The following is a 69847-nucleotide window of genomic DNA, read 5'->3' on the forward strand; positions in this document are numbered from 1 at the left end:
AAGGGTGTGAAGGACCCTTTGGAACTTCCAGTGGTTAGATGTGATTGGCCTCGAGAAGCCTCAGCGGAAATGGGCCTCATCTCGCCTGGAGGGCAAAACCTCCTGGATTTTCTCGAGTTGCGGCAGGTGCTCTCGACTTACGACGGGGACCTCAGGGACCCGCTCTGGTGGCCTCAGGAAAGGCCAGTCCCCATGCGAGTTCCTCGGGTCCTCTCGGGATTCCTCTCCCGTCGATGCTGGGGCCTAAGCCCTTGTGTGGAATCGGGGCCGGAACGTGAGGATTCCTCTCCAGTGCTGACATGGATCTTGGGGTACTTCTGGAGTCTCCCCAGGGGAGTCAGTCCTCGTCTCGAATGCGGGCATGCACTTGCGCTTTCCTCCAGAGCGGTAGCAGCAGTTTCACGCAGTCCACCGCGTGGATCAAAGGATCTATGGTTTTCCCTGGAGTCTTTCCCACGAGGCTTTCCCACGAGGCTTTCCCACGAGGCTTTGCCACAGGGCTGTCCCACGTGCACACGTGGTGGGAGTCGATCCTCGGCTTGAACGTCAAGGCAGTGCAGGGAAAACAGGTTCCTCTGGAATGGACTGACACATCTGGGGGACTCTTGGAATGGTGGCACGACCCTGGAGTTCCTCTCGCCTTTCCTGTGGAGAACGCCTCCTCTTGAGATGCGACGGGAACGCCGGGAATTCTTTCCCTAAGAAACAGGGAAAGGATCCCTCATCTCGAGCTAGGAGGCGGAAACGGGGCTACCCTGGATGTGTGCGGGACCCTCGTGCTTCCTCTCGAGTGGAGACGGGTATGTCGGGGAACTTCTAGAGTTGCAGCAAGGGTGTGAAGGACCCTTTGGAAGTTCCAGTGGTTAGACGTGATTAGCCTCGAGAAGCCTCAGCGGAAATGGGCCTCATCTCACCTGGAGGGCAAAACCTCCTGGATTTTCTCGAGTTGCGGCAGGTGCTCTCGACTTACGACGGGGACCTCAGGGAACCGCTCTGGTGGCCTCAGGAAAGGCCAGTCCCCATGCGAGTTCCTCGGGGGCCTCTGGGGATTCCTCTCCCGTCGATGCCGGGGCCTAAGACCTTGTGTGGAGTCGGGGCCGGAACCTGAGGATTCCTCTCCAGTGCTGACATGGATCTTGGGTTACTTCTGGAGTCTCCCCAGGGGAGTCAGTCCTCGTCTCGAATGCGGGCATGCACTTGCGCTTTCCTCCAGAGCGGTAGCAGCAGTGTCACGCAGTCCGCCGCGTGGATCAAAGGATCTATGATTTTCCCTCGAGTCTTTCCCACGAGGCTTTCCCACGAGGCTTTCCCACAGGGCTGTCCCACGTGCACAGGTGGTGGGAGTCGATCCTCGGCTTGAACGTCAAGGCAGTGCAGGGAAAACAGGTTCCTCTGGAATGGACTGACACATCTGGGCGTCTCTTGGAATGGTGGCACGACCCTGGAGTTCCTCTCTCCTCTCATGTGGAGAGCGCCTCCTCTTGAGATGCGACGGGAACGCCGGGAATTCTTTCCCTACGAAACAGGGAAAGGATCCCTCATCTCGAGCTAGGAGGCGGAAACGGGGCTCCCCTGGATGTGTGCGGGACCCCACGTGCTTCCTCTCGAGTGGAGACGGGTATGTCGGGGAACTTCTTGAGTTGCAGCCAGGGTGTGAAGGACCCTTTGGAACTTCCAGTGGTTAGATGTGATTGGCCTCGAGAAGCCTCAGCGGAAATGGGCCTCATCTCGCCTGGAGGGCAAAACCTCCTGGATTTTCTCGAGTTGCGGCAGGTGCTCTCGACTTACGACGGGGACCTCAGGGACCCGCTCTGGTGGCCTCAGGAAAGGCCAGTCCCCATGCGAGTTCCTCGGGTCCTCTCGGGATTCCTCTCCCGTCGATGCTGGGGCCTAAGCCCTTGTGTGGAATCGGGGCCGGAACGTGAGGATTCCTCTCCAGTGCTGACATGGATCTTGGGGTACTTCTGGAGTCTCCCCAGGGGAGTCAGTCCTCGTCTCGAATGCGGGCATGCACTTGCGCTTTCCTCCAGAGCGGTAGCAGCAGTTTCACGCAGTCCACCGCGTGGATCAAAGGATCTATGGTTTTCCCTGGAGTCTTTCCCACGAGGCTTTCCCACGAGGCTTTCCCACGAGGCTTTGCCACAGGGCTGTCCCACGTGCACACGTGGTGGGAGTCGATCCTCGGCTTGAACGTCAAGGCAGTGCAGGGAAAACAGGTTCCTCTGGAATGGACTGACACATCTGGGGGACTCTTGGAATGGTGGCACGACCCTGGAGTTCCTCTCGCCTTTCCTGTGGAGAACGCCTCCTCTTGAGATGCGACGGGAACGCCGGGAATTCTTTCCCTAAGAAACAGGGAAAGGATCCCTCATCTCGAGCTAGGAGGCGGAAACGGGGCTACCCTGGATGTGTGCGGGACCCTCGTGCTTCCTCTCGAGTGGAGACGGGTATGTCGGGGAACTTCTAGAGTTGCAGCAAGGGTGTGAAGGACCCTTTGGAAGTTCCAGTGGTTAGACGTGATTAGCCTCGAGAAGCCTCAGCGGAAATGGGCCTCATCTCACCTGGAGGGCAAAACCTCCTGGATTTTCTCGAGTTGCGGCAGGTGCTCTCGACTTACGACGGGGACCTCAGGGAACCGCTCTGGTGGCCTCAGGAAAGGCCAGTCCCCATGCGAGTTCCTCGGGGGCCTCTGGGGATTCCTCTCCCGTCGATGCCGGGGCCTAAGACCTTGTGTGGAGTCGGGGCCGGAACCTGAGGATTCCTCTCCAGTGCTGACATGGATCTTGGGTTACTTCTGGAGTCTCCCCAGGGGAGTCAGTCCTCGTCTCGAATGCGGGCATGCACTTGCGCTTTCCTCCAGAGCGGTAGCAGCAGTGTCACGCAGTCCGCCGCGTGGATCAAAGGATCTATGATTTTCCCTCGAGTCTTTCCCACGAGGCTTTCCCACGAGGCTTTCCCACAGGGCTGTCCCACGTGCACAGGTGGTGGGAGTCGATCCTCGGCTTGAACGTCAAGGCAGTGCAGGGAAAACAGGTTCCTCTGGAATGGACTGACACATCTGGGCGTCTCTTGGAATGGTGGCACGACCCTGGAGTTCCTCTCTCCTCTCATGTGGAGAGCGCCTCCTCTTGAGATGCGACGGGAACGCCGGGAATTCTTTCCCTACGAAACAGGGAAAGGATCCCTCATCTCGAGCTAGGAGGCGGAAACGGGGCTCCCCTGGATGTGTGCGGGACCCCACGTGCTTCCTCTCGAGTGGAGACGGGTATGTCGGGGAACTTCTTGAGTTGCAGCCAGGGTGTGAAGGACCCTTTGGAAGTTCCAGTGGTTAGATATGATTGGCCTCGAGAAGCCTCAGCGGAAATGGGCCTCATCTCGCCTGGAGGGCAAAACCTCCTGGATTTTCTCTAGTTGCGGCATGTGCTCTCGATTTACGACGGGGACCTCGGGGACCCGCTCTGGTGGCCTCAGGAAAGGCCAGTCCCCATGCGAGTTCCTCGGGGGCCGCTCGGGATTCCTCTCCCATCGATGCCGGGGCCTAAGACCTTGTGTGGAGTCGGGGCCCGAACCTGAGGATTCCTCTCCAGTGCTGACATGGATCTTGGGGTACTTCTGGAGTCTCCCCAGTGGAGTCAGTCCTCGTCTCGGATGCGGGCATGCACTTGCGCTTTCCTCCAGAGCGGTAGCAGCAGTGTCACGCAGTCCGCCGCGTGGATCAAAGGATCTATGGTTTTCCCTCGAGTCTTTCCCACGAGGCTTTCCCACGAGGCTTTCCCACAGGGCTGTCCCACGTGCACACGTGGTGGGAGTGGATCCTCGGCTTGAACTTCAAGGCAGTGCAGGGAAAAAAGTTTCCTCTAGAATGGACTGACACATCTGGGGCACTCTTGGAATGGTGGCAAGACCCTGGAGTTCCTTTCGCCTTTCCTGTGGAGAGCGCCGCCTCTTGAGATTCGACGGGAACGCCGGCAATTCTTTCCATACGAAACAGGGAAAGGATCCCTCATCTCGAGCTAGGAGGCGGAAACGGGGCTCCCCTGGATGTGTGCCGGACACCACGTGCTTCCTCTCGAGTGGAGACGGGTATGTCGGGGAACTTCGTGAGTTGCAGCAAGGGTGTGAAGGACCCTTTGGAAGTTCCAGTGGTTAGATGTGATTGGCCTCGAGAAGCCTCAGCGGAAATGGGCCTCATCTCGCCTGGAGGGCAAAACCTCCTGGATTTTCTCGAGTTGCGGCAGGTGCTCTCGACTTACGACGGGGACCTCAGGGACCCGCTCTGGTGGCCTCAGGAAAGGCCAGTCCCCATGCGAGTTCCTCGGGTCCTCTCGGGATTCCTCTCCCGTCGATGCTGGGGCCTAAGCCCTTGTGTGGAGTCGGGGCCGGAACTTGAGGATTCCTCTCCAGTGCTGACATGGATCTTGGGGTACTTCTGGAGTCTCCCCAGGGGAGTCAGTCCTCGTCTCGAATGCGGGCATGTACTTGCGCTTTCCTCCAGAGCGGTAGCAGCAGTGTCACGCAGTCCACCGCGTGGATCAAAGGATCTATGGTTTTCCCTGGAGTCTTTCCCACGAGGCTTTCCCACGAGGCTTTCCCACGAGGCTTTCCCACAGGGCTGTCCCACGTGCACACGTGGTGGGAGTCGATCCTCGGCTTGAACGTCAAGGCAGTGCAGGGAAAACAGGTTCCTCTGGAATGGACTGACACATCTGGGGGACTCTTGGAATGGTGGCAGGACCCTGGAGTTCCTCTCGCCTTTCCTGTGGAGAACGCCTCCTCTTGAGATGCGACGGGAACGCCGGGAATTCTTTCCCTAAGAAACAGGGAAAGGATCCCTCATCTCGAGCTAGGAGGCGGAAACGGGGCTACCCTGGATGTGTGCGGGACCCTCGTGCTTCCTCTCGAGTGGAGACGGGTATGTCGGGGAACTTCTAGAGTTGCAGCAAGGGTGTGAAGGACCCTTTGGAAGTTCCAGTGGTTAGACGTGATTAGCCTCGAGAAGCCTCAGCGGAAATGGGCCTCATCTCACCTGGAGGGCAAAACCTCCTGGATTTTCTCGAGTTGCGGCAGGTGCTCTCGGCTTACGACGGGGACCTCAGGGAACCGCTCTGGTGGCCTCAGGAAAGGCCAGTCCCCATGCGAGTTCCTCGGGGGCCTCTGGGGATTCCTCTCCCGTCGATGCCGGGGCCTAAGACCTTGTGTGGAGTCGGGGCCGGAACCTGAGGATTCCTCTCCAGTGCTGACATGGATCTTGGGGTACTTCTGGAGTCTCCCCAGGGGAGTCAGTCCTCGTCTCGAATGCGGGCATGCACTTGCGCTTTCCTCCAGAGCGGTAGCAGCAGTGTCACGCTGTCCTCCGCGTGGATCAAAGGATCTATGATTTTCCCTCGAGTCTTTCCCACGAGGCTTTCCCACGAGGCTTTCCCACAGGGCTGTCCCACGTGCAGAGGTGGTGGGAGTCGATCCTCGGCTTGAACGTCAAGGCAGTGCAGGGAAAACAGGTTCCTCTGGAATGGAATGACACATCTGGGCGTCTCTTGGAATGGTGGCACGACCCTGGAGTTCCTCTCTCCTCTCCTGTGGAGAGCGCCTCCTCTTGAGATGCGACGGGAACGCCGGGAATTCTTTCCCTACGAAACAGGGAAAGGATCCCTCATCTCGAGCTAGGAGGCGGAAACGGGGCTCCCCTGGATGTGTGCGGGACCCCACGTGCTTCCTCTCGAGTGGAGACGGGTATGTCGGGGAACTTCTTGAGTTGCAGCAAGGGTGTGAAGGACCCTTTGGAAGTTCCAGTGGTTAGATGTGATTGGCCTCGAGAAGCCTCAGCGGAAATGGGCCTCATCTCGCCTTGGGGGCAAAACCGCCTGGATTTTCTCGAGTTGCGGCAGGTGATCTCGACTTACGACGGGGACCTCAGGGACCCGCTCTGGTGGCCTCAGGAAAGGCCAGTCCCCATGCGAGTTCCTCTGAGGATTCCTCTCCCGTCGATGCCGGGGCCTAAGACCTTGTGTGGAGTCGGGGCCGGAACCTGAGGATTCCTCTCCAGTGCTGACATGGATCTTGGGGTACTTCTGGAGTCTGCCTAGGGGAGTCAGTCCTCGTCTCGAATGCGGGCATGCACTTGCGCTTTCCTCCAGAGCGGTAGCAGCAGTGTCACGCAGTCCGCCGCGTGGATCAAAGGATCTATGGTTTTCCCTCGAGTCTTTCCCACGAGGCTTTCCCACGAGGCTTTCCCACAGGGCTGTCCCACGTGCACACGTGGTGGGAGTCGATCCTCGGCTTGAACGTCAAGGCAGTGCAGGGAAAACAGGTTCCTCTGGAATGGACTGACACATCTGGGGGACTCTTGGAATGGTGGCACGACCCTGGACTTCCTCTCGCCTTTCCTGTGGAGAGCGCCTCCTCTTGAAATGCGACGGGAACGCCGGGAATTCTTTCCCTACGAAACAGGGAAAGGATCCCTCATCTCGAGCTAGGAGGTGGAAACGGGGCTCCCCTGGATGTGTGCGGGACACCACGTGCTTCCTCTCGAGTGGAGACGGGTATGTCGGGGAACTTCTTGAGTTGCAGCAAGGGTGTGAAGGACCCTTTGGAAGTTCCAGTGGTTAGATGTGATTGGCCTCGAGAAGCCTCAGCGGAAATGGGCCTCATCTCGCCTGGAGGGCAAAACCTCCTGGATTTTCTCGAGTTGCGGCAGGTGCTCTCGACTTACGACGGGGACCTCAGGGACCCGCTCTGGTGGCCTCAGGAAAGGCCAGTCCCCATGCGAGTTCCTCGGGTCCTCTCGGGATTCCTCTCCCGTCGATGCTGGGGCCTAAGCCCTTGTGTGGAGTCGGGGCCGGAACGTGAGGATTCCTCTCCAGTGCTGACATGGATCTTGGGGTACTTCTGGAGTCTCCCCAGGGGAGTCAGTCCTCGTCTCGAATGCGGGCATGCACTTGCGCTTTCCTCCAGAGCGGTAGCAGCAGTGTCACGCAGTCCACCGCGTGGATCAAAGGATCTATGGTTTTCCCTGGAGTCTTTCCCACGAGGCTTTCCCACGAGGCTTTCCCACGAGGCTTTCCCACAGGGCTGTCCCACGTGCACACGTGGTGGGAGTCGATCCTCGGCTTGAACGTCAAGGCAGTGCAGGGAAAACAGGTTCCTCTGGAATGGACTGACACATCTGGGGGACTCTTGGAATGTTGGCACGACCCTGGAGTTCCTCTCGCCTTTCCTGTGGAGAGCGCCTCCTCTTGAGAAGCGACGGGAACGCCGGGAATTCTTTCCCTACGAAACAGGGAAAGGATCCCTCATCTCGAGCTAGGAGGCGGAAAAGGGGCTTCCCTGTATGTGTGCGGGACCCTCGTGCTTCCTCTCGAGTGGAGACGGGTATGTCGGGGAACTTCTTGAGTTGAAGCAAGGGTGTGAAGGACCCTTTGGAAGTTCCAGTGGTTAGATGTGATTAGCCTCGAGAAGCCTCAGCGGAAATGGGCCTCATCTCGCCTGGAGGGCAAAACCTCCTGGATTTTCTCGAGTTGCGGCAGGTGCTCTCGACTTACGACGGGGACCTCAGGGACCCGCTCTGGTGGCCTCAGGAAAGGCCAGTCCCCATGCGAGTTCCACGGGGGCCTCTCAGGATTCCTCTCCCGTCGATGCCGGGGCCTAAGACCTTGTGTGGAGTCGGGGCCGGAACCTGAGGATTCCTCTCCAGTGCTGACATGGATCTTGGGGTACTTCTGGAGTCTCCCCAGGGGAGTCAGTCCTCGTCTCGAATGCGGGCATGCACTTGCGCTTTCCTCCAGAGCGGTAGCAGCAGTGTCACGCAGTCCGCCGCGTGGATCAAAGGATCTATGGTTTTTCTTCGAGTCTTTCCCACGAGGCTTTCCCACGAGGCTTTCCCACAGGGCTGTCCCACGTGCACAGGTGGTGGGAGTCGATCCTCGGCTTGAACGTCAAGGCAGTGCAGGGAAAACAGGTTCCTCTGGAATGGACTGACACATTTGGGCATCTCTTGGAATGGTGGCACGACCCTGGAGTTCCTCTCTCCTCTCCTGTGGAGAGCGCCTCCTCTTGAGATGCGACGGGAACGCCGGGAATTCTTTCCCTACGAAACAGGGAAAGGATCCCTCATCTCGAGCTAGGAGGCGGAAACGGGGCTCCCCTGGATGTGTGCGGGACCCCACGTGCTTCCTCTCGAGTGGAGACGGGTATGTCGGGGAACTTCTTGAGTTGCAGCCAGGGTGTGAAGGACCCTTTGGAAGTTCCAGTGGTTAGATATGATTGGCCTCGAGAAGCCTCAGCGGAAATGGGCCTCATCTCGCCTGGAGGGCAAAACCTCCTGGATTTTCTCGAGTTGCGGCATGTGCTCTCGATTTACGACGGGGACCTCGGGGACCCGCTCTGGTGGCCTCAGGAAAGGCCAGTCCCCATGCGAGTTCCTCGGGGGCCGCTCGGGATTCCTCTCCCATCGATGCCGGGGCCTAAGACCTTGTGTGGAGTCGGGGCCCGAACCTGAGGATTCCTCTCCAGTGCTGACATGGATCTTGGGGTACTTCTGGAGTCTCCCCTGGGGAGTCAGTCCTCGTCTCGAATGCGGGCATGCACTTGCGCTTTCCTCCAGAGCGGTAGCAGCAGTGTCACGCAGTCCGCCGCGTGGATCAAAGGATCTATGTTTTTCCCTCGAGTCTTTCCCACGAGGCTTTCCCATGAGGCTTTCCCACAGGGCTGTCCCACGTGCACACGTGGTGGGAGTCGATCCTCGGCTTGAACGTCAAGGCAGTGCATGGAAAACAGGTTCCTCTGGAATGGAGTGACACATCTGGGGGACTCTTGGAATGTTGGCACGACCCTGGAGTTCCTCTCGCCTTTCCTGTGGAGAGCGCCTCCTCTTGAGAAGTGACGGGAACGCCGGGAATTCTTTCCCTACGAAACAGGGAAAGGATCCCCCATCTCGAGCTAGGAGGCGGAAAAGGGGCTTCCCTGGATGTGTGCGGGACCCTCGTGCTTCCTCTCGAGTGAAGACGGGTATGTCGGGGACCTTCTTGAGTTGCAGCAAGGGTGTGAAGGACCCTTTGGAAGTTCCAGTGGTTAGACGCGATTGGCCTCGAGAAGCCTCAGCGGAAATGGGCCTCATCTCGCCTGGAGGGCAAAAACTCCTGGATTTTCTCGAGTTGCGGCAGGTGCTCTCGACTTACGACGGGGACCTCAGGGACCCGCTCTGGTGGCCTAAGTAAAGGCCAGTCCCCATGCGAGTTCCTAGGGGGCCCTTAGGGATTCCTCTTCCGTCGATGCCGGGGCCTAAGACCTTGTGTGGATTCGGGTTCCGAAAGTGAGGATTCCTCTCCAGTGCTGACATGGATCTTGGGGTACTTCTAGAGTCTCCCCAGGGGAGTCAGTCCTCGTCTCGAATGCGGGCATGCACTTGCGCTTTCCTCCAGAGCTGTAGCAGCAGTGTCAAGCAGTCCGCCGCGTGGATCAAAGGATCTATGGTTTTCCCTCGAGTCTTTCCCACGAGGCTTTCCAACGAGGCTTTCCCACGAGGCTTTCCCACAGGGCTGTCCCACGTGCACACGTGGTGGGAGTCGATCTCGGCTTGAACGTCAAGGCAGTGCAGGGAAAACAGGTTCCTCTGGAATGGACTGACACCTCTGGGGGACTCTTTGAATGGTGGGACGACCCTGGAGTTCCTCTCGCCTTTCCTGTGGAGAGCGCCTTCTCTTGAGATGCGACGGGAACGCCGGGAATTCTTTCCCTACGAAACAGGGAAAGGATCCCTCATCTCGAGCTAGGAGGCGGAAACGGGGCTCCCCTGGATGTGTGCGGGACCCCACGTGCTTCCTCTCGAGTGGAGACGGGTATGTCGGGGAACTTCTTGAGTTGCAGCAAGGGTGTGAAGGACCCTTTGGAAGTTCCAGTGGTTAGACGGGATTAGCCTCGAGAAGCCTCAGCGGAAATGGGCCTCATCTCGCCTGGAGGGCAAAACCTCCTGGATTATCTCGAGTTGCGGCAGGTGCTCTCGACTTACGACGGGGACCTCAGGGACCCGCTCTGGTGGCCTCAGGAAAGGCCAGTCCCCATGCGAGTTCCTCGGGGGCCTCTCGGGATTCCCCTCCCGTCGATGCTGGGGCCTAAGACTTTGTGTGGAGTCGGGGCCGGAACCTGAGGATTCCTCTCCAGTGCTGACATGGATCTTGGGGTACTTCTGGAGTCTCCCCAGGGGAGTCAGTCCTCGTCTCGAATGCGGGCATGCCCTTGCGCTTTCCTCCAGAGCGGTAGCAGCAGTGTCACGCAGTCCGCCGCCTGGATCAAAGGATCTATGGTTTTCCCTGGAGTCTTTCCCACGAGGCTTTCCCACGAGGCTTTCCCACAGGGCTGTCCCACGTGCACACGTGGTGGGAGTCGATCATCGACTTGAACGTCAAGGCAGTGCAGGGAAAACAGGTTCCTCTGGAATGGACTGACACATCTGGGGGACTCTTGGAATGGTGGCACGACCCTGGAGTTCCTCTCGCCTTTCCTGTGGAGAGCGCCTCCTCTTGAGATGCGACGGGAACGCCGGGAATTCTTTCCCTACGAAACAGGGAAAGGATCCCTCATCTCGAGCAAGGAGGCGGAAACGGGGCTCCCCTGGATGTGTGCGGGACCCCTCGTGCTTCCTCTCGAGTGGAGACGGGTATGTCGCGGAACTTCTTGAGTTGCAGCAAGGGTGTGAAGGACCCTTTGGAAGTTCCAGTGGTTAGATGTGATTGGCCTCGAGAAGCCTCAGCGGAAATGGGCCTCATCTCGCCTGTAGGGCAAAACCTCCTGGATTTTCTCGAGTTGCGGCAGGTGCTCTCGACTTACGACGGGGACCTCAGGGACCCGCTCTGGTGGCCTCAGGAAAGGCCAGTCCCCATGCGAGTTCCTCGGGGGCCTCTCGGGATTCCTCTCCCGTCGATGCTGGGGCCTAAGACTTTGTGTGGAGTCGGGGCCGGAACCTGAGGATTCCTCTCCAGTGCTGACATGGATCTTGGGGTACTTCTGGAGTCTCCCCAGGGGAGTCAGTCCTCGTCTCGAATGCGGGCATGCCCTTGCGCTTTCCTCCAGAGCGGTAGCAGCAGTGTCACGCAGTCCGCCGCCTGGATCAAAGGATCTATGGTTTTCCCTGGAGTCTTTCCCACGAGGCTTTCCCACGAGGCTTTCCCACAGGGCTGTCCCACGTGCACACGTGGTGGGAGTCGATCATCGACTTGAACGTCAAGGCAGTGCAGGGAAAACAGGTTCCTCTGGAATGGACTGACACATCTGGGGGACTCTTGGAATGGTGGCACGACCCTGGAGTTCCTCTCGCCTTTCCTGTGGAGAGCGCCTCCTCTTGAGATGCGACGGGAACGCCGGGAAATCTTTCCCTACGAAACAGGGAAAGGATCCCTCATCTCGAGCAAGGAGGCGGAAACGGGGCTCCCCTGGATGTGTGCGGGACCCCACGTGCTTCCTCTCGAGTGGAGACGGGTATGTCGCGGAACTTCTTGAGTTGCAGCAAGGGTGTGAAGGACCCTTTGGAAGTTCCAGTGGTTAGATGTGATTGGCCTCGAGAAGCCTCAGCGGAAATGGGCCTCATCTCGCCTGTAGGGCAAAACCTCCTGGATTTTCTCGAGTTGCGGCAGGTGCTCTCGACTTACGACGGGGACCTCAGGGACCCGCTCTGGTGGCCTCAGGAAAGGCCAGTCCCCATGCGAGTTCCTCGGGGGCCTCTCGGGATTCCTCTCCCGTCGATGCCGGGGCCTAAGACCTTGTGTGGAGTCGGGGCCCGAATCTGAGGATTCCTCTCCAGTGCTGACATGGATCTTGGGGTACTTCTGGAGTCTCCCCAGGGGAGTCAGTCCTCGTCTCGAATGCCCGCATGCACTTGCGCTTTCCTCCAGAGCGGTAGCAGCAGTGTCACGCAGTCCGCCGCGTGGATCAAAGGATCTATGGTTTTCCCTCGAGTCTTTTCCAAGAGGCTTTCCCACGAGGCTTTCCCACAGGGCTGTCCCACGTGCACACGTGGTGGGAGTCGATCCTCGGCTTGAACGTCAAGGCAGTGCAGGGAAAACAGGTTCCTCTGGAATGGACTGACACATCTGGGGGACTCTTGGAATGGTGGCACGACCCTGGAGTTCCTCTCGCCTTTCCTGTGGAGAGCGCCTCCTCTTGAGATGCGACGGGAACGCCGGGAATTCTTTCCCTACGAAACAGGGAAAGGATCCCTCATCTCGAGCTTGGAGGCGGAAACGGGGCTCCCCTGGATGTGTGCGGGACCCCACGTGCTTCCTCTCAAGTGGAGACGGGTATGTCGGGGAACTTCTTGAGTTGCAGCAAGGGTGTGAAGGTCCCTTTGGAAGTTCCAGTGGTTAGATGTGATTGGCCTCGAGAAGCCTCAGCGGAAATGGGCCTCATCTCGCCTGGAGGGCAAAACCTCCTGGATTTTCTCGAGTTGCGGCAGGTGCTCTCGACTTACGACGGGGACCTCAGGGACCCGCTCTGGTGGCCTCAGGAAAGGCCAGTCCCCATGCGAGTTCCTCGGGGGCCTCTCGGGATGCCTCTCCCGTCGATGCCGGGGCCTAAGACCTTGTGTGGAATCGGGGCCGGATCCTGAGGATTCCTCTCCAGTGCTGACATGGATCTTGGGGTACTTCTGGAGTCTCCCCAGGGGAGTCAGTCCTCGTCTCGAATGCGGGCATGGACGTGCGCTTTCCTCCAGAGCGGTAGCAGCAGTGTCACGCAGTCCGCCGCGTGGATCAAAGGATCTATGGTTTTCCCTCGAGTCTTTCCCACGAGGCTTTCCCACGAGGCTTTCCCACAGGGCTGTCCCACGTGCACACGTGGTGGGAGTCGATCCTCGGCTTGAACGTCAAGGCAGTGAAGGGAAAACAGGTTCCTCCTGAATGGACTGACACATCTGGGGGACTCTTGGAATGGTGGCACGACCCTGGAGTTCCTCTCGCCTTTCCTGTGGAGAGCGCCTCCTCTTGAGATGCGACGGGAACGCCGGGAATTCTTTCCCTAAGAAACAGGGAAAGGATCCCTCATCTCGAGCTAGGAGGCGGAAACGGGGCTCCCCTGGATGTGTGCGGGACCCCACGTGCTTCCTCTCGAGTGGAGACGGGTATGTCGGGGAACTTCTTGAGTTGCAGCAAGGGTGTGAAGGACCCTTTGGAAGTTCCAGTGGTTAGACGTGATTGGCCTCGAGAAGCCTCAGCGGAAATGGGCCTCATCTCGCTGAAGGGCAAAACCTCCTGGATTTTCTCGAGTTGCGGCAGGTGCTCTCGACTTACGACGGGGACCTCAGGGACCCGCTCTGGTGGCCTCAGGAAAGGCCAGTCCCCATGCGAGTTCCTTGGGGGCCTCTCGGGATTCCTCTCCCGTCGATGCCGGGGCCTAAGACCTTGTGTGGAGTCGGGGCCCGAATCTGAGGATTCCTCTCCAGTGCTGACATGGATCTTGGGGTACTTCTGGAGTCTCCCCAGGGGAGTCAGTCCTCGTCTCGAATGCGCGCATGCACTTGCGCTTTCCTCCAGAGCGGTAGCAGCAGTGTCACGCAGTCCGCCGCGTGGATCAAAGGATCTATGGTTTTCCCTCGAGTCTTTTCCAAGAGGCTTTCCCACGAGGCTTTCCCACAGGGCTGTCCCACGTGCACACGTGGTGGGAGTCGATCCTCGGCTTGAACGTCAAGGCAGTGCAGGGAAAACAGGTTCCTCTGGAATGGACTGACACATCTGGGGGACTCTTGGAATGGTGTCACGACCCTGGAGTTCCTCTCCCCTTTCCTGTGGAGAGCGCCTCCTCTTGAGATGCGACGGGAACGCCGGGAATTCTTTCCCTACGAAACAGGGAAAGGATCCCTCATCTCGAGCTAGGAGGCGGAAACGGGGCTCCCCTGGATGTGTGCGGGACCCCACGTGCTTCCTCTCGAGTGGAGACGGGTATGTCGGGGAACTTCTTGAGTTGCAGCAAGGGTGTGAAGGACCCTTTGGAAGTTCCAGTGGTTAGATGTGATTGGTCTCGAGAAGCCTCAGCGGAAATGGGCCTCATCGCGCCTGGAGGGCAAAACCTCCTGGATTTTCTCGAGTTGCGGCAGGTGCTCTCGACTTACGATGGGGACCTCAGGGACCCGCTCTGGTGGCCTCAGGAAAGGCCAGTCCCCATGCGAGTTCCTCCGGGGCCTCTGGGGATTCCTCTCCCGTCGATGTCGGGGCCTAAGACCTTGTGTGGAGTCGGGGCCGGAACCTGAGGATTCCTCTCCAGTGCTGACAGGAATCTTGGGGTACTTCTGGAGTCTCCCCAGGGGAGTCAGTCCTCGTCTCGAATGCGGGCATGCACTTGCGCTTTCCTCCAGAACGGTAACAGCAGTGTCACGCAGTCCGCCGCGTGGATCAAAGGATCTATGGTTTTCCCTCGAGTCTTTCCCACGAGGCTTTCCCACGAGGCTTTCCCACAGGCCTGTCCCACGTGCACACGTGGTGGGAGTGGATCCTCGGCTTGAACGTCAAGGCAGTGCAGGGAAAACAGGTTCCTCTGGAATGGACTGACACATCTGGGGGCCTCTTGGAATGGTGGCACGACCCTGGAGTTCCTCTCGCCTTTCCTGTGGAGAGCGCCTCCTCTTGAGATGCGACGGGAACGCCGGGTATTCTTTCCCTACGAAACAGGGAAAGGATCCATCATCTCGAGCTAGGAGGCGGAAACGGGGCTCCCCTGGATGTGTGCGGGACCCACGTTCTTCCTTTCGAGTGGAGACGGGTATGTCGGGGAACTTCTTGAGTTGCAGCAAGGGTGTGAAGGACCCTTTGGAAGTTCCAGTGGTTAGACGTGATTAGCCTCGAGAAGCCTCAGCGGAAATGGGCCTCATCTCGCCTGGAGGGCAAAACCTCCTGGATTTTCTCGAGTTGCGGCAGGTGCTCTCGACTTACGACGGGGACCTCAGGGACCCGCTCTGGTGGCCTCAGGAAAGGCCAGTCCCCATGCGAGTTCCTCGGGGGCCTCTGGGGATTCCTCTCCCGTCGATGCCGGGGCCTAAGACCTTGTGTGGAGTCGGGGCCGGAACCTGAGGATTCCTCTCCAGTGCTGACATGGATCTTGGGGTACTTCTGGAGTCTCCCCAGGGGAGTCAGTCTTCGTCTCGAATGCGGGCATGCACTTGCGCTTTCCTCCAGAGCGGTAGCAGCAGTGTCACGCAGTCCGCCGCGTGGATCAAAGGATCTATGGTTTTCCCTCGAGTCTTTCCCACGAGGCTTTCCCACGATGCTTTCCCACAGGGCTGTCCCACGTGCACACGTGGTGGGAGTCGATCCTTGGCTTGAACGTCAAGGCAGTGCAGGGAAAACAGGTTCCTCTGGAATGGACTGACACATCAGGGGGACTCTTGGAATGGTGGCACGACCCTGGAGTTCCTCTCGCCTTTCCTGTGGAGAGCGCCTCCTCTTGAGATGCGACGGGAACGCCGGGAATTCTTTCGTTACGAAACAGGGAAAGGATCCCTCATCTCGAGCAAGGAGTCGGAAACGGAGCTCCCCTGGATGTGGGCGGGACACCACGTGCTTCCTCTCGAGTGGAGACGGGTATGTCGGGGAACTTCTTGAGTTGCAGCACGGGTGTGAAGGACCCTTTGGAAGTTCCAGTGGTTAGATGTGATTGGCCTCGAGAAGCCTCAGCGGAAATGGGCCTCATCTCGCCTGGAGGGCAAAACCTCCTGGATTTTCTCGAGTTGCGGCAGGTGCTCTCGACTTACGACGGGGACCTCAGGGACCCGCTCTGGTGGCCTCAGGAAAGGCCAGTCCCCATGCGAGTTCCTCGGGGGCCTCTCGGGATTCCTCTCTCGTCGATGCCGGGGCCTAAGACCTTGTGTGGAGTCGGGGCCGGAATCTGAGGATTCCTCTCCAGTGCTGACATGGATCTTGGGGTATTTCTGGAGTCTCCCCAGGGGAGTCAGTCCTCGTCTCGAATGCGCGCATGCACTTGCGCTTTCCTCCAGAGCGGTAGCAGCAGTGTCACGCAGTCCGCCGCGTGGATCAAAGGATCTATGGTTTTCCCTCGAGTCTTTCCCACGAGGCTTTCCCACGAGGCTTTCCCACAGGGCTGTCCCACGTGCACACGTGGTGGGAGTCGATCCTCGGCTTGAACGTCAAGGCAGTGCAGGGAAAACAGTTTCCTCTGGAATGGACTGACACATCTGGGGGACTCTTGGAATGGTGGCACGACCATGGAGTTCCTCTCGTCTTTCCTGTGGAGAGCGCCTCCTCTTGAGATGCGACGGGAACGCCGGGAATTCTTTCCCTACGAAAAGGGAAAGGATCCCTCATCTCGAGCTTGAAGGCGGAAACGGGGCTCCCCTGGATGTGTGCGGGACCCCACGTGCTTCCTCTCGAGTGGAGACGGGTATGTCGGGGAACTTCTTGAGTTGCAGCAAGGGTGTGAAGGACCCTTTGGAAGTTCCAGTGGTTAGATGTGATTGGCCTCGAGAAGCCTCAGCGGAAATGGGCCTCATCTCGCCTGGAGGGCAAAACCTCCTGGATTTTCTCGAGTTGCGGCAGGTGCTCTCGACTTACGACGGGGACCTCAGGGACCCGCTCTGGTGGCCTCAGGAAAGGCCAGTCCCCATGCGAGTTCCTCGGGGGCCTCTCGGGATGCCTCTCCCGTCGATGCCGGGGCCTAAGACCTTGTGTGGAGTCGGGGCCGGAACCTGAGGATTCCTCTCCAGTGCTGACATGGATCTTGGGGTACTTCTGGAGTCTCCCCAGGGGAGTCAGTCCTCGTCTCGAATGCCCGCATGCACTTGCGCTTTCCTCCAGAGCGGTAGCAGCAGTGTCACGCAGTCCGCCGCGTGGATCAAAGGATCTATGGTTTTCCCTCGAGTCTTTCCCACGAGGCTTTCCCACGATGCTTTCCCACAGGGCTGTCCCACGTGCACACGTGGTGGGAGTCGATCCTTGGCTTGAACGTCAAGGCAGTGCAGGGAAAACAGGTTCCTCTGGAATGGACTGACACATCAGGGGGACTCTTGGAATGGTGGCACGACCCTGGAGTTCCTCTCGCCTTTCCTGTGGAGAGCGCCTCCTCTTGAGATGCGACGGGAACGCCGGGAATTCTTTCGTTACGAAACAGGGAAAGGATCCCTCATCTCGAGCTAGGAGTCGGAAACGGAGCTCCCCTGGATGTGGGCGGGACACCACGTGCTTCCTCTCGAGTGGAGACGGGTATGTCGGGGAACTTCTTGAGTTGCAGCAAGGGTGTGAAGGACCCTTTGGAAGTTCCAGTGGTTAGATGTGATTGGCCTCGAGAAGCCTCAGCGGAAATGGGCCTCATCTCGCCTGGAGGGCAAAACCTCCTGGATTTTCTCGAGTTGCGGCAGGTGCTCTCGACTTACGACGGGGACCTCAGGGACCCGCTCTGGTGGCCTCAGGAAAGGCCAGTCCCCATGCGAGTTCCTCGGGGGCCTCTCGGGATTCCTCTCTCGTCGATGCCGGGGCCTAAGACCTTGTGTGGAGTCGGGGCCGGAATCTGAGGATTCCTCTCCAGTGCTGACATGGATCTTGGGGTATTTCTGGAGTCTCCCCAGGGGAGTCAGTCCTCGTCTTGAATGCGCGCATGCACTTGCGCTTTCCTCCAGAGCGGTAGCAGCAGTGTCACGCAGTCCTCCGCGTGGATCAAAGGATCTATGGTTTTCCCTCGAGTCTTTCCCACGAGGCTTTCCCACGAGGCTTTCCCACAGGGCTGTCCCACGTGCACACGTGGTGGGAGTCGATCCTCGGCTTGAACGTCAAGGCAGTGCAGGGAAAACAGTTTCCTCTGGAATGGACTGACACATCTGCGGGACTCTTGGAATGGTGGCACGACCCTGGATTTCCTCTCGTCTTTCCTGTGGAGAGCGCCTCCTCTTGAGATGCGACGGGAACGCCGGGAATTCTTTCCCTACGAAAAGGGAAAGGATCCCTCATCTCGAGCTTGAAGGCGGAAACGGGGCTCCCCTGGATGTGTGCGGGACCCCACGTGCTTCCTCTCAAGTGGAGACGGGTATGTCGGGGAACTTCTTGAGTTGCAGCAAGGGTGTGAAGGACCCTTTGGAAGTTCCAGTGGTTAGATGTGATTGGCCTCGAGAAGCCTCAGCGGAAATGGGCCTCATCTCGCCTGGAGGGCAAAACCTCCTGGATTTTCTCGAGTTGCGGCAGGTGCTCTCGACTTACGACGGGGACCTCAGGGACCCGCTCTGGTGGCCTCAGGAAAGGCCAGTCCCCATGCGAGTTCCTCGGGGGCCTCTCGGGATGCCTCTCCCGTCGATGCCGGGGCCTAAGACCTTGTGTGGAGTCGGGGCCGGAACCTGAGGATTCCTCTCCAGTGCTGACATGGATCTTGGGGTACTTCTGGAGTCTCCCCAGGGGAGTCAGTCCTCGTCTCGAATGGGGGCATGCACTTGCGCTTTCCTCCAGAGCGGTAGCAGCAGTGTCACGCAGTCCGCCGCGTGGATCAAAGGATCTATGGTTTTCCCTCGAGTCTTTCCCACGAGGCTTTCCCACGAGGCTTTCCCACAGGGCTGTCCCACGTGCACACGTGGTGGGACTCGATCCTCGGCTTGAACGTCAAGGCAGTGAAGGGAAAACAGGTTCCTCCTGAATGGACTGACACATCTGGGGGACTCTTGGAATGGTGGCACGACCCTGGAGTTCCTCTCGCCTTTCCTGTGGAGAGCGCCTCCTCTTGAGATGCGACGGGAACGCCGGGAATTCTTTCCCTACGAAACAGGGAAAGGATCCCTCATCTCGAGCTAGGAGGCGGAAACGGGGCTCCCCTGGATGTGTGCGGGACCCCACGTGCTTCCTCTCGAGTGGAGACGGGTATGTCGGGGAACTTCTTGAGTTGCAGCAATGGTGTGAAGGACCCTTTGGAACTTCCAGTGGTTAGACGTGATTAGCCTCGAGAAGCCTCAGCGGAAATGAGCCTCATCTCGCTGAAGGGCAAAACCTCCTGGATTTTCTCGAGTTGCGGCAGGTGTTCTCGACTTACGACGGCGACCTCAGGGACCCGCTCTGGTGGCCTCAGGAAAGGCCAGTCCCCATGCGAGTTCCTCGGGGGCCTCTCGGGATTCCTCTCCCGTCGATGCCGGGGCCTAAGACCTTGTGTGGAGTCGGGGCCGGAACCTGAGGATTCCTCTCCAGTGCTGACATGGATCTTGGAGTACGTATGGAGTCTCCCCAGGGGAGTCAGTCCTCGTCTCGAATGCGGGCATGCATTGCGCTTTCCTCCAGAGCGGTAGCAGCAGTGTCACGCAGTCCGCCGCGTGGATCAAAGGATCTATGGTTTTCCCTCGAGTCTTTCCCACGAGGCTTTCCCACGAGGCTTTCCCACAGGGCTGTCCCACGTGCACACGTGGTGGGAGTCGATCCTCGGCTTGAACGTCAAGTGCAGGGAAAACAGGTTCCTCTGGAATGGACTGACACATCTGGGGGACTCTTGGAATGGTGGCACGACCCTGGAGTTCCTCTCGCCTTTCCTGTGGAGAGCGCCTCCTCTTGAGATGCGACGGGAACGCCGGGAATTCTTTCCCTCCGAAACAGGGAAAGGATCCCTCATCTCGAGCTAGGAGGCGGAAACGGGGCTCCCCTGGATGTGTGCGGGACCCACGTGCTTCCTCTCGAGTGGAGACGGGTATGTCGGGGAACTTCTTGAGTTTCAGCAAGGGTGTGAAGGACCCTTTGGAAGTTCCAGTGGTTAGACGTGATTAGCCTCGAGAAGCCTCAGCGGAAATGGGCCTCATCTCGCCTGGAGGGCAAAACGTCCTGGATTTTCTCGAGTTGCGGCAGGTGCTCTCGACTTACGACTGGGACCTCAGCGACCCGCTCTGGTGGCCTCAGGAAATGCCAGTCCCCATGCGAGTTCTTCGGGGGCCTCTCGGGATTCCTCTCCCGTCGATGCCGGGGCCTAAGACCTTGTGTGGAGTCGGGGCCGGAACCTGAGGATTCCTCTCCAGTGCTGACATGGATCTTGGGGTACTTCTGGAGTCTCCCCAGGGGAGTCAGTCCTCGTCTCGAATGCGGGCATGCACTTGCGCTTTCCTCCAGAACGGTAACAGCAGTGTCACGCAGTCCGCCGCGTGGATCAAAGGATCTATGGTTTTCCCTCGAGTCTTTCCCACGAGGCTTTCCCACGAGGCTTTCCCACAGGGCTGTCCCACGTGCACACGTGGTGGGAGTCGATCCTCGGCTTGAACGTCAAGGCAGTGCAGGGAAAACAGGTTCCTCTGGAATGGACTGACACATCTGGGGGCCTCTTGGAATGGTGGCACGACCCTGGAGTTCCTCTCGCCTTTCCTGTGGAGAGCGCCTCCTCTTGAGATGCGACGGGAACGCCGGGTATTCTTTCCCTACGAAACAGGGAAAGGATCCCTCATCTCGAGCTAGGAGGCGGAAACGGGGCTCCCCTGGATGTGTGCGGGACCCACGTCCTTCCTCTCTAGTGGAGACGGGTATGTCGGGGAACTTCTTGAGTTGCAGAAAGGGTGTGAAGGACCCGTTGGAAGTTCCAGTGGTTAGACGTGATTAGCCTCGAGAAGCCTCAGCGGAAATGGGCCTCATCTCGCCTGGAGGGCAAAACCTCCTGGATTTTCTCGAGTTGCGGCAGGTGCTCTCGACTTACGACGGGGACCTCAGGGACCCGCTCTGGTTGCCTCAGGAAAGGCCAGTCCCCATGCGAGTTCCTCGGGGGCGTCTCGGGATTCCTCTCTGGTCGATGCCGGGGCCTAAGACCTTGTGTGGAGTCGGGGCCGGAACCTGAGGATTCCTCTCCAGTGCTGACATGGATCTTGGGGTACGTCTGGAGTCTCCCCAGGGGAGTCAGTCCTCGTCTCGAATGCGGGCATGCACTTGCGCTTTCCTCCAGAGCGGTAGCAGCAGTGTCACGCAGTCCGCCGCGTGGATCAAAGGATCTATGGTTTTCCCTCGAGTCTTTCCCACGAGGCTTTCCCACGAGGCTTTCCCACAGGGCTGTCCCACGTGCACACGTGGTGGGAGTCGATCCTCGGCTTGAACGTCAAGGCAGTGCAGGGAAAACAGGTTCCTCTGGAATGGACTGACACATCTGGGGGACTCTTGGAATGGTGGCACGACCCTGGAGTTCCTCTCGCCTTTCCTGTGGAGAGCGCCTCCTCTTGAGATGCGACGGGAACGCCGGGAATTCTTTCCCTACGAAACAGGGAAAGGATCCCCCATCTCGAGCTAGGAGGCGAAACAGGGCTCCCCTGGATGTGTGTGGGACACCACGTGCTTCCTCTCGAGTGGAGACGGGTATGTCGGGGAACTTCTTGAGTTGCAGCAAGGGTGTGAAGGACCCTTTGGAAGTTCCAGTGGTTAGATGTGATTGGCCTCGAGAAGCCTCAGCGGAAATGGGCCTCATCTCGCCTGGAGGGCAAAACCTCCTGGATTTTCTCGAGTTGCGGCAGGTGCTCTCGACTTACGACGGGGACCTCAGGGACCCGCTCTGGTGGCCTCAGGAAAGGCCAGTCCCCATGCGAGTTCCTCGGGGGCCTCTCGGGATGCCTCTCCCGTCGATGCCGGGGCCTAAGACCTTGTGTGGAGTCGGGGCCGGAACCTGAGGATTCCTCTCCAGTGCTGACATGGATCTTGGGGTACTTCTGGAGTCTCCCCAGGGGAGTCAGTCCTCGTCTCGAATGGGGGCATGCACTTGCGCTTTCCTCCAGAGCGGTAGCAGCAGTGTCACGCAGTCCGCCGCGTGGATCAAAGGATCTATGGTTTTCCCTCGAGTCTTTCCCACGAGGCTTTCCCACGAGGCTTTCCCACAGGGCTGTCCCACGTGCACACGTGGTGGGACTCGATCCTCGGCTTGAACGTCAAGGCAGTGAAGGGAAAACAGGTTCCTCCTGAATGGACTGACACATCTGGGGGACTCTTGGAATGGTGGCACGACCCTGGAGTTCCTCTCGCCTTTCCTGTGGAGAGCGCCTCCTCTTGAGATGCGACGGGAACGCCGGGAATTCTTTCCCTACGAAACAGGGAAAGGATCCCTCATCTCGAGCTAGGAGGCGGAAACGGGGCTCCCCTGGATGTGTGCGGGACCCCACGTGCTTCCTCTCGAGTGGAGACGGGTATGTCGGGGAACTTCTTGAGTTGCAGCAATGGTGTGAAGGACCCTTTGGAACTTCCAGTGGTTAGACGTGATTAGCCTCGAGAAGCCTCAGCGGAAATGAGCCTCATCTCGCTGAAGGGCAAAACCTCCTGGATTTTCTCGAGTTGCGGCAGGTGTTCTCGACTTACGACGGCGACCTCAGGGACCCGCTCTGGTGGCCTCAGGAAAGGCCAGTCCCCATGCGAGTTCCTCGGGGGCCTCTCGGGATTCCTCTCCCGTCGATGCCGGGGCCTAAGACCTTGTGTGGAGTCGGGGCCGGAACCTGAGGATTCCTCTCCAGTGCTGACATGGATCTTGGAGTACGTATGGAGTCTCCCCAGGGGAGTCAGTCCTCGTCTCGAATGCGGGCATGCATTGCGCTTTCCTCCAGAGCGGTAGCAGCAGTGTCACGCAGTCCGCCGCGTGGATCAAAGGATCTATGGTTTTCCCTCGAGTCTTTCCCACGAGGCTTTCCCACGAGGCTTTCCCACAGGGCTGTCCCACGTGCACACGTGGTGGGAGTCGATCCTCGGCTTGAACGTCAAGTGCAGGGAAAACAGGTTCCTCTGGAATGGACTGACACATCTGGGGGACTCTTGGAATGGTGGCACGACCCTGGAGTTCCTCTCGCCTTTCCTGTGGAGAGCGCCTCCTCTTGAGATGCGACGGGAACGCCGGGAATTCTTTCCCTACGAAACAGGGAAAGGATCCCCCATCTCGAGCTAGGAGGCGAAACAGGGCTCCCCTGGATGTGTGTGGGACACCACGTGCTTCCTCTCGAGTGGAGACGGGTATGTCGGGGAACTTCTTGAGTTGCAGCAAGGGTGTGAAGGACCCTTTGGAAGTTCCAGTGGTTAGATGTGATTGGCCTCGAGAAGCCTCAGCGGAAATGGGCCTCATCTCGCCTGGAGGGCAACACCTCCTGGATTTTCTCGAGTTGCGGCAGGTGCTCTCGACTTACGACGGGGACCTCAGGGAACCGCTCTGGTGGCCTCAGGAAAGGACAGTCCCCATGCGAGTTCCTCGGGGGCCTCTCGGGATTCCTCTCCCGTCGATGCCGGGGCCTAAGACCTTGTGTGGAGTCGGGGTCGGAACCTGAGGATTCCTCTCCAGTGCTGACATGGATATTGGGGTACTTCTGGAGTCTCCCCAGGGGAGTCAGTCCTCGTCTCGAATGCGGGCATACACTTGCGCTTTCCTCCAGAGCGGTAGCAGCAGTGTCACGCAGTCCGCCGCCTGGATCAAAGGATCTATGGTTTTCCCTCGAGCCTTTCCCACGAGGCTTTCCCACGAGGCTTTCCCACAGGGCTGTCCCACGTGCACACGTGGTGGGACTCGATCCTCGGCTTGAACGTCAAGGCAGTGCAGGGAAAACAGGTTCCTCTGGAATGGACTGACACATCTGGGGGACTCTTGGAATGGTGGCACGACCCTGGAGTTCCTCTCGCCTTTCCTGTGGAGAGCGCCTCCTCTTGAGATGCGACGGGAACGCCGGGAATTCTTTCCCTACGAAACAGGGAAAGGATCCCTCATCTCGAGCTAGGAGGCGGAAACGGGGCTCCCCTGGATGTGTGCGGGACCCCACGTGCTTCCTCTCGAGTGGAGACGGGTATGTCGGGGAACTTCTTGAGTTGCAGCAAGGGTGTGAAGGACCCTTTGGAAGTTCCCGTGGTTAGACGTGATTAGCCTCGAGAAGCCTCAGCGGAAATGGGCCTCATCTCGCCTGGAGGGCAAAACCTCCTGGATTTTCTCGAGTTTCGGCAGGTGCTCTCGACTTACGACGGGGACCTCAGGGACCCGCTCTGGTGGCCTCAGGAAAGGGCAGTCCCCATGCGAGTTCCTCGGGGACGTCTCGGGATTCCTCTCTGGTCGATGCCGGGGCCTAAGACCTTGTGTGGAGTCGGGGCCGGAACCTGAGGATTCCTCTCCAGTGCTGACATGGATCTTGGGGTACTTCTGGAGTCTCCCCAGGGGAGTCAGTCCTCGTCTCGAATGCGGGCATGCACTTGCGCTTTCCTCCAGAGCGGTAGCAGCAGTGTCACGCAGTCCGCCACCTGGATCAAAGGATCTATGGTTTTCCCTCGAGTCTTTCCCACGAGGCTTTCCCACGAGGCTTTCCCACAGGGCTGTCCCACGTGCACACGTGGTGGGAGTCGATCCTCGGCTTGAACCTCAAGGCAGTGCAGGGAAAACAGGTTCCTCTGTAATGGACTGACACATCTGGGGGTCTCTTGGAATGGTGGCACGACCCTGGAGTTCCTCTCCCCTTTCCTGTGGAGAGCGCCTCCTCTTGAGATGCGACGGGAACGCCGGGAATTCTTTCCCTACGAAACAGGGAAAGGATCCCTCATCTCGAGCTAGGAAGCGGAAACGGGGCTCCCCTGGATGTGTGCGGGTCCCCACGTGCTTCCTCTCGAGTGGAGACGGGTATGTCGGGGAACTTCTTGAGTTGCAGCAATGGTGTGAAGGACCCTTTGGAAGTTCCAGTGGTTAGATGTGATTGGCCTCGTGAAGCCTCAGCGGAAATGGGCCTCATCTCGCCTGGAGGGCAAAACCTCCTGGATTTTCTCGAGTTGCGGCAGGTGCTCTCGACTTACGACGGGGACCTCAGGGACCCGCTCTGGTGGCCTCAGGAAAGGCCAGTCCCCATGCGAGTTCCACGGGGGCGTCTCGGGATTCCTCTCCCATCGATGCCGGGGCCTAAGACCTTGTGTGGAGTCGGGGCCGGAACCTGAGGATTCCTCTCCAGTGCTGACATGGATCTTGGGGTACTTCTGGAGTCTCCCCAGGGGAGTCAGTCCTCGTCTCGAATGCGGGCATGCACTTGCGCTTTCCTCCAGAGCGGTAGCAGCAGTGTCACGCAGTCCGCCGCGTGGATCAAAGGATCTATGGTTTTCCCTCGAGTCTTTCCCACGAGGCTTTCCCACAGGGCTGTCCCACGTTCACACGTGGTGGGAGTCGATCCTCGGCATGAACGTCAAGGCAGTGCAGGGAAAACAGGTTCCTCTGGAATGGACTGACACATCTGGGGGACTCCTGGAACGGTGGCACGACCCTGGAGTTCCTCTCGCCTTTCCTGTGGAGAGCGCCTCCTCTTGAGATGCGACGGGCACGCCGGGAATTCTTTCCCTACGAAACAGGGAAAGGATCCCTCATCTCGAGCTAGGAGGCGGAAACGGGGCTCCCCTGGATGTGTGCGGGACACCACGTGCTTCCTCTCGAGTGCAGACGGGTATGTCGGGGAACTTCTTGAGTTGCAGCAATGGTGTGAAGGACCCTTTGGAAGTTCCAGTGGTTAGATGTGATTGGCCTCGTGAAGCCTCAGCGGAAATGGGCCTCATCTCGCCTGGAGGGCAAAACCTCCTGGATTTTCTCGAGTTGCGGCAGGTGCTCTCGACTTACGACGGGGACCTCAGGGAACCGCTCTGGTGGCCTCAGGAAAGGCCAGTCCCCATGCGAGTTCCACGGGGGCCTCTCGGGATCCTCTCCCGTCGATGCCGGGGCCTAAGACCTTGTGTGGAGTCGGGGCCGGAACCTGAGGATTCCTCTCCAGTGCTGACATGGATCTTGGGGTACTTCTGGAGTCTCCCCAGGGGAGTCAGTCCTCGTCTCGAATGCGGGCATGCACTTGCGCTTTCCTCCAGAGCGGTAGCAGCAGTGTCACGCAGTCCGCCGCGTGGATCAAAGGATCTATGTTTTTCCCTCGAGTCTTTCCCACGAGGCTTTCCCACGAGGCTTTCCCACAGGGCTGTCCCACGTGCACACGTTATGGGAGTCGATCCTCGGCTTGAACGTCAAGGCAGTGCAGGGAAAACAGGTTCCTCTGGAATGGACTGACACATCTGGGGGACTCCTGGAACGGTGGCACGACCCTGGAGTTCCTCTCGCCTTTCCTGTGGAGAGCGCCTCCTCTTGAGATGCGACGGGAACGCCGCGAATTCTTTCCCTACGAAACAGGGAAAGGATCCCTCATCTCGAGCTAGGAGGCGGAAACGGGGCTCCCCTGGATGTGTGCGGGACACCACGTGCTTCCTCTCGAGTGCAGACCGGTATGTCGGGGAACTTCTTGAGTTGCAGCAAGGGTGTGAAGGACCCTTTGGAAGTTCCAGTGGTTAGATGTGATTGGCCTCGAGAAGCCTCAGCGGAAATGGGCCTCATCTCGCCTCGAGGGCAAAACCTCCTGGATTTTCTCGAGCTGCGGCAGGTGCTCTCGACTTCCGACGGGGACCTCAGGGAACCGCTCTGGTGGCCTCAGGAAAGGCCAGTCCCCATGCGAGTTCCTCGGGGGCCTCTCGGGATTCCTCTCCCGTCGATGCCGGCGCCTAAGACCTTGTGTGGAAACGGGGCCGGAACCTGAGGATTCCTCTCCAGTGCTGACATGGATCTTGGGGTACTTCTGGAGTCTCCCCAGTGGAGTCAGTCCTCGTCTCGAATGCGGGCATGCACTTGCGCTTTCCTCCAGAGCGGTAGCAGCAGTGTCACGCAGTCCGCCTCGTGGATCAAAGGATCTATGGTTTTCCCTCGAGTCTTTCCCACGAGGATTTCCCACGAGTCTTTCCCACAGGGCTGTAGCACGTGCACACGTGGTGGGAGTCGATCCTCGGCTTGAACGTCAAGGCAGTGCAGGGAAAACAGGTTCCTCTGGAATGGACTGACACATCTGGGGGACTCCTGGAACGGTGGCACGACCCTGGAGTTCCTCTCCCCTTTCCTGTGGAGAGCACCTCCTCTTGAGATGCGACGGGAACGCCGGGAATTCTTTCCCTACGAAACAGGGAAAGGATCCCTCATCTCGAGCTAGGAGGCGGAAACGGGGCTCCCCTGGATGTGTGCGGGACCCACGTGCTTCCTCTCGAGTGGAGACGGGTATGTCGGGGAACTTCTTGAGTTGCAGCAAGGGTGTGAAGGACCCTTTGGAAATTACAGTGGTTAATCGTGATTAGCCTCGAGAAGCCTCAGCGGAAATGGGCCTCATCTCGCCTGGAGGGCAAAACCTCCTGGATTTTCTCGAGTTGCGGCAGGTGCTCTCGACTTACGACGGGGATCTCAGGGACCCGCTCTGGTGGCCTCAGGAAAGGCCAGTCCCCATGCGAGTTCCTCGGGGGCCTCTCGGGATTCCTCTCCCGTCGATGCCGGGGCCTAAGACCTTGTGTGGAGTCGGGGCCGGAACCTGAGGATTCCTCTCCAGTGCTGACATGGATCTTGGGGTACTTCTGGAGTCTCCCCAGGGGAGTCAGTCCTCGTCTCGAATGCGGGCATGCACTTGCGCTTTCCTCCAGAGCGGTAGCAGCAGTGTCACGCAGTCCGCCGCGTGAATCAAAGGATCTATGGTTTTCCCTCGAGTCTTTCCCACGAGGCTTTCCCACGAGGCTTTCCCACAGGGCTGTCCCACGTGCACACGTGGTGGGAGTCGATCCTCGGCTTGAACGTCAAGGCAGTGCAGGGAAAACAGGTTCCTCTGGAATGGACTGACACATCTGGGGGACTCTTGGAATGGTGTCTCGACCCTGGAGTTCCTCTCGCCTTTCCTGTGGAGAGCGCCTCCTCTTGAGATGCGACGGGAACGCCCGGAATTCTTTCCCTACGAAACAGGGAAAGGATCCCTCATCTAGAGCTAGGAGGCGAAACGGGGCTCCCCTGGATGTGTGCGGGACCCCACGTGCTTCCTCTCGAGTGGAGACGGGTCTGTCGGGGAACTTCTTGAGTTGCAGCAATGGTGTGAAGGACCCTTTGGAAGTTCCACTGGTTAGATGTGATTGGCCTCGAGAAGCCTCAGCGGAAATGGGCCTCATCTCGCCTGGAGGGCAAAACCTCCTGGATTTTCTCGAGTTGTGGCAGGTGCTCTCGACTTACGACGGGGACCTCAGGGAACCGCTGTGGTGTCCTCAGGAAAGGCCAGTCCCCATGCGAGTTCCTCGGGGGCGTCTCGGGATTCCTCTCCCGTCGATGCCGGGGCCTAAGACCTTGTGTGGAGTCGGGGCCGGAACCTGAGGATTCCTCTCCAGTGCTGACATGGATCTTGGGGTACTTCTGGAGTCTCCCCAGGGGAGTCAGTCCTCGTCTCGAATGCGGGCATGCACTTGCGCTTTCCTCCAGAGCGGTAGCAGCAGTGTCACGCAGTCCGCCGCGTGGATCAAAGGATCTATGGTTTTCCCTCGAGTCTTTCCCACGAGGCTTTCCCACGAGGCTTTCCCACAGGGCTGTCCCACGTGCACACGTGGTGGGAGTCGATCCTCGGCTTGAACGTCAAGGCAGTGCAGGGAAAACAGGTTCCTCTGGAATGGACTGACACATCTGGGGGACTCTTGGAATGGTGGCACGACCCTGGAGTTCCTCTCGCCTTTCCTGTGGAGAGCGCCTCCTCTTGAGATGCGACGGGAACGCCGGGAATTCTTTCCCTACGAAACAGGGAAAGGATCCCTCATCTCGAGCTAGGAGGCGGAATCGGGGCTCCCCTGGATGTGTGCGGGACACCACATGCTTCCTCTCGAGTGGAGACGGGTATGTCGGGGAACTTCTTGAGTTGCAGCAATGGTGTGAAGGACCCTTTGGAAGTTCCAGTGGTTAGACGTGATTGGCCTCGAGAAGCCTCAGCGGAAATGGGCCTCATCTCTCCTGGAGGGCAAAACCTCCTGGATTTTCTCAAGTTGCGGCAGGTGCTCTCGACTTACGACGGGGACCTCAGGGACCCGCTCTGGTGGCCTCAGGAAAGGCCAGTCCCCATGCGAGTTCCTCGGGGGCGTCTCGGGATTCCTCTCCCGTCGATGCCGGGGCCTAAGACCTTGTGTGGAGTCGGGGCCGGAAACTGAGGATTCCTCTCCAGTGCTGACATGGATCTTGGGGTAGTTCTGGAGTCTCCCCAGGGGAGTCAGTCCTCGTCTCGAATGCAGGCATGCACTTGCGCTTTCCTCCAGAGCGGTAGCAGTAGTGTCACGCAGTCCGCCGCGTGGATCAAAGGATCTATGGTTTTCCCTTGAGTCTTTCCCACGAGGCTTTCCCACGAGGCTTTCCCACAGGGCTGTCCCACGTGCACACGTGGTGGGAGTCGATCCTCGGCTTGAACGTCAAGGCAGTGCAGGGAAAACAGGTTCCTCTGGAATGGAATGACACATCTGGGGGACTCTTGGAATGGTGGCACGACCCTGGAGTTCCTCTCGCCTTTCCTGTGGAGAGCGCCTCCTCTTGAGATGCGACGGGAACGCCGGGAATTCTTTCCCTACGAAACAGGGAAAGGATCCCTCATCTCGAGCTAGGAGGCGGAAACGGGGCTCCCCTGGATGTGTGGGGGACACCACGTGCTTCCTCTCGAGTGGAGACGGGTATGTCGGGGAACTTCTTGAGTTGCAGCAAGGGTGTGAAGGACCGTTTCGAAGTTCCAGTGGTTAGATGTGATTGGCCTCGAGAAGCCTCAGCGGAAATGGGCCTCATCTCGCCTGGAGGGCAAAACCTCCTGGATTTTCTCGAGTTGCGGCAGGTGCTCTCGACTTACGACGGGGACTTCAGGGACCCGCTCTGGTGGCCTCAGGAAAGGCCAGTCCCCATGCGAGTTCCTCGGGGGCCTCTCGGGATTCCTCTCCCGTCGATGCCGGGGCCTAAGACCTTGTGTGGAGTCGGGGCCGGAACCTGAGGATTCCTCTCCAGTGCTGACATGGATCTTGGGGTACTTCTGGAGTCTCCCCAGGGGAGTCAGTCCTCGTCTCGAATGCGGGCATGCACTTGCGCTTTCCTCCAGAGCGGTAGCAGCAGTGTCACGCAGTCCGCCACCTGGATCAAAGGATCTATGGTTTTCCCTCGAGTCTTTCCCACGAGGCTTTCCCACGAGGCTTTCCCACAGGGCTGTCCCACGTGCACACGTGGTGGGAGTCGATCCTCGGCTTGAACGTCAAGGCAGTGCAGGGAAAACAGGTTCCTCTGGAATGGACTGACACATCTGGGGGACTCTTGGAATGGTGGCACGACCCTGGAGTTCCTCTCGCCTTTCCTGTGGAGAGCGCCTCCTCTTGAGATGCGACGGGAACGCCGGGAATTCTTTCCCTACGAAACAGGGAAAGGATCCCCCATCTCGAGCTAGGAGGCGAAACAGGGCTCCCCTGGATGTGTGTGGGACACCACGTGCTTCCTCTCGAGTGGAGACGGGTATGTCGGGGAACTTCTTGAGTTGCAGCAAGGGTGTGAAGGACCCTTTGGAAGTTCCAGTGGTTAGATGTGATTGGCCTCGAGAAGCCTCAGCGGAAATGGGCCTCATCTCGCCTGGAGGGCAACACCTCCTGGATTTTCTCGAGTTGCGGCAGGTGCTCTCGACTTACGACGGGGACCTCAGGGAACCGCTCTGGTGGCCTCAGGAAAGGACAGTCCCCATGCGAGTTCCTCGGGGGCCTCTCGGGATTCCTCTCCCGTCGATGCCGGGGCCTAAGACCTTGTGTGGAGTCGGGGTCGGAACCTGAGGATTCCTCTCCAGTGCTGACATGGATATTGGGGTACTTCTGGAGTCTCCCCAGGGGAGTCAGTCCTCGTCTCGAATGCGGGCATGCACTTGCGCTTTCCTCCAGAGCGGTAGCAGCAGTGTCACGCAGTCCGCCGCCTGGATCAAAGGATCTATGGTTTTCCCTCGAGCCTTTCCCACGAGGCTTTCCCACGAGGCTTTCCCACAGGGCTGTCCCACGTGCACACGTGGTGGGACTCGATCCTCGGCTTGAACGTCAAGGCAGTGCAGGGAAAACAGGTTCCTCTGGAATGGACTGACACATCTGGGGGACTCTTGGAATGGTGGCACGACCCTGGAGTTCCTCTCGCCTTTCCTGTGGAGAGCGCCTCCTCTTGAGATGCGACGGGAACGCCGGGAATTCTTTCCCTACGAAACAGGGAAAGGATCCCTCATCTCGAGCTAGGAGGCGGAAACGGGGCTCCCCTGGATGTGTGCGGGACCCCACGTGCTTCCTCTCGAGTGGAGACGGGTATGTCGGGGAACTTCTTGAGTTGCAGCAAGGGTGTGAAGGACCCTTTGGAAGTTCCCGTGGTTAGACGTGATTAGCCTCGAGAAGCCTTAGCGGAAATGGGCCTCATCTCGCCTGGAGGGCAAAACCTCCTGGATTTTCTCGAGTTGCGGCAGGTGCTCTCGACTTACGACGGGGACCTCAGGGACCCGCTCTGGTGGCCTCAGGAAAGGGCAGTCCCCATGCGAGTTCCTCGGGGACGTCTCGGGATTCCTCTCTGGTCGATGCCGGGGCCTAAGACCTTGTGTGGAGTCGGGGCCGGAACCTGAGGATTCCTCTCCAGTGCTGACATGGATCTTGGGGTACTTCTGGAGTCTCCCCAGGGGAGTCAGTCCTCGTCTCGAATGCGGGCATGCACTTGCGCTTTCCTCCAGAGCGGTAGCAGCAGTGTCACGCAGTCCGCCACCTGGATCAAAGGATCTATGGTTTTCCCTCGAGTCTTTCCCACGAGGCTTTCCCACGAGGCTTTCCCACAGGGCTGTCCCACGTGCACACGTGGTGGGAGTCGATCCTCGGCTTGAACCTCAAGGCAGTGCAGGGAAAACAGGTTCCTCTGTAATGGACTGACACATCTGGGGGTCTCTTGGAATGGTGGCACGACCCTGGAGTTCCTCTCCCCTTTCCTGTGGAGAGCGCCTCCTCTTGAGATGCGACGGGAACGCCGGGAATTCTTTCCCTACGAAACAGGGAAAGGATCCCTCATCTCGAGCTAGGAAGCGGAAACGGGGCTCCCCTGGATGTGTGCGGGTCCCCACGTGCTTCCTCTCGAGTGGAGACGGGTATGTCGGGGAACTTCTTGAGTTGCAGCAATGGTGTGAAGGACCCTTTGGAAGTTCCAGTGGTTAGATGTGATTGGCCTCGTGAAGCCTCAGCGGAAATGGGCCTCATCTCGCCTGGAGGGCAAAACCTCCTGGATTTTCTCGAGTTGCGGCAGGTGCTCTCGACTTACGACGGGGACCTCAGGGACCCGCTCTGGTGGCCTCAGGAAAGGCCAGTCCCCATGCGAGTTCCACGGGGGCGTCTCGGGATTCCTCTCCCATCGATGCCGGGGCCTAAGACCTTGTGTGGAGTCGGGGCCGGAACCTGAGGATTCCTCTCCAGTGCTGACATGGATCTTGGGGTACTTCTGGAGTCTCCCCAGGGGAGTCAGTCCTCGTCTCGAATGCGGGCATGCACTTGCGCTTTCCTCCAGAGCGGTAGCAGCAGTGTCACGCAGTCCGCCGCGTGGATCAAAGGATCTATGGTTTTCCCTCGAGTCTTTCCCACGAGGCTTTCCCACAGGGCTGTCCCACGTTCACACGTGGTGGGAGTCGATCCTCGGCATGAACGTCAAGGCAGTGCAGGGAAAACAGGTTCCTCTGGAATGGACTGACACATCTGGGGGACTCCTGGAACGGTGGCACGACCCTGGAGTTCCTCTCGCCTTTCCTGTGGAGAGCGCCTCCTCTTGAGATGCGACGGGCACGCCGGGAATTCTTTCCCTACGAAACAGGGAAAGGATCCCTCATCTCGAGCTAGGAGGCGGAAACGGGGCTCCCCTGGATGTGTGCGGGACACCACGTGCTTCCTCTCGAGTGCAGACGGGTATGTCGGGGAACTTCTTGAGTTGCAGCAATGGTGTGAAGGACCCTTTGGAAGTTCCAGTGGTTAGATGTGATTGGCCTCGTGAAGCCTCAGCGGAAATGGGCCTCATCTCGCCTGGAGGGCAAAACCTCCTGGATTTTCTCGAGTTGCGGCAGGTGCTCTCGACTTACGACGGGGACCTCAGGGACCCGCTCTGGTGGCCTCAGGAAAGGCCAGTCCCCATGCGAGTTCCACGGGGGCGTCTCGGGATTCCTCTCCCATCGATGCCGGGGCCTAAGACCTTGTGTGGAGTCGGGGCCGGAACCTGAGGATTCCTCTCCAGTGCTGACATGGATCTTGGGGTACTTCTGGAGTCTCCCCAGGGGAGTCAGTCCTCGTCTCGAATGCGGGCATGCACTTGCGCTTTCCTCCAGAGCGGTAGCAGCAGTGTCACGCAGTCCGCCGCGTGGATCAAAGGATCTATGGTTTTCCCTCGAGTCTTTCCCACGAGGCTTTCCCACAGGGCTGTCCCACGTTCACACGTGGTGGGAGTCGATCCTCGGCATGAACGTCAAGGCAGTGCAGGGAAAACAGGTTCCTCTGGAATGGACTGACACATCTGGGGGACTCCTGGAACGGTGGCACGACCCTGGAGTTCCTCTCGCCTTTCCTGTGGAGAGCGCCTCCTCTTGAGATGCGACGGGAACGCCGGGAATTCTTTCCCTACGAAACAGGGAAAGGATCCCTCATCTCGAGCTAGGAGGCGGAAACGGGGCTCCCCTGGATGTGTGCGGGACACCACGTGCTTCCTCTCGAGTGCAGACCGGTATGTCGGGGAACTTCTTGAGTTGCAGCAAGGGTGTGAAGGACCCTTTGGAAGTTCCAGTGGTTAGATGTGATTGGCCTCGAGAAGCCTCAGCGGAAATGGGCCTCATCTCGCCTCGAGGGCAAAACCTCCTGGATTTTCTCGAGCTGCGGCAGGTGCTCTCGACTTCCGACGGGGACCTCAGGGAACCGCTCTGGTGGCCTCAGGAAAGGCCAGTCCCCATGCGAGTTCCTCGGGGGCCTCTCGGGATTCCTCTCCCGTCGATGCCGGCGCCTAAGACCTTGTGTGGAAACGGGGCCGGAACCTGAGGATTCCTCTCCAGTGCTGACATGGATCTTGGGGTACTTCTGGAGTCTCCCCAGTGGAGTCAGTCCTCGTCTCGAATGCGGGCATGCACTTGCGCTTTCCTCCAGAGCGGTAGCAGCAGTGTCACGCAGTCCGCCTCGTGGATCAAAGGATCTATGGTTTTCCCTCGAGTCTTTCCCACGAGGATTTCCCACGAGTCTTTCCCACAGGGCTGTAGCACGTGCACACGTGGTGGGAGTCGATCCTCGGCTTGAACGTCAAGGCAGTGCAGGGAAAACAGGTTCCTCTGGAATGGACTGACACATCTGGGGGACTCCTGGAACGGTGGCACGACCCTGGAGTTCCTCTCCCCTTTCCTGTGGAGAGCACCTCCTCTTGAGATGCGACGGGAACGCCGGGAATTCTTTCCCTACGAAACAGGGAAAGGATCCCTCATCTCGAGCTAGGAGGCGGAAACGGGGCTCCCCTGGATGTGTGCGGGACCCACGTGCTTCCTCTCGAGTGGAGACGGGTATGTCGGGGAACTTCTTGAGTTGCAGCAAGGGTGTGAAGGACCCTTTGGAAATTACAGTGGTTAATCGTGATTAGCCTCGAGAAGCCTCAGCGGAAATGGGCCTCATCTCGCCTGGAGGGCAAAACCTCCTGGATTTTCTCGAGTTGCGGCAGGTGCTCTCGACTTACGACGGGGATCTCAGGGACCCGCTCTGGTGGCCTCAGGAAAGGCCAGTCCCCATGCGAGTTCCTCGGGGGCCTCTCGGGATTCCTCTCCCGTCGATGCCGGGGCCTAAGACCTTGTGTGGAGTCGGGGCCGGAACCTGAGGATTCCTCTCCAGTGCTGACATGGATCTTGGGGTACTTCTGGAGTCTCCCCAGGGGAGTCAGTCCTCGTCTCGAATGCGGGCATGCACTTGCGCTTTCCTCCAGAGCGGTAGCAGCAGTGTCACGCAGTCCGCCGCGTGAATCAAAGGATCTATGGTTTTCCCTCGAGTCTTTCCCACGAGGCTTTCCCACGAGGCTTTCCCACAGGGCTGTCCCACGTGCACACGTGGTGGGAGTCGATCCTCGGCTTGAACGTCAAGGCAGTGCAGGGAAAACAGGTTCCTCTGGAATGGAATGACATATCTGGGGGACTCTTGGAATGGTGTCACGACCCTGGAGTTCCTCTCGCCTTTCCTGTGGAGAGCGCCTCCTCTTGAGATGCGACGGGAACGCCGGGAATTCTTTCCCTACGAAACAGGGAAAGGATCCCTCATCTCGAGCTAGGAGGCGGAAACGGGGCTCCCCTGGATGTGTGCGGGACACCACGTGCTTCCTCTCGAGTGCAGACGGGTATGTCGGGGAACTTCTTGAGTTGCAGCAAGGGTGTGAAGGACCCTTTGGAAGTTCCAGTGGTTAGATGTGATTGGCCTCGAGAAGCCTCAGCGGAAATGGGCCTCATCTCGCCTGGAGGGCAAAACCTCCTGGATTTTCTCGAGTTGCGGCAGGTGCTCTCGACTTACGACGGGGACTTCAGGGACCCGCTCTGGTGGCCTCAGGAAAGGCCAGTCCCCATGCGAGTTCCTCGGGGGCCTCTCGGGATTCCTCTCCCGTCGATGCCGGGGCCTAAGACCTTGTGTGGAGTCGGGGCCGGAACCTGAGGTTTCCTCTCCAGTGCTGACATGGATCTTGGGGTACTTCTGGAGTCTCCCCAGGGGAGTCAGTCCTCGTCTCGAATGTGGGCATGCACTTGCGCTTTCCTCCAGAGCGGTAGTAGCAGTGTCACGCAGTCCGCCGCGTGGATCAAAGGATCTGTGGTTTTCCCTCGAGTCTTTCCCACGAGGCTTTCCCACGAGGCTTTCCCACAGGGCTGTCCCACGTGCACACGTGGTGGGAGTCGATCCTCGGCTTGAACGTCAAGGCAGTGCAGGGAAAACAGGTTCCTCTGGAATGGACTGACACATCTGGGGGACTCTTGGAATGGTGTCTCGACCCTGGAGTTCCTCTCGCCTTTCCTGTGGAGAGCGCCTCCTCTTGAGATGCGACGGGAACGCCCGGAATTCTTTCCCTACGAAACAGGGAAAGGATCCCTCATCTAGAGCTAGGAGGCGAAACGGGGCTCCCCTGGATGTGTGCGGGACCCCACGTGCTTCCTCTCGAGTGGAGACGGGTATGTCGGGGAACTTCTTGAGTTGCAGCAATGGTGTGAAGGACCCTTTGGAAGTTCCACTGGTTAGATGTGATTGGCCTCGAGAAGCCTCAGCGGAAATGGGCCTCATCTCGCCTGGAGGGCAAAACCTCCTGGATTTTCTCGAGTTGTGGCAGGTGCTCTCGACTTACGACGGGGACCTCAGGGAACCGCTGTGGTGTCCTCAGGAAAGGCCAGTCCCCATGCGAGTTCCTCGGGGGCGTCTCGGGATTCCTCTCCCGTCGATGCCGGGGCCTAAGACCTTGTGTGGAGTCGGGGCCGGAACCTGAGGATTCCTCTCCAGTGCTGACATGGATCTTGGGGTACTTCTGGAGTCTCCCCAGGGGAGTCAGTCCTCGTCTCGAATGCGGGCATGCACTTGCGCTTTCCTCCAGAGCGGTAGCAGCAGTGTCACGCAGTCCGCCGCGTGGATCAAAGGATCTATGGTTTTCCCTCGAGTCTTTCCCACGAGGCTTTCCCACGAGGCTTTCCCACAGGGCTGTCCCACGTGCACACGTGGTGGGAGTCGATCCTCGGCTTGAACGTCAAGGCAGTGCAGGGAAAACAGGTTCCTCTGGAATGGACTGACACATCTGGGGGACTCTTGGAATGGTGGCACGACCCTGGAGTTCCTCTCGCCTTTCCTGTGGAGAGCGCCTCCTCTTGAGATGCGACGGGAACGCCGGGAATTCTTTCCCTACGAAACAGGGAAAGGATCCCTCATCTCGAGCTAGGAGGCGGAAACGGGGCTCCCCTGGATGTGTGGGGGACACCACGTGCTTCCTCTCGAGTGGAGACGGGTATGTCGGGGAACTTCTTGAGTTGCAGCAAGGGTGTGAAGGACCGTTTCGAAGTTCCAGTGGTTAGATGTGATTGGCCTCGAGAAGCCTCAGCGGAAATGGGCCTCATCTCGCCTGGAGGGCAAAACCTCCTGGATTTTCTCGAGTTGCGGCAGGTGCTCTCGACTTACGACGGGGACTTCAGGGACCCGCTCTGGTGGCCTCAGGAAAGGCCAGTCCCCATGCGAGTTCCTCGGGGGCCTCTCGGGATTCCTCTCCCGTCGATGCCGGGGCCTAAGACCTTGTGTGGAGTCGGGGCCGGAACCTGAGGTTTCCTCTCCAGTGCTGACATGGATCTTGGGGTACTTCTGGAGTCTCCCCAGGGGAGTCAGTCCTCGTCTCGAATGTGGGCATGCACTTGCGCTTTCCTCCAGAGCGGTAGTAGCAGTGTCACGCAGTCCGCCGCGTGGATCAAAGGATCTATGGTTTTCCCTCGAGTCTTTCCCACGAGGCTTTCCCACGAGGCTTTCCCACAGGGCTGTCCCACGTGCACACGTGGTGGGAGTCGATCCTCGGCTTGAACGTCAAGGCAGTGCAGGGAAAACAGGTTCCTCTGGAATGGACTGACACATCTGGGGGACTCTTGGAATGGTGTCTCGACCCTGGAGTTCCTCTCGCCTTTCCTGTGGAGAGCGCCTCCTCTTGAGATGCGACGGGAACGCCCGGAATTCTTTCCCTACGAAACAGGGAAAGGATCCCTCATCTCGAGCTAGGAGGCGAAACGGGGCTCCCCTGGATGTGTGCGGGACCCCACGTGCTTCCTCTCGTGTGAAGACGGGTATGTCGGGGAACTTCTTGAGTTGCAGCAATGGTGTGAAGGACCCTTTGGAAGTTCCACTGGTTAGATGTGATTGGCCTCGAGAAGCCTCAGCGGAAATGGGCCTTATCTCGCCTGGAGGGCAAAACCTCCTGGATTTTCTCAAGTTGCGGCAGGTGCTCTCGACTTACGACGGGGACCTCAGGGACCCGCTCTGGTGGCCTCAGGAAAGGCCAGTCCCCATGCGAGTTCCTCGGGGGCCTCTCGGGATTCCTCTCCCGTCGATGCCGGGGCCTAAGACCTTGTGTGGAGTCGGGGCCGGAAACTGAGGATTCCTCTCCAGTGCTGACATGGATCTTGGGGTAGTTCTGGAGTCTCCCCAGGGGAGTCAGTCCTCGTCTCGAATGCAGGCATGCACTTGCGCTTTCCTCCAGAGCGGTAGCAGTAGTGTCACGCAGTCCGCCGCGTGGATCAAAGGATCTATGGTTTTCCCTTGAGTCTTTCCCACGAGGCTTTCCCACGAGGCTTTCCCACAGGGCTGTCCCACGTGCACACGTGGTGGGAGTCGATCCTCGGCTTGAACGTCAAGGCAGTGCAGGGAAAACAGGTTCCTCTGGAATGGACTGACACATCTGGGGGACTCTTGGAATGGTGGCACGACCCTGGAGTTCCTCTCGCCTTTCCTGTGGAGAGCGCCTCCTCTTGAGATGCGACGGGAACGCCGGGAATTCTTTCCCTACGAAACAGGGAAAGGATCCCTCATCTCGAGCTAGGAGGCGGAAACGGGGCTCCCCTGGATGTGTGCGGGACACCACATGCTTCCTCTCGAGTGGAGACGGGTATGTCGGGGAACTTCTTGAGTTGCAGCAATGGTGTGAAGGACCCTTTGGAAGTTCCAGAGGTTAGACGTGATTGGCCTCGAGAAGCCTCAGCGGAAATGGGCCTCATCTCTCCTGGAGGGCAAAACCTCCTGGATTTTCTCAAGTTGCGGCAGGTGCTCTCGACTTACGACGGGGACCTCAGGGACCCGCTCTGGTGGCCTCAGGAAAGGCCAGTCCCCATGCGAGTTCCTCGGGGGCGTCTGGGGATTCCTCTCCCGTCGATGCCGGGGCCTAAGACCTTGTGTGGAGTCGGGGCCGGAAACTGAGGATTCCTCTCCAGTGCTGACATGGATCTTGGGGTAGTTCTGGAGTCTCCCCAGGGGAGTCAGTCCTCGTCTCGAATGCAGGCATGCACTTGCGCTTTCCTCCAGAGCGGTAGCAGTAGTGTCACGCAGTCCGCCGCGTGGATCAAAGGATCTATGGTTTTCCCTTGAGTCTTTCCCACGAGGCTTTCCCACGAGGCTTTCCCACAGGGCTGTCCCACGTGCACACGTGGTGGGAGTCGATCCTCGGCTTGAACGTCAAGGCAGTGCAGGGAAAACAGGTTCCTCTGGAATGGAATGACACATCTGGGGGACTCTTGGAATGGTGGCACGACCCTGGTGTTCCTCTCGCCTTTCCTGTGGAGAGCGCCTCCTCTTGAGATGCGACGGGAACGCCGGGAATTCTTTCCCTACGAAACAGGGAAAGGATCCCTCATCTCGAGCTAGGAGGCCGAAACGGGGCTCCCCTGGATGTGTGGGGGACACCACGTGCTTCCTCTCGAGTGGAGACGGGTATGTCGGGGAACTTCTTGAGTTGCAGCAAGGGTGTGAAGGACCGTTTCGAAGTTCCAGTGGTTAGATGTGATTGGCCTCGAGAAGCCTCAGCGGAAATGGGCCTCATCTCGCCTGGAGGGCAAAACCTCCTGGATTTTCTCGAGTTGCGGCAGGTGCTCTCGACTTACGACGGGGACTTCAGGGACCCGCTCTGGTGGCCTCAGGAAAGGCCAGTCCCCATGCGAGTTCCTCGGGGGCCTCTCGGGATTCCTCTCCCGTCGATGCCGGGGCCTAAGACCTTGTGTGGAGTCGGGGCCGGAACCTGAGGTTTCCTCTCCAGTGCTGACATGGATCTTGGGGTACTTCTGGAGTCTCCCCAGGGGAGTCAGTCCTCGTCTCGAATGTGGGCATGCACTTGCGCTTTCCTCCAGAGCGGTAGTAGCAGTGTCACGCAGTCCGCCGCGTGGATCAAAGGATCTATGGTTTTCCCTCGAGTCTTTCCCACGAGGCTTTCCCACGAGGCTTTCCCACAGGGCTGTCCCACGTGCACACGTGGTGGGAGTCGATCCTCGGCTTGAACGTCAAGGCAGTGCAGGGAAAACAGGTTCCTCTGGAATGGACTGACACATCTGGGGGACTCTTGGAATGGTGTCTCGACCCTGGAGTTCCTCTCGCCTTTCCTGTGGAGAGCGCCTCCTCTTGAGATGCGACGGGAACGCCCGGAATTCTTTCCCTACGAAACAGGGAAAGGATCCCTCATCTCGAGCTAGGAGGCGAAACGGGGCTCCCCTGGATGTGTGCGGGACCCCACGTGCTTCCTCTCGTGTGAAGACGGGTATGTCGGGGAACTTCTTGAGTTGCAGCAATGGTGTGAAGGACCCTTTGGAAGTTCCACTGGTTAGATGTGATTGGCCTCGAGAAGCCTCAGCGGAAATGGGCCTCATCTCGCCTGGAGGGCAAAACCTCCTGGATTTTCTCGAGTTGTGGCAGGTGCTCTCGACTTACGACGGGGACCTCAGGGAACCGCTCTGGTGGCCTCAGGAAAGGCCAGTCCCCATGCGAGTTCCTCGGGGGCGTCTCGGGATTCCTCTCTCGTCGATGCCGGGGCCTAAGACCTTGTGTGGAGTCGGGGCCGGAACCTGAGGATTCCTCTCCAGTGCTGACATGGATCTTGGGGTACTTCTGGAGTCTCCCCAGGGGAGTCAGTCCTCGTCTCGAATGCGGGCATGCACTTGCGCTTTCCTCCAGAGCGGTAGCAGCAGTGTCACGCAGTCCGCCGCGTGGATCAAAGGATCTATGGTTTTCCCTCGAGTCTTTCCCACGAGGCTTTCCCACGAGGCTTTCCCACAGGGCTGTCCCACGTGCACACGTGGTGGGAGTCGATCCTCGGCTTGAACGTCAAGGCAGTGCAGGGAAAACAGGTTCCTCTGGAATGGACTGACACATCTGGGGGACTCTTGGAATGGTGGCACGACCCTGGAGTTCCTCTCGCCTTTCCTGTGGAGAGCGCCTCCTCTTGAGATGCGACGGGAACGCCGGGAATTCTTTCCCTACGAAACAGGGAAAGGATCCCTCATCTCGAGCTAGGAGGCGGAAACGGGGCTCCCCTGGATGTGTGCGGGACACCACATGCTTCCTCTCGAGTGGAGACGGGTATGTCGGGGAACTTCTTGAGTTGCAGCAATGGTGTGAAGGACCCTTTGGAAGTTCCAGTGGTTAGACGTGATTGGCCTCGAGAAGCCTCAGCGGAAATGGGCCTCATCTCTCCTGGAGGGCAAAACCTCCTGGATTTTCTCAAGTTGCGGCAGGTGCTCTCGACTTACGACGGGGACCTCAGGGACCCGCTCTGGTGGCCTCAGGAAAGGCCAGTCCCCATGCGAGTTCCTCGGGGGCCTCTCGGGATTCCTCTCCCGTCGATGCCGGGGCCTAAGACCTTGTGTGGAGTCGGGGCCGGAAACTGAAGATTCCTCTCCAGTGCTGACATGGATCTTGGGGTAGTTCTGGAGTCTCCCCAGGGGAGTCAGTCCTCGTCTCGAATGCAGGCATGCACTTGCGCTTTCCTCCAGAGCGGTAGCAGTAGTGTCACGCAGTCCGCCGCGTGGATCAAAGGATCTATGGTTTTCCCTTGAGTCTTTCCCACGAGGCTTTCCCACGAGGCTTTCCCACAGGGCTGTCCCACGTGCACATGTGGTGGGAGTCGATCCTCGGCTTGAACGTCAAGGCAGTGCAGGGAAAACAGGTTCCTCTGGAATGGACTGACACATCTGGGGGACTCTTGGAATGGTGGCACGACCCTGGAGTTCCTCTCGCCTTTCCTGTGGAGAGCGCCTCCTCTTGAGATGCGACGGGAACGCCGGGAATTCTTTCCCTACGAAACAGGGAAAGGATCCCTCATCTCGAGCTAGGAGGCGGAAACGGGGCTCCCCTGGATGTGTGCGGGACACCACATGCTTCCTCTCGAGTGGAGACGGGTATGTCGGGGAACTTCTTGAGTTGCAGCAATGGTGTGAAGGACCCTTTGGAAGTTCCAGTGGTTAGACGTGATTGGCCTCGAGAAGCCTCAGCGGAAATGGGCCTCATCTCTCCTGGAGGGCAAAACCTCCTGGATTTTCTCAAGTTGCGGCAGGTGCTCTCGACTTACGACGGGGACCTCAGGGACCCGCTCTGGTGGCCTCAGGAAAGGCCAGTCCCCAAGCGAGTTCCTCGGGGGCCTCTCGGGATTCCTCTCCCGTCGATGCCGGGGCCTAAGACCTTGTGTGGAGTCGGGGCCGGAAACTGAGGATTCCTCTCCAGTGCTGACATGGATCTTGGGGTAGTTCTGGAGTCTCCCCAGGGGAGTCAGTCCTCGTCTCGAATGCTGGCATGCACTTGCGCTTTCCTCCAGAGCGGTAGCAGTAGTGTCACGCAGTCCGCCGCGTGGATCAAAGGATCTATGGTTTTCCCTTGAGTCTTTCCCACGAGGCTTTCCCACGAGGCTTTCCCACAGGGCTGTCCCACGTGCACACGTGGTGGGAGTCGATCCTCGGCTTGAACGTCAAGGCAGTGCAGGGAAAACAGGTTCCTCTGGAATGGAATGACACATCTGGGGGACTCTTGGAATGGTGTCACGACCCTGGAGTTCCTCTCGCCTTTCCTGTGGAGAGCGCCTCCTCTTGAGATGCGACGGGAACGCCGGGAATTCTTTCCCTAAGAAACAGGGAAAGGATCCCTCATCTCGAACTAGGAGGCGGAAACGGGGCTCCCCTGGATGTGTGCGGGACACCACGTGCTTCCTCTCGAGTGGAGACGGGTATGTCGGGGAACTTCTTGAGTTGCAGCAATGGTGTGAAGGACCCTTTGGAAGTTCCAGTGGTTAGATGTTATTGGCCTCGAGAAGCCTCAGCGGAAATGGACCTCATCTCGCCTGGAGGGCAAAACCTCCTGTATTTTCTCGAGTTGCGGCCGTTGCTCTCGGCTTACGACGGGGACCTCAGGGACCCGCTCTGGTGGCCTCAGGAAAGGCCAGTCCCCATGCGAGTTCCTCGGGGGCGTCTCGGGATTCCTCTCCCGTCGATGCCGGGGCCTAAGACCTTGTGTGGAGTCGGGGCCGGAACCTGAGGATTCCTCTCCAGTGCTGACATGGATCTTGGGGTACTTCTGGAGTCTCCCCAGGGGAGTCAGTCCTCGTCTCGAATGCGGGCATGCACTTGCGCTTTCCTCCAGAGCGGTAGCAGCAGTGTCACGCAGTCCGCCGCGTGGATCAAAGGATCTATGGTTTTCCCTCGAGTCTTTCCCACGAGGCTTTCCCACGAGGCTTTCCCACAGGGCTGTCCCACGTGCACACGTGGTGGGAGTCGATCCTCGGCTTGAACGTCAAGGCAGTGCAGGGAAAACAGGTTCCTCTGGAATGGACTGACACATCTGGGGGACTCTTGGAATGGTGTCTCGACCCTGGAGTTCCTCTCGCCTTTCCTGTGGAGAGCGCCTCCTCTTGAGATGCGACGGGAACGCCGGGAATTCTTTCCCTACGAAACAGGGAAAGGATCCCTCATCTCGAGCTAGGAGGCGAAACGGGGCTCCCCTGGATGTGTGCGGGACACCACGTGCTTCCTCTCGAGTGGAGACGGGTATGTCGGGGAACTTCTTGAGTTGCAGCAATGGTGTGAAGGACCCTTTGGAAGTTCCAGTGGTTAGATGTGATTGGCCTCGAGAAGCCTCAGCGGAAATGGGCCTCATCTCGCCTGGAGGGCAAAACCTCCTGGATTTTCTCGAGTTGCGGCAGGTGCTCTCGACTTACGACGGGGACCTCAGGGAACCGCTCTGGTGGCCTCAGGAAAGGCCAGTCCCCATGCGAGTTTCTCGGGGGCGTCTTGGGATTCCTCTCCCGTCGATGCCGGGGCCTAAGACCTTGTGTGGATTCGGGGCCGGAACCTGAGGATTCCTCTCCAGTGCTGACATGGATCTTGGGGTACTTCTGGAGTCTCCCCAGGGGAGTCAGTCCTCGTCTCGAATGCGGGCATGCACTTGCGCTTTCCTCCAGAGCGGTAGCAGCAGTGTCACGCAGTCCGCCGCGTGGATCAAAGGATCTATGGTTTTCCCTCGAGTCTTTCCCACGAGGCTTTCCCACGAGGCTTTCCCACAGGGCTGTCCCACGTGCACACGTGGTGGGAGTCGATCCTCGGCTTGAACGTCAAGGCAGTGCAGGGAAAACAGGTTCCTCTGGAATGGACTGCCCCGTCTGGGGGACTCTTGGAATGGTGCCACGACCCTGGAGTTCCTCTCGCCTTTCCTGTGGAGAGCGCCTCCTCTTGAGATGCGACGGGAACACCGGGAATTCTTTCCCTACGAAACAGGGAAAGGATCCCTCATCTCGAGCTAGGAGGCGGAAACGGGGCTCCCCTGGATGTGTGCGGGACACCCCGTGCTTCCTCTCGAGTGGAGACGGGTATGTCGGGGAACTTCTTGAGTTGCAGCAAGGGTGTGAAGGACCCTTTGGAAGTTCCAGTGGTTAGACGTGATTGGCCTCGAGAAGCCTCAGCGGAAATGGGCCTCATCTCGCCTGGAGGGCAAAACCTCCTGGATTTTCTCGAGTTGCGGCAGGTGCTCTCGACTTATGACGAGGACCTCAGGGACCCGCTCTGGTGGCCTCAGGAAAGGCCAGTCCCCTTGCGAGTTCCTCGGGGGCCTCTCGGGATTCCTCTCCCGTCGATGCCGGGGCCTAAGACCTTGTGTGGAGTCGTTGCCGGAACCAGGGGATTCCTCTTCAGTGCTGACATGGATCTTGGGGTACTTCTGGAGTCTCCCCAGGGGAGTCAGTCCTCGTCTCGAATGCGGGCATGCACTTGCGCTTTCCTCCACAGCGGTAGCAGCAGTGTCACGCAGTCCGCCGCATGGATCAAAGGATCTATGGTTTTCCCTTGAGTATTTCCCACGAGGCTTTCCCACGAGGCTTTCCCACAGGGCTGTCCCACGTGCACACGTGGTGGGACTCGATCCTCGGCTTGAACGTCAAGGCAGTGCAGGGAAAACAGGTTCCTCTGGAATGGACTGACACATCTGGGGGACTCTTGGAATGCTGGCATGACCCTGGAGTTCCTCTCGCCTTTCCTGTGGAGAGCGCCTCCTCGTGAGATGCGACGGGAACGCCGGGAATTCTTTCCCTACGAAACAGGGAAAGGATCCCTCATCTCGAGCTAGGAGGCGGAAACGGGGCTCCCCTGGATGTGTGCGGGACCCCACGTGCTTCCTCTCGAGTGCAGACGCGTATGTCGGGGAACTTCTTGAGTTGCAGCAAGGGTGTGAAGGCCCCTTTGGAAGTTCCAGTGGTTAGATGTGATTGTCCTCGAGAAGCCTCAGAGGAAATGGGCCTCATCTCGCCTGGAGGGCAAAACCTCCTGGATTTTCTCGAGTTGCGGCAGGTGCTCTCGACGTACGACGGGGACTTCAGGGACCCGCTCTGGTGGCCTCAGGAAAGGCCAGTCCCCATGCGAGTTCCTCGGGGGCCTCTCGGGATTCCTCTCCCGTTGATGCCGGGGCCTAAGACCTTGTGTGGAGTCGGGGCCGGAACCTGAGGATTCCTCTCCAGTGCTGACATGGATCTTGGGGTACTTCTGGAGTCTCCCCAGGGGAGTCAGTCCTCGTCTCGAATGCGGGCATGCACTTGCGCTTTCCTCCAGAGTGGTAGCAACAGTGTCACGCAGTCCGCCGCGTGGATCAAAGGATCTATGGTTTTCCCTCGAGTCTTTCCCACGAGGCTTTCCCACGAGGCTTTCCCACAGGGCTGTCCCACGTGCACACGTGGTGGATGTCGATCCTCGGCTTGAACGTCAAGGCAGTGCAGGGAAAACAGGTTCCTCTGGAATGGACTGACACATCTTGGGGACTCTTGGAATGGTGTCTCGACCCTGGAGTTCCTCTCGCCTTTCCTGTGGAGAGCGCCTCCTCTTGAGATGCGACGGGAACGCCGGGAATTCTTTCCGTACGAAACAGGGAAAGGATCCCTCATCTCGAGCTAGGAGGCGGAAACGGGGCTCCCCTGGATGTGTGCGGGACCCCACGTGCTTCCTCTCGAGTGGAGACGGGTATGTCGGGGAACTTCTTGAGTTGCAGCAATGGTGTGAAGGACCCTTTGGAAGTTCCAGTGGTTAGATGTGATTGGCTTCGAGAAGCCTCAGCGGAAATGGGCCTCATCTCGCCTGGAGGGCAAAACCTCCTGGATTTTCTCGAGTTGCGGCAGGTGCTCTCGACTTACGACGGGGACCTCAGGGACCCGCTCTGGTGGCCTCAGGAAAGGCCAGTCCCCATGCGAGTTCCTCGGGGGCCTCTCGGGATTCCTCTCCCGTCTATGCCGGGGCCTAAGACCTTGTGTGGAGTCGGGGCCGAAACCTGAGGATTCCTCTCCAGTGCTGACATGGATCTTGGGGTACTTCTGGGGTCTCCCCAGGGGAGTCAGTCCTCGTCTCGAATGCGGGCATGCACTTGCGCTTTCCTCCAGAGCGGTAGCAGCAGTGTCACGCAGTCCGCCGCGTGGATCAAAGGATCTATGGTTTTCCCTTGAGTCTTTCCCACGAGGCTTTCCCACGAGGCTTTCCCACAGGGCTGTCCCACGTGCACACGTGGTGGGAGTCGATCCTCGGCTTGAACGTCAAGGCTGTGCAGGGAAAACAGGTTCCTCTGGAATGGAATGACATATCTGGGGGACTCTTGGAATGGTGTCACGACCCTGGAGTTCCTCTCGCCTTTCCTGTGGAGAGCGCCTCCTCTTGAGATGCGACGGGAACGCCGGGAATTCTTTCCCTACGAAACAGGGAAAGGATCCCTCATCTCGAGCTAGGAGGCGGAAACGGGGCTCCCCTGGATGTGTGCGGGACACCACGTGCTTCCTCTCGAGTGCAGACGGGTATGTCGGGGAACTTCTTGAGTTGCAGCAAGGGTGTGAAGGACCCTTTGGAAGTTCCAGTGGTTAGATGTGATTGGCCTCGAGAAGCCTCAGCGGAAATGGGCCTCATCTCGCCTGGAGGGCAAAACCTCCTGGATTTTCTCGAGTTGCGGCAGGTGCTCTCGACTTACGACGGGGACTTCAGGGACCCGCTCTGGTGGCCTCAGGAAAGGCCAGTCCCCATGCGAGTTCCTCGGGGGCCTCTCGGGATTCCTCTCCCGTCGATACCGGGGCCTAAGACCTTGTGTGGAGTCGGGGCCGGAACCTGAGGTTTCCTCTCCAGTGCTGACATGGATCTTGGGGTACTTCTGGAGTCTCCCCAGGGGAGTCAGTCCTCGTCTCGAATGTGGGCATGCACTTGCGCTTTCCTCCAGAGCGGTAGTAGCAGTGTCACGCAGTCCGCCGCGTGGATCAAAGGATCTGTGGTTTTCCCTCGAGTCTTTCCCACGAGGCTTTCCCACGAGGCTTTCCCACAGGGCTGTCCCACGTGCACACGTGGTGGGAGTCGATCCTCGGCTTGAACGTCAAGGCAGTGCAGGGAAAACAGGTTCCTCTGGAATGGACTGACACATCTGGGGGACTCTTGGAATGGTGTCTCGACCCTGGAGTTCCTCTCGCCTTTCCTGTGGAGAGCGCCTCCTCTTGAGATGCGACGGGAACGCCCGGAATTCTTTCCCTACGAAACAGGGAAAGGATCCCTCATCTAGAGCTAGGAGGCGAAACGGGGCTCCCCTGGATGTGTGCGGGACCCCACGTGCTTCCTCTCGAGTGGAGACGGGTATGTCGGGGAACTTCTTGAGTTGCAGCAATCGTGTGAAGGACCCTTTGGAAGTTCCACTGGTTAGATGTGATTGGCCTCGAGAAGCCTCAGCGGAAATGGGCCTCATCTCGCCTGGAGGGCAAAACCTCCTGGATTTTCTCGAGTTGCGGCAGGTGCTCTCGACTTACGACGGGGACTTCAGGGACCCGCTCTGGTGGCCTCAGGAAAGGCCAGTCCCCATGCGAGTTCCTCGGGGGCCTCTCGGGATTCCTCTCCCGTCGATGCCGGGGCCTAAGACCTTGTGTGGAGTCGGGGCCGGAACCTGAGGTTTCCTCTCCAGTGCTGACATGGATCTTGGGGTACTTCTGGAGTCTCCCCAGGGGAGTCAGTCCTCGTCTCGAATGTGGGCATGCACTTGGGCTTTCCTCCAGAGCGGTAGTAGCAGTGTCACGCAGTCCGCCGCGTGGATCAAAGGATCTATGGTTTTCCCTCGAGTCTTTCCCACGAGGCTTTCCCACGAGGCTTTCCCACAGGGCTGTCCCACGTGCACACGTGGTGGGAGTCGATCCTCGGCTTGAACGTCAAGGCAGTGCAGGGAAAACAGGTTCCTCTGGAATGGACTGACACATCTGGGGGACTCTTGGAATGGTGTCTCGACCCTGGAGTTCCTCTCGCCTTTCCTGTGGAGAGCGCCTCCTCTTGAAATGCGACGGGAACGCCGGGAATTCTTTCCCTACGAAACAGGGAAAGGATCCCTCATCTCGAGCTAGGAGGCGAAACGGGGCTCCCCTGGATGTGTGCGGGACCCCACGTGCTTCCTCTCGTGTGAAGACGGGTATGTCGGGGAACTTCTTGAGTTGCAGCAATGGTGTGAAGGACCCTTTGGAAGTTCCACTGGTTAGATGTGATTGGCCTCGAGAAGCCTCAGCGGAAATGGGCCTCATCTCGCCTGGAGGGCAAAACCTCCTGGATTTTCTCGAGTTGTGGCAGGAGCTCTCGACTTACGACGGGGACCTCAGGGAACCGCTCTGGTGGCCTCAGGAAAGGCCAGTCCCCATGCGAGTTCCTCGGGGGCGTCTCGGGATTCCTCTCTCGTCGATGCCGGTGCCTAAGACCTTGTGTGGAGTCGGGGCCGGAACCTGAGGATTCCTCTCCAGTGCTGACATGGATCTTGGGGTACTTCTGGAGTCTCCCCAGGGGAGTCAGTCCTCGTCTCGAATGCGGGCATGCACTTGCGCTTTCCTCCAGAGCGGTAGCAGCAGTGTCACGCAGTCCGCCGCGTGGATCAAAGGATCTATGGTTTTCCCTCGAGTCTTTCCCACGAGGCTTTCCCACGAGGCTTTCCCACAGGTCTGTCCCACGTGCACACGTGGTGGGAGTCGATCCTCGGCTTGAACGTCAAGGCAGTGCAGGGAAAACAGGTTCCTCTGGAATGGACTGACACATCTGGGGGACTCTTGGAATGGTGGCACGACCCTGGAGTTCCTCTCGCCTTTCCTGTGGAGAGCGCCTTCTCTTGAGATGCGACGGGAACGCCGGGAATTCTTTCCCTACGAAACAGGGAAAGGATCCCTCATCTCGAGCTAGGAGGCGGAAACGGGGCTCCCCTGGATGTGTGCGGGACACCACATGCTTCCTCTCGAGTGGAGACGGGTATGTCGGGGAACTTCTTGAGTTGCAGCAATGGTGTGAAGGACCCTTTGGAAGTTCCAGTGGTTAGACGTGATTGGCCTCGAGAAGCCTCAGCGGAAATGGGCCTCATCTCTCCTGGAGGGCAAAACCTCCTGGATTTTCTCAAGTTGCGGCAGGTGCTCTCGACTTACGACGGGGACCTCAGGGACCCGCTCTGGTGGCCTCAGGAAAGGCCAGTCCCCATGCGAGTTCCTCGGGGGCCTCTCGGGATTCCTCTCCCGTCGATGCCGGGGCCTAAGACCTTGTGTGGAGTCGGGGCCGGAAACTGAGGATTCCTCTCCAGTGCTGACATGGATCTTGGGGTAGTTCTGGAGTCTCCCCAGGGGAGTCAGTCCTCGTCTCGAATGCAGGCATGCACTTGCGCTTTCCTCCAGAGCGGTAGCAGTAGTGTCACGCAGTCCGCCGCGTGGATCAAAGGATCTATGGTTTTCCCTTGAGTCTTTCCCACGAGGCTTTCCCACGAGGCTTTCCCACAGGGCTGTCCCACGTGCACACGTGGTGGGAGTCGATCCTCGGCTTGAACGTCAAGGCAGTGCAGGGAAAACAGGTTCCTCTGGAATGGACTGACACATCTGGGGGACTCTTGGAATGGTGGCACGACCCTGGAGTTCCTCTCGCCTTTCCTGTGGAGAGCGCCTCCTCTTGAGATGCGACGGGAACGCCGGGAATTCTTTCCCTACGAAACAGGGAAAGGATCCCTCATCTCGAGCTAGGAGGCGGAAACGGGGCTCCCCTGGATGTGTGCGGGACACCACATGCTTCCTCTCGAGTGGAGACGGGTATGTCGGGGAACTTCTTGAGTTGCAGCAATGGTGTGAAGGACCCTTTGGAAGTTCCAGTGGTTAGACGTGATTGGCCTCGAGAAGCCTCAGCGGAAATGGGCCTCATCTCTCCTGGAGGGCAAAACCTCCTGGATTTTCTCAAGTTGCGGCAGGTGCTCTCGACTTACGACGGGGACCTCAGGGACCCGCTCTGGTGGCCTCAGGAAAGGCCAGTCCCCAAGCGAGTTCCTCGGGGGCCTCTCGGGATTCCTCTCCCGTCGATGCCGGGGCCTAAGACCTTGTGTGGAGTCGGGGCCGGAAACTGAGGATTCCTCTCCAGTGCTGACATGGATCTTGGGGTAGTTCTGGAGTCTCCCCAGGGGAGTCAGTCCTCGTCTCGAATGCTGGCATGCACTTGCGCTTTCCTCCAGAGCGGTAGCAGTAGTGTCACGCAGTCCGCCGCGTGGATCAAAGGATCTATGGTTTTCCCTTGAGTCTTTCCCACGAGGCTTTCCCACGAGGCTTTCCCACAGGGCTGTCCCACGTGCACACGTGGTGGGACTCGATCCTCGGCTTGAACGTCAAGGCAGTGCAGGGAAAACAGGTTCCTCTGGAATGGAATGACACATCTGGGGGACTCTTGGAATGGTGTCACGACCCTGGAGTTCCTCTCGCCTTTCCTGTGGAGAGCGCCTCCTCTTGAGATGCGACGGGAACGCCGGGAATTCTTTCCCTAAGAAACAGGGAAAGGATCCCTCATCTCGAACTAGGAGGCGGAAACGGGGCTCCCCTGGATGTGTGCGGGACACCACGTGCTTCCTCTCGAGTGGAGACGGGTATGTCGGGGAACTTCTTGAGTTGCAGCAATGGTGTGAAGGACCCTTTGGAAGTTCCAGTGGTTAGATGTGATTGGCCTCGAGAAGCCTCAGCGGAAATGGACCTCATCTCGCCTGGAGGGCAAAACCTCCTGGATTTTCTCGAGTTGCGGCCGTTGCTCTCGGCTTACGACGGGGACCTCAGGGACCCGCTCTGGTGGCCTCAGGAAAGGCCAGTCCCCATGCGAGTTCCTCGGGGGCGTCTCGGGATTCCTCTCCCGTCGATGCCGGGGCCTAAGACCTTGTGTGGAGTCGGGGCCGGAACCTGAGGATTCCTCTCCAGTGCTGACATGGATCTTGGGGTACTTCTGGAGTCTCCCCAGGGGAGTCAGTCCTCGTCTCGAATGCGGGCATGCACTTGCGCTTTCCTCCAGAGCGGTAGCAGCAGTGTCACGCAGTCCGCCGCGTGGATCAAAGGATCTATGGTTTTCCCTCAAGTCTTTCCCACGAGGCTTTCCCACGAGGCTTTCCCACAGGGCTGTCCCACGTGCACACGTGGTGGGAGTCGATCCTCGGCTTGAACGTCAAGGCAGTGCAGGGAAAACAGGTTCCTCTGGAATGGACTGACACATCTGGGGGACTCTTGGAATGGTGTCTCGACCCTGGAGTTCCTCTCGCCTTTCCTGTGGAGAGCGCCTCCTCTTGAGATGCGACGGGAACGCCGGGAATTCTTTCCCTACGAAACAGGGAAAGGATCCCTCATCTCGAGCTAGGAGGCGAAACGGGGCTCCCCTGGATGTGTGCGGGACACCACGTGCTTCCTCTCGAGTGGAGACGTGTATGTCGGGGAACATCTTGAGTTGCAGCAAGGGTGTGAAAGACCCTTTGGAAATTCCAGTGGTTAGATGTGATTGGCCTCGAGAAGCCTCAGCGGAAATGGGCCTCATCTCGCCTGGAGGGCAAAACCTCCTGGATTTTCTCGAGTTGCGGCAGGTGCTCTCGACTTACGACGGGGACCTCAGGGACCCGCTCTGGTGGCCTCAGGAAAGGCCAGTCCCCATGCGAGTTCCTCGGGGGCCTCTCGGGGTTCCTCTCCCGTCGATGCCGGGGCCTAAGACCTTGTGTGGAGTCGGGGCCGGAACCTGAGGATTCCTCTCCAGTGCTGACATGGATCTTGGGGTACGACTGGAGTCTCACCAGGGGAGTCAGTCCTCGTCTCGAATGCGGGCATGCACTTGCGCTTTCCTCCAGAGCGGTAGCAGCAGTGTCACGCAGTCCGCCGCGTGGATCAAAGGATCTATGTTTTTCCCTTGAGTCTTTCCCACGAGGCTTTCCCACGAGGCTTTCCCACAGGGCTGTCCCACGTGCACACGTGGTGGGACTCGATCCTCGGCTTGAACGTCAAGGCAGTGCAGGGAAAACAGGTTCCTCTGGAATGGACTGACACATCTGGGTGACTCTTTGAATGGTGGCACGACCCTGGAGTTCCTCTCGCCTTTCCTGTGGAGAGCGCCTCCTCTTGAGATGCGACGGGAATGCCGGGAATTCTTTCCCTACGAAACAGGGAAAGGATCCCTCATCTCGAGCTAGGAGGCGGAAACGGGGCTCCCCTGGATGTGTGCGGGACACCACGTGCTTCCTCTCGAGTGGAGACGGGTATGTTGGGGAACTTCTTGAGTTGCAGCAAGGGTGTGAAGGACCCGTTGGAAGTTCCAGTGGTTAGACGTGATTGGCCTCGAGAAGCCTCAGCGGAAATGGGCCTCATCTCGCCTGGAGGGCAAAACCTCCTGGATTTTCTCGAGTTGCGGCAGGTGCTCTCGACTTACGACGGGGACCTCAGGGACCCGCTCTGGTGGCCTCAGGAAAGGCCAGTCCCCATGCGAGTTCCTCGGGGGCCTCTCGGGATTCCTCTCCCGTCGATGCCGGGGCCTAAGACCTTGTGTGGAGTCGGGGCCGGAACCTGAGGATTCCTCTCCAGTGCTGACATGGATCTTGGGGTACTTCTGGAGTCTCCCCAGGGGAGTCAGTCCTCGTCTCTAATGCGGGCATGCACTTGCGCTTTCCTCCAGAGCGGTAGCAGCAGTGTCACGCAGTCCGCCGCGTGGATCAAAGGATCTATGGTTTTCCCTCGAGTCTTTCCCACGAGGCTTTCCCACGAGGCTTTCCCACAGGGCTGTCCCATGTGCACACGTGGTGGGAGTCGATCCTCGGCTTGAACGTCAAGGCAGTGCAGGGAAAACAGGTTCCTCTGGAATGGACTGACACATCTGGGGGACTCTTGGAATGGTGTCACGACCCTGGAGTTCCTCTCGCCTTTCCTGTGGAGAGCGCCTCCTCTTGAGATGCGACGGGAACGCCGGGAATTCTTTCCCTACGAAACAGGGAAAGGATCCCTCATCTCGAGCTAGGAGGCGGAAACGGGGCTCCCCTGGATGTTTGCGGGACACCACGTGCTTCCTCTCGAGTGGAGACGGGTATGTGGGGGAACTTCTTGAGTTGCAGTAAGGGTGTGAAGGACCCTTTGGAAGTTCCAGTGGTTAGACGTGATTGGCCTCGAGAAGCCTCAGCGGAAATGGGCCTCATCTCGCCTGGAGGGCAAAACCTCCTGGATTTTCTCGAGTTGCGGCAGGTGCTCTCGACTTACGACGGGGACCTCAGGGACCCGCTCTGGTGGCGTCAGGAAAGGCCAGTCCCCATGCGAGTTCCTCGGGGGCCTCTCGGGATTGCTCTCCCGTCGATGCCGGGGCCTAAGACCTTGTGTGGAGTCGGGGCCGGAACCTGAGGATTCCTCTCCAGTGCTGACATGGATCTTGGGGTACTTCTGGAGTCTCCCCAGGGGAGTCAGTCCTCGTCTCGAATGCGGGCATGCACTTGCGCTTTCCTCCAGAGCGGTAGCAGCAGTGTCACGCAGTCCGCCGCGTGGATCAAAGGATCTATGGTTTTCCCTCGAGTCTTTCCCACGAGGCTTTCCCACGAGGCTTTCCCACAGGGCTGTCCCACGTGCACACGTGGTGGGACTCGATCCTCGGCTTGAACGTCAAGGCAGTGCAGGGAAAACAGGTTCCTCTGGAATGGACTGACACATCTGGGGGACTCTTGGAATGGTGGCATGACCCTGGAGTTCCTCTCGCCTTTCCTGTGGAGAGCGCCTCCTCTTGAGATGCGACGGGAACGCCGGGAATTCTTTCCCCACGAAACAGGGAAAGGATCCCTCATCTCGAGCTAGGAGGCAGAAACCGGGCTCCCCTGGATGTGTGCGGGACCCCACGTGCTTCCTCTCGAGTGGAGACGGGTATGTCGGGGACCTTCTTGAGTTGCAGCAAGGGTGTGAAGGACCGTTTGGAAGTTCCAGTGGTTAGATGTGATTGGCCTCGAGAAGCCTCAGCGGAAATGGGCCTCATCTCGCCTGGAGGGCAAAACCTCCTGGATTTTCTCGAGTTGCGGCAGGTGCTCTCGACTTACGACGGGGACCTCAGGGACCCGCTCTGGTGGCCTCAGGAAAGGCCAGTCCCCATGCGAGTTCCTCGGGGGCCTCTCGGGATTCCTCTCCCGTCGATGCCGGGGCCTAAGACCTTGTGTGGAGTCGGGGCCGGAACCTGAGGATTCCTCTCCAGTGCTGACATGGATCTTGGGGTACTTCTGGAGTCTCCCCAGGGGAGTCAGTCCTCGTCTCGAATCCGGGCATGCACTTGCGCTTTCCTCCAGAGCGGTAGCAGCAGTGTCACGCAGTCCGCCGCGTGGATCAAAGGATCTATGGTTTTCCCTCCAGTCTTTCCCACGAGGCTTTCCCACGAGGCTTTCCCACAGGGCTGTCCCATGTGCACACGTGGTGGGAGTCGATCCTCGGCTTGAACGTCAAGGCAGTGCAGGGAAAACAGGTTCCTCTGGAATGGACTGACACATCTGGGGGACTCTTGGAATGGTGTCACGACCCTGGAGTTCCTCTCGCCTTTCCTGTGGAGAGCCCCTCCTCTTGAGATGCGACTGGAACGCCGGGAATTCTTTCCCTACCAAACAGGGAAAGGATCCCTCATCTCGAGCTAGGAGGCGGGAACGGGGCTCCCCTGGATGTGTGCGGGACACCACGTGCTTCCTCTCGAGTGCAGACGGGTATGTCGGGGAACTTCTTGAGTTGCAGCAAGGGTGTGAAGGACCCTTTGGAAGTTCCATTGGTTAGACGTGATTGGCCTCGAGAAGCCTCAGCGGAAATGGGCCTCATCTCGCCTGGAGGGCAAAACCTCCTGGATTTTCTCGAGTTGCGGCAGGTGCTCTCGACTTACGACGGGAACCTCAGGGACCCGCTCTGGTGGCCTCAGGAAAGGCCAGTCCCCATGCGATTTCCTCGGGGGCCTCTCGGGATTGCTCTCCCGTCGATGCCCGGGCCTAAGACCTTGTGTGGAGTCGGGGCCGGAACCTGAGGATTCCTCTCCAGTGCTGACATGGATCTTGGGGTACTTCTGGAGCCTCCCCAGGGGAGTCAGTCCTCGTCTCGAATGCGGGCATGCACTTGCGCTTTCTTCCAGAGCGGTAGCAGCAGTGTCACGCAGTCCGCCGCGTGGATCAAAGGATCTATGGTTTTCCCTCGAGTCTTTCCCACGAGGCTTTCCCACGAGGCTTTCCCACAGGGCTGTCCCACGTGCACACGTGGTGGGACTCGATCCTCGGCTTGAACGTCAAGGCAGTGCAGGGAAAACAGGTTCCTCTGGAATGGACAGACACATCTGGGGGACTCTTGGAATGGTGGCATGACCCTGGAGTTCCTCTCGCCTTTCCTGTGGAGAGCGCCTCCTCTTGAGATGCGACGGGAACGCCGGGAATTCTTTCCCTACGAAACAGGGAAAGGATCCCTCATCTCGAGCTAGGAGGCAGAAACGGGGCTCCCCTGGATGTGTGCGGGACCCCACGTGCTTCCTCTCGAGTGGAGACGGGTATGTCGGTGAACTTCTTGAGTTGCAGCAAGGGTGTGAAGGACCCTTTGGAAGTTCCAGTGGTTAGATGTGATTGGCCTCGAGAAGCCTCAGCGGAAATGGGCCTCATCTCGCCTGGAGGGCAAAACCTCCTGGATTTTCTCGAGTTGCGGCAGGTGCTCTCGACTTACGACGGGGACCTCAGGGACCCGCTCTGGTGGCCTCAGGAAAGGCCAGTCCCCATGCGAGTTCCTCTGGGGCTCTCGGGATTCCTCTCCCGTCGATGCCGGGGCCTAAGACCTTGTGTGGAGGTGGGGCCGGAACCTGAGGATTCCTCTCCAGTGGTGACATGGATCTTGGGGTACTTCTGGAGTCTCCCCAGGGGAGTCAGTCCTCGTCTCAAATGCGGGCATGCACTTGCGCTTTCCTCCAGAGCGGTAGCAGCAGTGTCACGCAGTCCGCCGCGTGGATCAAAGGATCTATGGTTTTCCCTCGAGTCTTTCCCACGAGGCTTTCCCACGAGACTTTCCCACAGGGCTGTCCCACGTGCACACGTGGTGGGACTCGATCCTCGGCTTGAACGTCAAGGCAGTGCAGGGAAAACAGGTTCCTCTGGAATGGACTGACACATCTGGGGGACTCTTGGAATGGTGTCACGACCCTGGAGTTCCTCTCGCCTTTCCTGTGGAGAGCGCCTCCTCTTGAGATGCGACGGGAACGCCGGGAATTCTTTCCCTACGAAACAGGGAAAGGATCCCTCATCTCGAGCTAGGAGGCGGAAACGGGGCTCCCCTGGATGTTTGCGGGACACCACGTGCTTCCTCTCGAGTGGAGACGGGTATGTGGGGGAACTTCTTGAGTTGCAGTAAGGGTGTGAAGGACCCTTTGGAAGTTCCAGTGGTTAGACGTGATTGGCCTCGAGAAGCCTCAGCGGAAATGGGCCTCATCTCGCCTGGAGGGCAAAACCTCCTGGATTTTCTCGAGTTGCGGCAGGTGCTCTCGACTTACGACGGGGATCTCAGGGACCCGCTCTGGTGGCGTCAGGAAAGGCCAGTCCCCATGCGAGTTCCTCGGGGGCCTCTCGGGATTGCTCTCCCGTCGATGCCGGGGCCTAAGACCTTGTGTGGAGTCGGGGCCGGAACCTGAGGATTCCTCTCCAGTGCTGACATGGATCTTGGGGTACTTCTGGAGTCTCCCCCGGGGAGTCAGTCCTCGTCTCGAATATGGGCATGCACTTGCGCTTTCCTCCAGAGAGGTAGCAGCAGTGTCACGCAGTCCGCCGCGTGGATCAAAGGATCTATGGTTTTCCCTCGAGTCTTTCCCACGAGGCTTTCCCACGAGGCTTTCCCACAGGGCTGTCCCACGTGCACACGTGGTGGGACTCGATCCTCGGCTTGAACGTCAAGGCAGTGCAGGGAAAACAGGTTCCTCTGGAATGGACTGACACATCTGGGGGACTCTTGGAATGGTGGCATGACCCTGGAGTTCCTCTCGCCTTTCCTGTGGAGAGCGCCTCCTCTTGAGATGCGACGGGAACGCCGGGAATTCTTTCCCCACGAAACAGGGAAAGGATCCCTCACTCGAGCTAGGAGGCAGAAACCGGGCTCCCCTGGATGTGTGCGGGACCCCACGTGCTTCCTCTCGAGTGGAGACGGGTATGTCGGGGAACTTCTTGAGTTGCAGCAAGGGTGTGAAGGACCGTTTGGAAGTTCCAGTGGTTAGATATGATTGGCCTCGAGAAGCCTCAGCGGAAATGGGCCTCATCTCGCCTGGAGGGCAAAACCTCCTGGATTTTCTCGAGTTGCGGCAGGTGCTCTCGACTTACGACGGGGACCTCAGGGACCCGCTCTGGTGGCCTCAGGAAAGGCCAGTCCCCATGCGAGTTCCTCGGGGGCCTCTCGGGATTCCTCTCCCGTCGATGCCGGGGCCTAACACCTTGTGTGGAGTCGGGGCCGGAACCTGAGGATTCCTCTCCAGTGCTGACATGGATCTTGGGGTACTTCTGGAGTCTCCCCAGGGGAGTCAGTCCTCGTCTCGAATGCGGGCATGCACTTGCGCTTTCCTCCAGAGCGGTAGCAGCAGTGTCACGCAGTCCGCCGCGTGGATCAAAGGATCTATGGTTTTCCCTCGAGTCTTTCCCACGAGGCTTTCCCACGAGGCTTTCCCACAGGGCTGTCCCACGTGCACACGTGGTGGGAGTCGATCCTCGGCTTGAACGTCAAGGCAGTGCAGGGAAAACAGGTTCCTCTGGAATGGACTGACACATCTGGGGGTCTCTTGGAATGGTGTCACGACCCTGGAGTTCCTCTCGCCTTTCCTGTGGAGAGCGCCTCCTCTTGAGATGCGACGGGAACGCCCGGAATTCTTTCCCTACGAAACAGGGAAAGGATCCCTCATCTCGAGCTAGGAGGCGGAAACGGGGCTCCCCTGGATGTTTGCGGGACACCACGTGCTTCCTCTCGAGTGGAGACGGGTATGTGGGGGAACTTCTTGAGTTGCAGCAATGGTGTGAAGGACCCTTTGGAAGTTCCAGTGGTTAGACGTGATTGGCCTCGAGAAGCCTCAGCGGAAATGGGCCTCATCTCGCCTGGAGGGCAAAACCTCCTGGATTTTCTCGAGTTGCGGCAGGTGCTCTCGACTTATGACGGGGACCTCAGGGACCCGCTCTGGTGGCGTCAGGAAAGGCCAGTCCCCATGCAAGTTCCTCGGGGCTCTCTCGGGATTGCTCTCCCGTCGATGGCGGGGCCTAAGACCTTGTGTGGAGTCGGGGCCGGAACCTGAGGATTCCTCTCCAGTGCTGACATGGATCTTGGGGTACTTCTGGAGTCTCCCCAGGGGAGTCAGTCCTCGTCTCGAATGCGGGCATGCACTTGCGCTTTCCTCCAGAGCGGTAGCAGCAGTGTGACGCAGTCCGCCGCGTGGATCAAAGGATCTATGGTTTTCCCTCGAGTCTTTCCTAGGAGGCTTTCCCACGAGGCTTTCCCACAGGGTGTCCCACGTGCACACGTGGTGGGACTCGATCCTCGGCTTGAACGTCAAGTCAGTGCAGGGAAAACAGGTTCCTCTGGAATGGACTGACACATCTGGGGGACTCTTGGAATGGTGGCATGACCCTGGAGTTCCTCTCGCCTTTCCTGTGGAGAGCGCCTCCTCTTGAGATGCGACGGGAACGCCGGGAATTCCTTCCCCAGGAAACCGGGAAAGGATCCCTCATCTCGAGCTAGGAGGCAGAAACCGGGCTCCCCTGGATGTGTGCGGGACCCCACGTGCTTCCTCTCGAGTGGAGACGGGTATGTCGGGGAACTTCTTGAGTTGCAGCAAGGGTGTGAAGGACCCTTTGGAAGTTCCAGTGGTTAGATGTGATTGGCCTCGAGAAGCCTCAGCGGAAATGGGCCTCATCTCGCCTGGAGGGCAAAACCTCCTGGATTTTCTCGAGTTGCGGCAGGTGCTCTCGACTTACGACGGGGACTTCAGGGACCCGCTCTGGTGGCCTCAGGAAAGGCCAGTCCCCATGCGAGTTCCACGGGGGCCTCTCGGGATTCCTCTCCCGTCGATGCCCGGGCCTAAGACCTTGTGTGGAGTCGGGGCCGGAACCTGAGGATTCCTCTCCAGTGCTGACATGGATCTTGGGGTACTTCTGGAGTCTCCCCAGGGGAGTCAGTCCTCGTCTCGAATGCGGGCATGCACTTGCGCTTTCCTCCAGAGCGGTAGCAGCAGTGTCACGCAGTCCGCCGCGTGGATCAAAGGATCTATGGTTTTCCCTCGAGTCTTTCCCACGAGGCTTTCCCACGAGGCTTTCCCACAGGGCTGTCCCACGTGCACACGTGGTGGGAGTCGATCCTCGGCTTGAACGTCAAGGCAGTGCAGGGAAAACAGGTTCCTCTGGAATGGACTGACACATCTGGGGGACTCTTGGAATGGTGTCACGACCCTGGAGTTCCTCTCGCCTTTCCTGTGGAGAGCGCCTCCTCTTGAGATGCGACGGGAACGCCGGGAATTCTTTCCCTACGAAACAGGGAAAGGATCCCTCATCTCGAGCTAGGAGGCGGAAACGGGGCTCCCCTGGATGTGTGCGGGTCACCACGTGCTTCCTCTCGAGTGGAGACGGGTATGTGGGGGAACTTCTTGAGTTGCAGCAAGGGTGTGAAGGACCCTTTGGAAGTTCCAGTGGTTAGACGTGATTGGCCTCGAGAAGCCTCAGCGGAAATGGGCCTCATCTCGCCTGGAGGGCAAAACCTCCTGGATTTTCTCGAGTTGCGGCAGGTGCTCTCGACTTACGACGGGGACCTCAGGGACCCGCTCTGGTGGCCTCAGGAAAGGCCAGTCCCCATGCGAGTTCGTCGGGGGCCTCTGGGGATTCCTCTCCCGTCAATGCCGGAGCCTAAGACTTTGTGTGGAGTCGGGGCCGGAACCTGAGGATTCCTCTCCAGTGCTGACATGGATCTTGGGGTACTTCTGGAGTCTCCCCAGGGGAGTCAGTCCTCGTCTCGAATGCGGGCATGCACTTGCGCTTTCCTCCAGAGCGGTAGCAGCAGTGTCACGCAGTCCTCCGCGTGGATCAAAGGATCTATGTTTTTCCCTCGAGTCTTTCCCACGAGGCTTTCCCACGAGGCTTTCCCACAGGGCTGTCCCACGTGCACACGTGGTGGGAGTCGATCCTCGGCTTGAACGTCAAGGCAGTGCAGGGAAAACAGGTTCCTCTGGAATGGACTGACACATCTGGGGGACTCTTGGAATGGTGGCACGACCCTGGAGTTCCTCTCGCCTTTCCTGTGGAGAGCGCCTCCTCTTGAGATGCGACGGGAACGCCGGGAATTCTTTCCCTACGAAACAGGGAAAGGATCCCTCATCTCGAGCTAGGAGGCGGAAACGGGGCTCCCCTGGATGTGTGCGGGACCCACGTGCTTCCTCTCGAGTGGAGACGGGTATGTCGGGGAACTTCTTGAGTTGCAGCAAGGGTGTGAAGGACCCTTTGGAAGTTCCAGTGGTTAGACGTGATTAGCCTCCAGAAGCCTCAGCGGAAATGGGCCTCATCTCGCCTGGAGGGCAAAACCTCCTGGATTTTCTCGAGTTGCGGCAGGTGCTCTCGACTTACGACGGGGACTTCAGGGACCCGCTCTGGTGGCCTCAGGAAAGGCCAGTCCCCATGCGAGTTCCTCGGGGGCCTCTCGGGATTCCTCTCCCGTCGATGCCCGGGCCTAAGACCTTGTGTGGAGTCGGGGCCGGAACCTGAGGATTCCTCTCCAGTGCTGACATGGATCTTGGGGTACTTCTGGAGTCTCCCCAGGGGAGTCAGTCCTCGTCTCGAATGCGGGCATGCACTTGCGCTTTCCTCCAGAGCGGTAGCAGCAGTGTCACGCAGTCCGCCGCGTGGATCAAAGGATCTATGGTTTTCCCTCGAGTCTTTCCCACGAGGCTTTCCCACGAGGCTTTCCCACAGGGCTGTCCCACGTGCACACGTGGTGGGAGTCGATCCTCGGCTTGAACGTCAAGGCAGTGCAGGGAAAACAGGTTCCTCTGGAATGGACTGACACATCTGGGGGACTCTTGGAATGGTGTCACGACCCTGGAGTTCCTCTCGCCTTTCCTGTGGAGAGCCCCTCCTCTTGAGATGCGACTGGAACGCCGGGAATTCTTTCCCTACGAAACAGGGAAAGGATCCCTCATCTCGAGCTAGGAGGCGGGAACGGGGCTCCCCTGGATGTGTGCGGGACACCACGTGCTTCCTCTCGAGTGCAGACGGGTATGTCGGGGAACTTCTTGAGTTGCAGCAAGGGTGTGAAGGACCCTTTGGAAGTTCCATTGGTTAGACGTGATTGGCCTCGAGAAGCCTCAGCGGAAATGGGCCTCATCTCGCCTGGAGGGCAAAACCTCCTGGATTTTCTCGAGTTGCGGCAGGTGCTCTCGACTTACGACGGGGACCTCAGGGACCCGCTCTGGTGGCCTCAGGAAAGGCCAGTCCCCATGCGAGTTCCTCGGGGGCCTCTCGGGATTGCTCTCCCGTCGATGCCCGGGCCTAAGACCTTGTGTGGAGTCGGGGCCGGAACCTGAGGATTCCTCTCCAGTGCTGACATGGATCTTGGGGTACTTCTGGAGCCTCCCCAGGGGAGTCAGTCCTCCTCTCGAATGCGGGCATGCACTTGCGCTTTCCTCCAGAGCGGTAGCAGCAGTGTCACGCAGTCCGCCGCGTGGATCAAAGGATCTATGGTTTTCCCTCGAGTCTTTCCCACGAGGCTTTCCCACGAGGCTTTCCCACAGGGCTGTCCCACGTGCACACGTGGTGGGACTCGATCCTCGGCTTGAACGTCAAGGCAGTGCAGGGAAAACAGGTTCCTCTGGAATGGACTGACACATCTGGGGGACTCTTGGAATGGTGGCATGACCCTGGAGTTCCTCTCGCCTTTCCTGTGGAGAGCGCCTCCTCTTGAGATGCGACGGGAACGCCGGGAATTCTTTCCCTACGAAACAGGGAAAGGATCCCTCATCTCGAGCTAGGAGGCAGAAACGGGGCTCCCCTGGATGTGTGCGGGACCCCACGTGCTTCCTCTCGAGTGGAGACGGGTATGTCGGGGAACTTCTTGAGTTGCAGCAAGGGTGTGAAGGACCCTTTGGAAGTTCCAGTGGTTAGATGTGATTGGCCTCGAGAAGCCTCAGCGGAAATGGGCCTCATCTCGCCTGGAGGGCAAAACCTCCTGGATTTTCTCGAGTTGCGGCAGGTGCTCTCGACTTACGACGGGGACCTCAGGGACCCGCTCTGGTGGCCTCAGGAAAGGCCAGTCCCCATGCGAGTTCCTCTGGGGCTCTCGGGATTCCTCTCCCGTCGATGCCGGGGCCTAAGACCTTGTGTGGAGGTGGGGCCGGAACCTGAGGATTCCTCTCCAGTGCTGACATGGATCTTGGGGTACTTCTGGAGTCTCCCCAGGGGAGTCAGTCCTCGTCTCAAATGCGGGCATGCACTTGCGCTTTCCTCCAGAGCGGTAGCAGCAGTGTCACGCAGTCCGCCGCGTGGATCAAAGGATCTATGGTTTTCCCTCGAGTCTTTCCCACGAGGCTTTCCCACGAGACTTTCCCACAGGGCTGTCCCACGTGCACACGTGGTGGGACTCGATCCTCGGCTTGAACGTCAAGGCAGTGCAGGGAAAACAGGTTCCTCTGGAATGGACTGACACATCTGGGGGACTCTTGGAATGGTGTCACGACCCTGGAGTTCCTCTCGCTTTTCCTGTGGAGAGCGCCTCCTCTTGAGATGCGACGGGAACGCCGGGAATTCTTTCCCTACGAAACAGGGAAAGGATCCCTCATCTCGAGCTAGGAGGCGGAAACGGGGCTCCCCTGGATGTTTGCGGGACACCACGTGCTTCCTCTCGAGTGGAGACGGGTATGTGGGGGAACTTCTTGAGTTGCAGTAAGGGTGTGAAGGACCCTTTGGAAGTTCCAGTGGTTAGACGTGATTGGCCTCGAGAAGCCTCAGCGGAAATGGGCCTCATCTCGCCTGGAGGGCAAAACCTCCTGGATTTTCTCGAGTTGCGGCAGGTGCTCTCGACTTACGACGGGGACCTCAGGGACCCGCTCTGGTGGCGTCAGGAAAGGCCAGTCCCCATGCGAGTTCCTCGGGGGCCTCTCGGGATTGCTCTCCCGTCGATGCCGGGGCCTAAGACCTTGTGTGGAGTCGGGGCCGGAACCTGAGGATTCCTCTCCAGTGCTGACATGGATCTTGGGGTACTTCTGGAGTCTCCCCAGGGGAGTCAGTCCTCGTCTCGAATGCGGGCATGCACTTGCGCTTTCCTCCAGAGCGGTAGCAGCAGTGTCACGCAGTCCGCCGCGTGGATCAAAGGATCTATGGTTTTCCCTCGAGTCTTTCCCACGAGGCTTTCCCACGAGGCTTTCCCACAGGGCTGTCCCACGTGCACACGTGGTGGGACTCGATCCTCGGCTTGAACGTCAAGGCAGTGCAGGGAAAACAGGTTCCTCTGGAATGGACTGACACATCTGGGGGACTCTTGGAATGGTGGCATGACCCTGGAGTTCCTCTCGCCTTTCCTGTGGAGAGCGCCTCCTCTTGAGATGCGATGGGAACGCCGGGAATTCTTTCCCCACGAAACAGGGAAAGGATCCCTCATCTCGAGCTAGGAGGCAGAAACCGGGCTCCCCTGGATGTGTGCGGGACCCCACGTGCTTCCTCTCGAGTGGAGACGGGTATGTCGGGGAACTTCTTGAGTTGCAGCAAGGGTGTGAAGGACCGTTTGGAAGTTCCAGTGGTTAGATGTGATTGGCCTCGAGAAGCCTCAGCGGAAATGGGCCTCATCTCGCCTGGAGGGCAAAACCTCCTGGATTTTCTCGAGTTGCGGCAGGTGCTCTCGACTTACGACGGGGACCTCAGGGACCCGCTCTGGTGGCCTCAGGAAAGGCCAGTCCCCATGCGAGTTCCTCGGGGGCCTCTCGGAATTCCTCTCCCGTCGATGCCGGGGCCTAAGACCTTGTGTGGAGTCGGGGCCGGAACCTGAGGATTCCTCTCCAGTGCTGACATGGATCTTGGGGTACTTCTGGAGTCTCCCCAGGGGAGTCAGTCCTCGTCTCGAATGCGGGCATGCACTTGCGCTTTCCTCCAGAGCGGTAGCAGCAGTGTCACGCAGTCCGCCGCGTGGATCAAAGGATCTATGGTTTTCCCTCCAGTCTTTCCCACGAGGCTTTCCCACGAGGCTTTCCCACAGGGCTGTCCCATGTGCACACGTGGTGGGAGTCGATCCTCGGCTTGAACGTCAAGGCAGTGCAGGGAAAACAGGTTCCTCTGGAATGGACTGACACATCTGGGGGACTCTTGGAATGGTGTCACGACCCTGGAGTTCCTCTCGCCTTTCCTGTGGAGAGCCCCTCCTCTTGAGATGCGACTGGAACGCCGGGAATTCTTTCCCTACGAAACAGGGAAAGGATCCCTCATCTCGAGCTAGGAGGCGGGAACGGGGCTCCCCTGGATGTGTGCGGGACACCACGTGCTTCCTCTCGAGTGCAGACGGGTATGTCGGGGAACTTCTTGAGTTGCAGCAAGGGTGTGAAGGACCCTTTGGAAGTTCCATTGGTTAGACGTGATTGGCCTCGAGAAGCCTCAGCGGAAATGGGCCTCATCTCGCCTGGAGGGCAAAACCTCCTGGATTTTCTCGAGTTGCGGCAGGTGCTCTCGACTTACGACGGGGACCTCAGGGACCCGCTCTGGTGGCCTCAGGAAAGGCCAGTCCCCATGCGAGTTCCTCTGGGGCTCTCGGGATTCCTCTCCCGTCGATGCCGGGGCCTAAGACCTTGTGTGGAGGTGGGGCCGGAACCTGAGGATTCCTCTCCAGTGCTGACATGGATCTTGGGGTACTTCTGGAGTCTCCCCAGGGGAGTCAGTCCTCGTCTCAAATGCGGGCATGCACTTGCACTTTCCTCCAGAGCGGTAGCAGCAGTGTCACGCAGTCCGCCGCGTGGATCAAAGGATCTATGGTTTTCCCTCGAGTCTTTCCCACGAGGCTTTCCCACGAGACTTTCCCACAGGGCTGTCCCACGTGCACACGTGGTGGGACTCGATCCTCGGCTTGAACGTCAAGGCAGTGCAGGGAAAACAGGTTCCTCTGGAATGGACTGACACATCTGGGGGACTCTTGGAATGGTGTCACGACCCTGGAGTTCCTCTCGCCTTTCCTGTGGAGAGCGCCTCCTCTTGAGATGCGACGGGAACGCCGGGAATTCTTTCCCTACGAAACAGGGAAAGGATCCCTCATCTCGAGCTAGGAGGCGGAAACGGGGCTCCCCTGGATGTTTGCGGGACACCACGTGCTTCCTCTCGAGTGGAGACGGGTATGTGGGGGAACTTCTTGAGTTGCAGTAAGGGTGTGAAGGACCCTTTGGAAGTTCCAGTGGTTAGACGTGATTGGCCTCGAGAAGCCTCAGCGGAAATGGGCCTCATCTCGCCTGGAGGGCAAAACCTCCTGGATTTTCTCGAGTTGCGGCAGGTGCTCTCGACTTACGACGGGGACCTCAGGGACCCGCTCTGGTGGCGTCAGGAAAGGCCAGTCCCCATGCGAGTTCCTCGGGGGCCTCTCGGGATTGCTCTCCCGTCGATGCCGGGGCCTGACACCTTGTGTGGAGTCGGGGCCGGAACCTGAGGATTCCTCTCCAGTGCTGACATGGATCTTGGGGTACTTCTGGAGTCTCCCCAGGGGAGTCAGTCCTCGTCTCGAATGCGGGCATGCACTTGCGCTTTCCTCCAGAGCGGTAGCAGCAGTGTCACGCAGTCCGCCGCGTGGATCAAAGGATCTATGGTTTTCCCTCGAGTCTTTCCCACGAGGCTTTCCCACGAGGCTTTCCCACAGGGCTGTCCCACGTGCACACGTGGTGGGAGTCGATCCTCGGCTTGAACGTCAAGGCAGTGCAGGGAAAACAGGTTCCTCTGGAATGGACTGACACATCTGGGGGTCTCTTGGAATGGTGTCACGACCCTGGAGTTCCTCTCGCCTTTCCTGTGGAGAGCGCCTCCTCTTGAGATGCGACGGGAACGCCCGGAATTCTTTCCCTACGAAACAGTGAAAGGATCCCTCATCTCGAGCTAGGAGGCGGAAACGGGGCTCCCCTGGATGTTTGCGGGACACCACGTGCTTCCTCTCGAGTGGAGACGGGTATGTGGGGGAACTTCTTGAGTTGCAGCAATGGTGTGAAGGACCCTTTGGAAGTTCCAGTGGTTAGACGTGATTGGCCTCGAGAAGCCTCAGCGGAAATGGGCCTCATCTCGCCTGGAGGGCAAAACCTCCTGGATTTTCTCGAGTTGCGGCAGGTGCTCTCGACTTATGACGGGGACCTCAGGGACCCGCTCTGGTGGCGTCAGGAAAGGCCAGTCCCCATGCAAGTTCCTCGGGGCTCTCTCGGGATTGCTCTCCCGTCGATGGCGGGGCCTAAGACCTTGTGTGGAGTCGGGGCCGGAACCTGAGGATTCCTCTCCAGTGCTGACATGGATCTTGGGGTACTTCTGGAGTCTCCCCAGGGGAGTCAGTCCTCGTCTCGAATGCGGGCATGCACTTGCGCTTTCCTCCAGAGCGGTAGCAGCAGTGTCACGCAGTCCGCCGCGTGGATCAAAGGATCTATGGTTTTCCCTCGAGTCTTTCCTAGGAGGCTTTCCCACGAGGCTTTCCCACAGGGTGTCCCACGTGCACACGTGGTGGGACTCGATCCTCGGCTTGAACGTCAAGTCAGTGCAGGGAAAACAGGTTCCTCTGGAATGGACTGACACATCTGGGGGACTCTTGGAATGGTGGCATGACCCTGGAGTTCCTCTCGCCTTTCCTGTGGAGAGCGCCTCCTCTTGAGATGCGACGGGAACGCCGGGAATTCCTTCCCCAGGAAACCGGGAAAGGATCCCTCATCTCGAGCTAGGAGGCAGAAACCGGGCTCCCCTGGATGTGTGCGGGACCCCACGTGCCTCCTCTGGAGTGGAGACGGGTATGTCGGGGAACTTCTTGAGTTGCAGCAAGGGTGTGAAGGACCCTTTGGAAGTTCCAGTGGTTAGATGTGATTGGCCTCGAGAAGCCTCAGCGGAAATGGGCCTCATCTCGCCTGGAGGGCAAAACCTCCTGGATTTTCTCGAGTTGCGGCAGGTGCTCTCGACTTACGACGGGGACCTCAGGGACCCGCTCTGGTGGCCTCAGGAAAGGCCAGTCCCCATGCGAGTTCCTCGGGGGCCTCTCGGGATTCCTCTCCCGTCGATGCCGGGGCCTAAGACCTTGTGTGGAGTCGGGGCCGGAACCTGAGGATTCCTCTCCAGTGCTGACATGGATCTTGGGGTACTTCTGGAGTCTCCCCAGGGGAGTCAGTCCTCGTCTCGAATGCGGGCATGCACTTGCGCTTTCCTCCAGAGCGGTAGCAGCAGTGTCACGCAGTCCGCCGCGTGGATCAAAGGATCTATGGTTTTCCCTCCAGTCTTTCCCACGAGGCTTTCCCACGAGGCTTTCCCACAGGGCTGTCCCATGTGCACACGTGGTGGGAGTCGATCCTCGGCTTGAACGTCAAGGCAGTGCAGGGAAAACAGGTTCCTCTGGAATGGACTGACACATCTGGGGGACTCTCGGAATGGTGTCACGACCCTGGAGTTCCTCTCGCCTTTCCTGTGGAGAGCCCCTCCTCTTGAGATGCGACTGGAACGCCGGGAATTCTTTCCCTACGAAACAGGGAAAGGATCCCTCATCTCGAGCTAGGAGGCGGGAACGGGGCTCCCCTGGATGTGTGCGGGACACCACGTGCTTCCTCTCGAGTGCAGACGGGTATGTCGGGGAACTTCTTGAGTTGCAGCAAGGGTGTGAAGGACCCTTTGGAAGTTCCATTGGTTAGACGTGATTGGCCTCGAGAAGCCTCAGCGGAAATGGGCCTCATCTCGCCTGGAGGGCAAAACCTCCTGGATTTTCTCGAGTTGCGGCAGGTGCTCTCGACTTACGACGGGAACCTCAGGGACCCGCTCTGGTGGCCTCAGGAAAGGCCAGTCCCCATGCGATTTCCTCGGGGGCCTCTCGGGATTGCTCGCCCGTCGATGCCCGGGCCTAAGACCTTGTGTGGAGTCGGGGCCGGAACCTGAGGATTCCTCTCCAGTGCTGACATGGATCTTGGGGTACTTCTGGAGCCTCCCCAGGGGAGTCAGTCCTCGTCTCGAATGCGGGCATGCACTTGCGCTTTCTTCCAGAGCGATAGCAGCAGTGTCACGCAGTCCGCCGCGTGGATCAAAGGATCTATGGTTTTCCCTCGAGTCTTTCCCACGAGGCTTTCCCACGAGGCTTTCCCACAGGGCTGTCCCACGTGCACACGTGGTGGGACTCGATCCTCGGCTTGAACGTCAAGGCAGTGCAGGGAAAACAGGTTCCTCTGGAATGGACTGACACATCTGGGGGACTCTTGGAATGGTGGCATGACCCTGGAGTTCCTCTCGCCTTTCCTGTGGAGAGCGCCTCCTCTTGAGATGCGACGGGAACGCCGGGAATTCTTTCCCTACGAAACAGGGAAAGGATCCCTCATCTCGAGCTAGGAGGCAGAAACGGGGCTCCCCTGGATGTGTGCGGGACCCCACGTGCTTCCTCTCGAGTGGAGACGGGTATGTCGGGGAACTTCTTGAGTTGCAGCAAGGGTGTGAAGGACCCTTTGGAAGTTCCAGTGGTTAGATGTGATTGGCCTCGAGAAGCCTCAGCGGAAATGGGCCTCATCTCGCCTGGAGGGCAAAACGTCCTGGATTTTCTCGAGTTGCGGCAGGTGCTCTCGACTTACGACGGGGACCTCAGGGACCCGCTCTGGTGGCCTCAGGAAAGGCCAGTCCCCATGCGAGTTCCTCTGGGGCTCTCGGGATTCCTCTCCCGTCGATGCCGGGGCCTAAGACCTTGTGTGGAGGTGGGGCCGGAACCTGAGGATTCCTCTCCAGTGCTGACATGGATCTTGGGGTACTTCTGGAGTCTCCCCAGGGGAGTCAGTCCTCGTCTCAAATGCGGGCATGCACTTGCGCTTTCCTCCAGAGCGGTAGCAGCAGTGTCACGCAGTCCGCCGCGTGGATCAAAGGATCTATGGTTTTCCCTCGAGTCTTTCCCACGAGGCTTTCCCACGAGACTTTCCCACAGGGCTGTCCCACGTGCACACGTGGTGGGACTCGATCCTCGGCTTGAACGTCAAGGCAGTGCAGGGAAAACAGGTTCCTCTGGAATGGACTGACACATCTGGGGGACTCTTGGAATGGTGTCACGACCCTGGAGTTCCTCTCGCCTTTCCTGTGGAGAGCGCCTCCTCTTGAGATGCGACGGGAACGCCGGGAATTCTTTCCCTACGAAACAGGGAAAGGATCCCTCATCTCGAGCTAGGAGGCGGAAACGGGGCTCCCCTGGATGTTTGCGGGACACCACGTGCTTCCTCTCGAGTGGAGACGGGTATGTGGGGGAACTTCTTGAGTTGCAGTAAGGGTGTGAAGGACCCTTTGGAAGTTCCAGTGGTTAGACGTGATTGGCCTCGAGAAGCCTCAGCGGAAATGGGCCTCATCTCGCCTGGAAGGCAAAACCTCCTGGATTTTCTCGAGTTGCGGCAGGTGCTCTCGACTTACGACGGGGACCTCAGGGACCCGCTCTGGCGGCGTCAGGAAAGGCCAGTCCCCATGCGAGTTCCTCGGGGGCCTCTCGGGATTGCTCTCCCGTCGATGCCGGGGCCTAAGACCTTGTGTGGAGTCGGGGCCGGAACCTGAGGATTCCTCTCCAGTGCTGACATGGATCTTGGGGTACTTCTGGAGTCTCCCCCGGGGAGTCAGTCCTCGTC

The sequence above is a fragment of the Ovis canadensis genome, chromosome 16, assembly GCF_042477335.2.
Source record: "Ovis canadensis isolate MfBH-ARS-UI-01 breed Bighorn chromosome 16, ARS-UI_OviCan_v2, whole genome shotgun sequence".
Classification (NCBI taxonomy): Eukaryota; Metazoa; Chordata; class Mammalia; order Artiodactyla; family Bovidae; genus Ovis; species Ovis canadensis.